Raw genomic sequence first — 68786 nt, 5'->3', positions numbered from 1 at the left:
TGATTACACAAGAACATAACAACAAAAGCAAACATAAATATAATCAAAAGCGAAAACGATTTTACAATGAAAACATTGCTTTGCCAGCTATCTTTTATTTGAAAATACCTCTTATTGATTTGGAAATGCATAAGCAGTTCATCTCAGAATCTTCGAGAATCGATGCCCAAAATCTCCTCAAGAACTTTTTTTTTATAGGCTTCAATCGGGGCTGATTTCCGCCTATTTGTCAATAGATCTTACTCATCAATCGATTGATATGTCAAATTCGACCGTTTAAACTAACAAAATGACTCATTAGTCGAGTCTAGCAATCGAATTGACTTGTTCTGTTTGGTTCTGATCATTATTAGCCGGCTGATTCCATCAGTTGAGTCTTACAATCGAATTGACTTACTTCTGTTCAATTTCTAAAGTCATTAGTTGACTGATTAAACTTATCAGTCAATTGATACATGTAACATGAATTTTACAAACATAGATCTCTAAACGAGCTCCATTTCGCAATGAAAATCGGTTCGTTCTGACATTTAAGTCAAAAGTTATGGTCTTCAGAAGTTTGCTCTGTTGGAATTCCCTCATTGTCCAATATCTAATCAATCTTAACTAGTTGAGACTTTACGCCTTGTCGTTAAGTGTTCAGTCACTCTTGATCCCCATAGACTTTTCATCTCATACCAAGTATCCGGTCTTCTATGATCCACTTGGACTTTTCTTTTATCAACTTCCGATTGGACTTTTGATTACCAAGTGCTCGATCTTCTATGAATCATTTGAACTTTTTTTTGTAACTTCTCGTTGGACTTTCGATTACCAAGTGCCCAGTTCTCTGTGATTCACTTAGATTTTTTTTCTTGTAGTCAAGTATCCAATAACTTTGACCTACTTAACTTCTCACAAATATATTAATCAAAAATTAAAATATAAACTCGAGCAACCCTAGCTTGGTCAACCTTGGCATGAGATCGATTGCACCAATATCCTCCTATATTTCATTTTTTTTTCTTTTGAATAAGTAGGCCTAAATCAAAGAGTTGAATAGTCGCTGCGCACCTAAATCGAGCAAAACAATTGTAAGAAACAAAATTAATTAATTAATTTTGTTTTAATTGTTTTATTAAGCATTTTAGTAAAAAAAATATTATATTTTTATAATTCAGATGTCCTACTGTTTGAATCTGAGATGATTAACTTGATCTCACAAAATTTTTTATCAAACATCAAAATAATTAAATTTATGCCAAATTGGCATAGATGGGCTCAAGAACCGCTAGGAGTGTCACAATATCAATTTTATTTAAAAAAATAAATAAATCTAAACTCACTGAGATCGTCACTCGTCAGACACTTTTAACGAACGATTGATTATACTGAAGAATTTAATTTTCATAAAAAATAGCATAGTTGCATTTCATGGTCCCATAAGTCCATTTATCTTCTTCTTCTTTTTCAAATTTAAGTTCAAATCATCAAACACCTTTTAGTAGCTACAAGTGTTATGGTCAAGGTCTTTGTTTTATTTCACCAATGATCTCTTCAGTTTCTTCGTATTCTTGATTTTAGATTTTCAACCTTTTTTGGCCATCCAACAAAGGTGATCATGCTAATGAAAAAATTGATTTCTTAAATACATTGATTACCGCACCCTCAAATTTAGAGTCATCAATCACTTCTAGTCACTTTTGAGCAAATGTGTTTAATAATCTTTAAAAATTCAAATTTACACAGTTGAGTGATCTAAGGAAAAAAAAACATGGTTAGACTCGGAGAACCCCAATAAATCTAAACTCTCTAGCACCATCAAATACTTTTACTTAGAAGTGATTAAAAAGTGGTTGGTACAGTTGGCCAGGGTGGCTAAGGAATAGATCATTAAAGTTTATATTTAGGGTCTCTATTATATTGGGCCCAGCAATTTATATATATATATATATATATATATATATATATATAATATTTATTAAATTAAATATGAATATTAGTTTAGAAATATATGAATTTGAAAATTAAATATTTAAAATTATGTTTAATATAAGTTTTAGTCTAGATTTATTTTAATTTTTTAATTAGCTAAATTCAATTTGATCAATAATTTTTAATTTTTTAGATTTAATCAATAATTTTTAATTTTTAATAGATTAAAATTAAATTTGTTTATTTTTATTTTTTTACGTCAAATTATATTTAATTGATAAACAATTAGATTTGGTTGGTAATTTATTTTTTAATTAAAATTTGATCATAATTTTTTATTTTTTATTTTTAATTGATAAAAAATTAATTTATTAACCAAAATTAAGTTTGATTAATAAATTAAAAATATTTATTGGTTATACTTATTATTAGTACTTGATATTGATTTATAAAAATACTTTTTTAAGTCAAAAGCATATTTAATATTACACTTCGTTATCATTTTTATACCCTTATTATTATGCGCTTGCTCCTCCACAAGTTATTTTACATACTTTTAATAATTCATAGTCAATGTTTACTAATTAAATATTTTTGGCTAAATAAATTAGATTGTTAATTTATCAAATTTAAAATTGATAAAAAGATAACTTGATTTATGAAGCTCTTGAATTTCAGAGAAGGGTCTATTATACATAGTAACTATATCTGCTACTCAAACTTGTTATTTCTAGATCATACAATAATAATTTTATCGTTGCATCAAAACTTTTTTTCATCGGAGTTGATCAATGTTTTTTAAATAGAAATTAAAATATATATTAATAATATTATAATAATTTATTACTCATTGCCAAATTAATTAGTATTTTTAATATATTATTGATGAAATTTCATCTTATTCCAATGACCTAAATAATTTTTTACAATGTATGAAATTATCTTTTAAATTTTACTAATAAAATTAAATGTTTCTAATACTATTTTTAATATTTATTTATTTAATAAAATATTAAGGCTTCAAATTTATATCTAGGACCTCAAGAATTACTGAGACGACCCTAGTTGATAATTGTATGAGTATTTACTTCGATAAGTTCTGAGGTCAATCCTCAACAGGTATAAAATATATTTGACGTTCCTCATGCGACTATTGTATTAAGATAAAATATTCTTCATAATTTATTTGTCTGTATTTAACCGTGGGACCGATGATATTAGATTGTTTTAGATAAACGATATCGCATTTTACTTCACTTAACCATAGCTAAAAAATATGAATAGATTTAAAAACCACTAAAAGTGCTTAATTTGAAAATGTTTAAGCTCTTTAGAGTCATTAAACATTTTTGGCCAAAAATATCTAATGACGATAAACTAAAGAGTTCAAAATCTTGAAAAAAAAATGAACAAACTTAGGTGATCACTAGTAATGAATTTAAGATTTCTATAGTCACCAAACACATTTCACCAAGGACTATCAAATACTTTTTGAAAAAAAAACATTTGATGGCTTTGAAGTGCTCTAAATCTAGGGGGAATAAAGAAATGAACTTAGGAGATTATCATGGGCACAACATTAATAATTTGAAAGGAATTCAAGTTCTTTAGGCTATCAAATACATTTTTGTTAACCAAAAGTACTTGAAGAGCTCAAAATATTAAAATAAACAGATGGAGTTATGAGGCTATTAGAAGTGCAACTGCGTTCATTAAACACAAATTTGAAATTTTTAAGGCTACCAAATACTTATGTTAATTTGAAAGTATTCCAAACTCTTTAGGACTATTAAATACATTTTATCAAAAAAGTGTTTGACGATCCTAAAAAGTTTAATGAAATAAGGAAGGTTTTTTTTTTTTTGATTTCTTGCCATGGTTTGATTCAGTCCAAGTTAAGACTCATATTTGAAAAATTTTCCGATCCTTTTTATTTGACAATTTTAGTTATCAGTATAAACTATTTCTTTTTAGTATGTGGTATCATAATTTCAATGAAATTGTTTTTTTTTAAAGTCATTTATCTACCAGTCAAGTCGAGTCGTTCACTATATCAACAATTCTTTCTTTGTCCTTCAGACTTTTTATCCAAACAATCAATCAAGAAGTTCAATTATGTAACAAAAAAAAAAAAATACGATTTGCTTGTCCCAACGCTCCCGCCATCCGTCCCTAAGTCAACACGGAGGAGGTAAATCATGGGTGACTACTAGCCATTAGTGCAAATGGCCAAGACATGAGGGAGGTTATGCTCGATCATGTTGAGTTTTGACTCCAAGACCTCATGTGACAACACTTTATGTTTTAACCATCGCACCGCCCTAGACCAAGCATATGGTCGAGTCAATAGAGCCGAGTGAGCAGCCTGATCTATAAAGGTTAGTTGATCCGATTGATCTAGGTGGGTTGGATAGGACGGTTAGCCCAGCCGGTTGCTCTACGAGGGCCAAGTAGGGTATTCAGTCGAGCTATACTAATTGATCGAGCTAGACAGGTCGCTCGGTCAGACCTAAAGTAACTCATATCAGAAACAGCCACTAACCAGAACATGGCGTAAAACATTTACCAAGCAAAATATTTTTCGAGACTCTCAAAACAAAAAAAAAAAAATTAACAATGGCGGGGCGGTGGGAATTGAAGGCATTTGAGTTTTGATTTTTTTTTATTAAAAATAAAATGATTAAAAATTTAGAAATATTTTTTTAGAATAAAAATTGGAATTTTTTATGAAAATTAAAAAAATGAAAATATTTTATTTTATTTGTAATGTTTTTATATTTTAAAATTTTTTGATTCGACTTTGACAGTAGGTTGTACTTTGCCCATTTAGTTAGTGCCGAGTCAGCATGTCCCAACGAGTGGGTTGAGTCCCATATTAAGCACTATCTCAGATTAGGGCAGGTCAGGCCTAATTGTATATTACTTAATTTAATTTATACTTATTATTATTATTATTATTATTATTATTATTAATTAAAGATGATGTTAGATATCCAATTTAGATAATTGATCTAGTCTTATAAAAAAATTTTATTAGTCATTTAGGTAAAACGGGAAGCATTAGTAGCCGATGACCCATATTCTTAGGTCCATTGTCCATTCTTAAAATTTGATCCTTAAATACTTAGAAAATTTAACTTTCTATGAACCATGTCGGTAAAATTTTAAAATTACTAAATTGTGTAGGATAGTTTATAAATGAACAAATCACATAACCACTTCCATTTTTGTCCCCCTACTATTTCCAATCGAGTCAATTTTTTATTAGTTGAATCGATTTTTTTTTAATTAGTTTTGATTGATTCATATTCAAAAAAATCATTACTCTCAATATATTGGATCAAATTAATGTTTGATAGTATGTTTACAATGAGGGGAACTTGACAAAAATATAGGAGTTGGTTTTATGTCATTCCGAGATCTTTAGATCCATCAACCATTTTCGGTCAAAACTAAATGAATCTAGAAATCTCATAATGATATGAAATTAATTCTATATATTCGTCTATTTCTTTTGATTATAAAATAATATCAAACATAAATTAGATCAAATATACTGAGAGCAATGATTTTTGAACATGAATGTATTTGAAAAACTAATTCATGTTAACAAAATCACCGCTCTCAATATATTGGGTCAAATTAATGTTTAAAAATATGAATATAATCATAAGAACTAGATGAACTCATAATACCTGGCTTAACGTCATTCTGAACACTCTAGATCTATCAACCAATTTTGGCTGAATCAACCTAAAGGGTAGTTTGGTTAGGGGTTGTCCTTGATAACTTTGGTTATTCATCTAAGGTTATCAACGAAAACCCTCATTATAGCAAAAATGTTAAAAGACAACACCCCTACGACAATGGTTTTAAGAGAAAGTGTTGCGTATTTGCTCAAAGACAACAGTTTTTGCCAAAATCGTTATCTTTGAACTCCCCATTAAATATAAAAGACAACGGTTTTGTGAAAACTGTTGTCATTAAGCTACTTCTTTTTAAAACGACAACACTTTTTACAACGGTTTTATAAACCGTTGTCTTTATCCACGTTTTTAGGGGTTACAACAACAGTTTTGATAAAACCGTTGTATTTGACTTTGGTCTTTTTTTCCCTCGCGCACAGCTTTTGCTTTCCCTTTCTCTAAATATCTTTTGGCGTCGTGTCTTCCCCTTCGCGTTCAACCCTAGCCATTTTTCTTTCCCTCTCCTCATACAATCTCTTCACGTCGTCCTGTCGAATGACCGTCCGCCTTTGCTGGATCTTCCTCCACGACGATGTCCTCTTTTTTTCCCATTCTGCTTTTGTTAGACTTGACTTGTTTTGTTGTCTTTGAACTTCTGTTCCTAAATTTTTTCTGATCCAACTTAGAGGCTTGAAGAATTGAGGCTAGCAAAAGATCTCCACTACCGGGGATGGTGGAAATCTTGACCCGCTTGATGTCGTTAATCCGACGGTCATGAGAGCTTTCCTAGCCACCACATCCACAGCATGTCGGTCGACCACCAGTTCATCCCGGTGTGTCGTTTACGTCCCATGTCGATGGAGGTCACGCAGTAGGAGGCACTGCAGCTGATTGCCGCCGCAGATGCGCGGACATTGCAGCAGTACGAGGAGGTGGACTGCAGCAGCGGCAGCCACGGGATAGATGAGGAAGGCGTAGGAGCAGTGGAGAACGGGGAGATGGAGGCAGATGGACTGTCTGGTCCGAGTCATCTGGGTGATACTCAGCCTCTAGTTATAGTACAGCCAGGCGGGAATCAGCTTACCCTCTCGTTCCAGGGCGAAGTGTATGTTTTCGATTCTGTTTCTCCCGAAAAGGTTGGTTTTGTCACCGTCTAGTATTCGGTTTACTCACTGCAGTCCTAAACTTTGAATCTTACTGGTTTTTTCTTCTTTTGTCTGATATTTTAGGTTCAAGCCGTGCTATTGTTACTGGGAAGTCGTGAGATGCAGGCCGGATCAAATCCTTTTCCATCATCTTCTATCCCAACTAAGGTTTGCTTAAACATTACCACATGCCAATTTGCTTTCATTCATTAATGAGTTCAGTGGCTTTATGTGTCAGCGTGGAGATATGCCTCATAGAATTGCATCCTTAATGAGGTTCCGAGAAAAGCGAAAAGAGCATAACTTTGAGAAGAAGATACGTTACACTGCTCGCAAGGAAGTAGCGTCAAGGTAGGATGAGTGCATCATCTAAAATCATTCCTATAGTGAATGCCTTGTATACACTATTATTTCAATATCAATTTTGGCATGCTTGCAGTTACCTGGCTATTTCAAAAAGATTAGGAAGGGAACACAGATAAAAATGCCTAATTACATTCCTATTTATGATTTTATTATCCATTTCTACAAGCTGCAAAGGCTGATATAGCGCTTTGATTTGGGTATGGAGATTAGTTAATCAGTTGTTCCAATAAGTGTTTTTTTTTTGGTATTTTAGGTTCTTTGGAGAAAAGTGGAGAATTTATGCTCGGCTTCCGGAATTCATCATGTCTGCAGCGTCAAAGTTAATAAGCTAATAGTCACTCTTGATTTATAGTTTGGGGGACGATAAGAAATGAGACTTTGCTGTGTAATATATTGCTTTTGCTATAGCAGAATTCAGAGTTCTTGTAATCACGTGATTAGACAAACGTAAGTGATGATATAACTTTACTCCAAATGGATAGGATTCCTAAGTTCAAGATGCTATCCACTCAAAGTTCTTCTCTTCATGAGGTTTCAAGCGTGCACGCAAGTAGCTCAAGGAATGAACAATGTGCGGATGTTGTTTGGGGATCTCAAAATGCTGATGCACTTGTTCTAAAGGAATCTGAAATACAAGGCACATTGGTTGATCAAAATGAATCAACCCCTGAGGTTGATAGCTTCAGGAGTGTTGACTCCTTTGAAGGAGGAAGAAGTTTTTTCAATGGAACAAGTCATCCCCTAGAGCCAATGGATACTGATATGGTGAAATCAGTCTATGTGGCAATTGACCAAGAGAAATCTGATGCAGGATGTTTAATGAAAGGAATCTCTACAAAAGGTCCATTTATAATAGCCATTTTCGGTTATATTTTTGTTTATGATTTTTCTTCTTGTCTCTTCATGAAGGTCCGAAGTTCTCACTGTGCTTATACTACTACTATTGCACTGAAAGTTATACATGGTATAGAAAGATGGTAAGTCCTAATTGCTAGTTGTCATCAATTTGCTCAAGACATAACAATGCAGGAATGGCTGCCTCCCCACTCACTACAGAAGTAAGCTGTAAGGCATTTTATTAGTTCTGGGAGTGGGAGGTGAGCCAACATGAGTTTTATTAGTCAATATGCAACAAGATAGTGTTGGGGTTGCAAGGTTGCAAACATAGTTCCATATTGGAAACACATGGGAAAAGATCATGGGTTTATAAGAGAAAAGATATCTCCATTGGCATGAGGCCTTTTGGGTAGAGCCCAAGAGCAAAACCATGAGGGCTTAGGCCCAAAGTGGACAATATCATGTCATTGTGGAGATATCTAAATTCTTTTCGATCCAACAAGTGGTATCAGAGCCCGGACTGCCAGAAGGTTTAACCGCCGACTATGCACAAGAGCTATGGTCTGATTGAACCATGTGAGTACAATATTGACCTTGAACAAAGAAAGTGGGGCTCCTATGTTCGGATCAAGAGGACCAGACACTGTGCAGTGAAGTCCTAGTAGAGGCAAGGAAAGTCCTAGTAGGTCGGGTGGACCGAGTCTTAGTTGCGGCTAGGCAAGGAAGTCCTAGTAGGTCGGGTGGACGAGGGGGGAAGACCTGTGGGTCGAGGATCGGACGTGGGAAGCCTATGGTCCTTTGTTTGAGGGGGGGATTGTTGGGGTTGCAAGGTTGCAAACATAGTCCCATATTGGAAACACATGGGAAAAGATCATGGGTTTATAAGAGAAAAGATATCTCCATTGGCATGAGGCCTTTTGGGTAGAGCCCAAGAGCAAAACCATGAGGGCTTAGGCCCAAAGTGGACAATATCATGTCATTGTGGAGATATCTAAATTCTTTTCGATCCAACAGATAGAAGGACTTATCAACTTCCTAATAATGGAAGTTATTTAGTATACTTAAACTTAGAGCTAGTCTGGTGTGCAGTTTGGTTAACCTTTGGCTAGAAGTTGGAATATTCTAGAGTTAACAAAAAGTGTACAAGCCAATTTCCAGTATTTTGTTGGCAAAAGTTTCTAGGAGTTGATATGTTCCATTCCTTTAGTTGTATCACCTGGAAGAATCATCAAGGCAGGAGTAGGCAGAAAGTTAATTTAGTTACTAACCTCACTATGCAAGTTATCGGACTGCAACAAATGGTGAATGCCTCTTCTTACTGCACACAATGCATTAGTAGCTGATTTTGTTTACATGCTTTGCAGTACCATTCGTGCTCTATTCGGCATGAAGATCTACACATTCTGTTGCTTGGAATAGCGGGTGAGCATCGATAACTCAGATTGCAAATTCGATAATTCAGTGATACTGATATGATCAAACTGTCTTTTGGTTGAGACCTTCATAAAGATGCATAGAAACTATTCTCATAGAATATTTTAAGGGTTTTTTTTGATATATTGTTCTTGATGATGCTTGTTTTTCTTTCTTTGTAGGTTGTTGTATCGACATCCAGAGCATAGGAAATCAATACTTCCATTTGCTTCCATTTGCTCAGTTAATTGTCTCTCTTCCATTTGCTTTGTTTCTTAATTGAAGAGATAATTGTTATAACAATATTTCTAACAGATAACATTACTTGTTTCCTTGTGTAATTCTAATAGTCGGGTTCTCTAATTATTTGTTTCCTTGAACCTTCCATAGATTGCTATTTTTTCTCTACAACACAGAGAATTTGTATTAAAGTTCGCATATATATATTTTGAATGTTGATAGTGAACTTAATTGATTTAAATTTTTAACTAGAGAGTAAGTGATGAACAAAAGAATAGAAGAAGGCAGAAGTATACCCTCATCGGTTGTTCCGTAAAGGATATCCATCGGTATATATGTATTTAATTGTGGATACTTAATATTATTGCCTCTCTTTGTTTTCATCTTTTGCTTTGATATATCAATACCTAATATACATCCATGTGTTATCTTGCTGATTGAACATTTTGTGAATTTAGTTATAGGTATTGTCGTGGTGTCCTTATAATTTTGTTTTTGTTGTGTCTATTAAACTTTGCCTCCGAGAAATAAGCTCGTCGTTTAGTGATTAAATTCGGCTGAGTTAGTAGATGGAGTTTATAGCATGTTGACTGAAATTATGAGCATGTTTTGTATATAAAGACATTTTTCCAGGAACAAAGCATATATCAAATTCCTTATCTGTTTTCAACATTTGCCTAGACAAGTTATTGTCATTTTGTCAATCCTGCCTATAACTCAACAAGTCTGCATCCTAAATCAATGTTTAGATGCATTTTCCGCAGGTTTAGTTAATTTCTTATTGCCACGAGTATCTTTTAAGAATATTTTTGACTGATTATTTAGAAACTCAATGGCAAGGTCAATGACATTCATTGATCTAATAGACAGGCACAAGCAGAGTAAACTTATTCTGCGAATTTAAATCTATGTGCATAAGTTTTCCAATGGAAGTTACCAAGACAACTCTAAGTTGGTTAAATTGCTTGTATTGTATTAGTTTGCAATGTATTAGTTTGTATTGCATTAGTTTGTATTGCATAAGTTACATTCTGAGACTATAAGTTGGTTACATTACTTGTATTTTATGTAGATTTATATGAATAAATCTAATTCTGGAAATGAGTGTTGTCCTGGAATTGCTTTATATTAGACCTATGCGAAATCATGGAATTGCTTGTATTGCATAAGTTTGTATTTCATAAGTTAAATTCTGAGACTATAAGTTGGTTATATTGCTTGTATTTTATGTAGATTTATATGAATAAATCTAAATAAGAATTCTGGAATTCTGGTATTGACCGTTGTCATTGCTTTATATTAGAGCTATGTGAAATCCTGGAATTACTTGTATTGCATAAGTTTGTATTGCATAAGTTAAATTCTGAGACTATAAGTTGGTTATATTGCTTGTATTTTATGTAGATTTATATGAATAAATCTAAATCAGAATTCTGGAATTCTGGTATTACCCGTTGTCATGTAATTGTTTTATATTAGAGCTATGCGAAATCCTGGAATTGCTTGTATTGCATAAGTTTGTATTGCATAAGTTTTATTTCTTAGACCATAAGTTGGTTATATTGCTTGTTTTTTATGTAGATTTATATGAATAAATCTAAATCTGAAATTGATAAGTTTTGTTTAATTTTTCTGTTGCAGGTATGTAACTCAGTCAATTTGTGTAGTTTGAGACTTTTGATACAAGGAGTGAGCTTTGTTAGGTTGTAAATTGTCTTGCTAATGTGTAAAAGTCATATGGAGAATAGTACTGGAAAACATGTGATTTATGCATGGTTTGATACTACTCATCTTGTATATGTGTGGCTAGATGAATTATATATGGATGTTTATTTTGGATTTAATGTAGTAAATATTTAGTTTTGTTTTGGTGGTTTGCTTATATAAAAATAAGATTAGTTGTTTGGTATTAATGAACATTAAAGACAGCTGTTAAAAATATTGTAAAAACTATGTAACCCACAACGGATTTTTTTTGTAATAAGTGATAAAAGACAACGGTTTTATTCGTTGTAAAATATATTAAAATTATATACCACAATAGTTTATAACTGTTGTAAAAAAAGTAAAACGAGTAAATATTATTATCACAACGGTTTATTTCTGTTGTTGAAATTATCTACCACAACGGTTTTAAAATGTTGTCGTATTCTTCGTAAACAAATTTTGAGCATATAAACAACAACGGATAAAAATCGTTGTCAAATGTCTACAAAGACAACGAATTCAAAACCGTTGTCATAGGGCAATACATTCTACAACGCCCTCAGTTACAACGGTTTTTTAACCCTACGACAATAGATAATATCCGTTGTCGTTTGCAGTTTTTGTTGTAGTGTCTGTTTGGTTTAGGTAATCAATGATTGTCGAGTAATATTCCATTCTGGCACGTAAGCAAAAGGGGCATATAATCCGAAATCGAAAAACCTTGAAAAGCTGAGGTTTTTTTTAATTCCAGGGTTGATAATTTTTTTTTACCAAAAAAGTTGTTCGATAAGAAAAAACATGAAAAAAACATAAAGAAAATAAAAAGAAAATTATTAAAAAAATTTTAAAAACAAGAAAAAAGACGTAAAAATTTAAAAAGCATAAAAATGTTATAAAAAAGAAAAAAGATTAAAAAAACGTAAAAACATTAAAAAAAAATAAAAAATAAGGAATGTGAAAAAGAAAAAGTAAAAAAGAAAAAAAAATATTAAAGTTTAAAAAATAATAATAATCATAATATGTAGGGTTGATTTTGCATATAAGGATAATACAGGAAAATATTAAATTAGATTATTTATTAAAATTTTTAAATATATAAGTTTTTGTTACATTACATAGGCTGAATCAAACAACGTTTGGTTATATTTTATTTCTCATAATTTTGGTTATGTGATTTGTCTAGTTCTTATGATTAAATTCATGTCCTTAAACATCAATTTGACCAAATATATTGAGAGCAGTAATTTTTTGAACACGAATTAATTTTTTGGGCATATCCGTGTTCAAAAAATTACTGTTCTGAGTATATTTAGTCAAATTGATATTTGATAGTATTTTTACAAATCAGAAGAATTAGTCGAATACATATAATTGATTTTATGTCATTTCGAGCTCTCTGGGTTTATCAGTTGATTTTGATCAAAATCGGTTGATTGACCTAAGACCTCGAAATGACATGAAATTAGGTTTTTGTATTTGTCTAATTCTTTTGATTGTAAAAATATTATCAAATATTAATTTGACCCAATATATTAAGAGGAATGATTTTTTAAATATGAATCAGTTAAAACCGGCAAAAAAAAAAAAAAAAAAATCGATTCATCTCATAAAAATCAACTCTATTGGGAACAATACTAAAGGTGAAAATAAAAATAGATACTGGATTTGGTTATTTATAAATCATTATATGCAATTTGATAATTTTAAAACAGTACTTATATGGTTCAATTAAAAGTTATTGAGAGGGTGTTTGACTAAATTTATTATAAATAGTTTATAAGTTTATACAACTTATAAGTTATTTTAGGAGCTTATAAGTTGTTAGATCTTATTTTAAAAATAAGTTGTTAAAGTGTTTAGGTGAACTTATTACAATAACTTAAAGGTATTGATGTGTATGGTATTATAAGATCTAGATCTTTTTATTAATAAAATTATCAAAAAAGGTATAATATTATTAATAGAGGATTTTGAGATTTTTATTAATAGAGGGTTTTGGGAGAATTTTTGTACCGGGGGTGAGAAAATTAGAAAGAGACATTGGCCGAAAAGATGACACAGCGTTGGAAGAAAAGTCGGCGGAGATAAAAAGATATTAGGCTTATAAAAATTTATGGAGAATAAGATGAGGATTTATGAAATTATATAAGGATATTTTAGAGAAAAAAAATTATTAAAATAAGATCTTTTTTTAAAAAGTATGATCTTCCATACTTTTTTTAAAAACAGCTTATAAGTTCCAAAATAGCTTATGTTGATAGCATATAAGCTGTTTAAAAAAAATTTTACCAAACAAATTTGAAGAGCTTATAAGCTCCAAAACAACTTATAAACTATTTTAGAGAGCTTATAAACTCAGTCAAACACCCTCTAAAAATTAAGAAAGTTCCGTCGCTTTGCGATTATCCGAGGGAAATGTATGTTCTAGTTTGCCACTAGTTCATTTAGAATAAACATTTTTCGTGAGCAAATTTAATATTGGATTTGGCAGGAGTTTATTTTTATTATTCAAAAGATAATTGAACGGATTAAATTAAAATGAATAAATTTAAATATATTTTCAATTCGTTACTATTCATTCATTAATAAACGTCTTATAAATAAACAAATAAGTCTTTTAAAAACAAATAAACATGTAAATTAAACTCATTCATCAATCAAATAAATTTAAAAATATAATAACTTTAAACGTCAACTAAGCTCATTAACATATAAATAAACCCACCTCAAAACAAAATCTCAAATTAAGAAAAAAACTATATTAAGTCAACCAACTTAAACATTCCAACTTGTATGACCCTAAATTCATTCACTCTACTTTCTCCTATCCATACGTCTGGCTTAACAATTCCTCCACTCAACTCTCCATCATTGGTCAAATCAGACGCCCATCCCCTTCCCTTTCCCTTGGAAAAAACTCTCTCCTTTTACTTGGTCAAAAATTCCAATTCAACCCAAATAAAATATTTATTTCTAGTCATACTTTCGGATTTTATATTTACACGTAATAATAAAAAATATTATTGATATTATTTTATCAATAAATTTAATGGTATTAAAAATTAGAAGCAAAATAATAAAAATATATATATTTAAATTTACTCAGAATGGAACGATCAGTGATGCAGAAGATCATATATAGTGGGAAACTAATTATAGGAGATCCTCATTCTTCAACTTACAAAACGTAAATCCGCTATATTAACAATTCTTTAATGGCAATTCCATGAATATAAAGAGAGGTACATGCAAGTACACATGTGTCAGACGTATGGTGGGGTAAATCCCAGATTGTCAATTCCTAAGAATCGACCCATGACTATTACGTTAAAAATAGCATGCGCCCACCGTCTGTACTATGCCCTGGGAGCATCATTCTTCAACTTAAGACTCACGCAGCAGGTGCTCCTCCATCGAAGCAGAGAGGCACTCGATCGATGAGGATTGGAGTGGAGGAGGAAGAGGAGGAGACGAAAAAGAAGAGGAGCGGAATCAGCAGATCGTCGGCGATGGCATTGCGTGTTGTACGAGAAATCGGTGTGAAAGAATTGCAGGAGAAGAATAAGATGCAGCAGAACGAGGTCCGTGGAGGCGGCGGGAGGACGATGGTGGTGGGTGTAAAGATGGACGTCGATAGCCAGGAACTCCTCACCTGGTCCCTCGTCAAACTGGTCGACGTCGGCGATCATGTCATCACCTGCTTTACATTGCATCCCACTTTATGGATGACCAAACGTCAAGCATGTCACTTCCTCGCTCAATTAGAGTCACTATCAGTTGGCCCCCAGCTATCATGTTGATATTATCTCGAGCGGCATTATTGTGATTTTCTTCCTACCAGGCGGATGACTGCTCTTGTTGCACCTGGATGGGCATTTGAGCTTTCTTGGCCAGGACTTGTAAAGTTCCTGACCGTGGTTCGATTGCTCGATATTCAATCTTGAGCCGGCTGTTTCGTCGTGGATGCAGTAAGCAACTTGGGGCTGGGGAACGCCGACGTTATCTGGGATTGCTTTCTTGTTGATTCCGCAGAGTGTAACAATATAATTCGTGTTGCGAATGATTGTCTAATGATACGTGCACCACTTTCATGGGGTTTCTCAAGGAACCCCCCACATGTTGCACGACTTGAGGCCGCACTTTTGGATGATGATACTTAGGACCTGCACGAGGTCCTTTGGGTGGAAGAGCAGGTACCACTAGGCGTTCGGGGGCTGGAGCGGAAGCGGGTGCAACACCCTCCTTCTTTTAAGCAGCTTGAGCTTCTTCAATATTAATGAATTCAATTGCTCGTTCAATCAACAGGTCAAAGTTGGCTGGAGATTTTCTAACTAAATTTTTAAATAAATCATTATCATTAAGTCTCTGAGAAAAGACATTTACTAAAAGCTACGTGGTAGCCGTGAGAACATCTATAGTCATCTGATTGAACCTCTTGATGTACGCTTGAATGGTTTCCTTGGGCCCGTGCTTAAGTGAGAAGAGGCTCCAAGGGATTTTCTGATATCGTCGTTTACTAGAGAAGTGATGGAGAAATACCTTACAAAAGTCCTTGAAGAAATGAATAGAGTTATCTGTCAATTATTTAAACCATCACTGGGTTGCTCCGCCAAATGTAGTGAGGAACATTCGGTATTTTACATTGTTTGTAAATTGCTAAAGAAGGGCGGCATGCTCAAATTTGAGGAGATGATTCTCCGAGTCAGTTGTTCCCGAATATTCTCCTATATTTAGGTTCTGATAACACTTGGGTAATGGATCATCCAACACCCTCTGAGAGAATGGAGTAGCAATTCGCTCAAGGGAGCTATCACTGGTAACAACTTGTCCTCTGTACCCGTCTCGCACAGGTACCTCTCTAAAAGACTCCTGGGGTATTATTACTTGGCCCAACTGTTCTGATGGTATACGAAAAAATACTCGGGGGGTGTCGAGTTAGTGAGAGAGGTGCAAGGAGCAAGCAAGCAGGACCCTCATTCTGAACTCCTCTCTCCCTTTGATGAGCGATTGTTATGCTTCTGGATTTGGTGGCGGCAACATACCACCAGTGTTGGCTTGTTGTTGTTGTTGAAGCAACTTTTGTACTCTAGCGTTGATGAGCAACTCTAGATCTTCTTGTGTTAAGGTGACGGTATTGAATTTTCCAGCCTCTTCCATCGTAAAATTTCAGATTCAGGCGAAGATTCCCACAAACGACGCCAAACTTAATTTTGTCTGAAGGCGATGAGATGGTGCGCTGGCTCCAATGGGTGGTTGATCGATGAACAATGAGCTTCTTGAGATCTGAAGAAAACTCCTTAATAATCCTGTGCACAGTCAGACGAGCCAAAAAAGCATTAGTGACCTAAGATCAGAGTGAGAATCACTGGTTAGGCCATCCGACGCTCAAGTCAGCCTTCTCTCTTGAAAAGTGGAAGAAGAACAATAGCAAAAGTGTCAGAAAGTAGGACTTTAGATGCAAATGTTTGCGTACCTTACCAGCGGAGAGGATTCTCCTTTTTATACTACCTCACATAACCTTTGTGATCGTGAGGTGGTTTCCGGTTTGTTAGAGTTTGTTAAGTGATGGAAAAAATAACAACCTGGGTGTTGTGCAATAATCCTCCGAGGAATCTTTTTTCTACCCCAGATATACCTCCTTTGTCATTTATGACTTGGGCCCCTGATGAAATACTTGATGGAGTGTATCGTTGTAACTGATTAATTAATGAAGAAGTTTCAAGAGAATATTCCCTGACAAGTTTGCCAAGTTATTCTAATGTTGTTGATCGCTTGTCTGCTGAATGTATCCATGCCGGTCATTATACTGCTCATATATTGAGAATACCTTCTGTTGAATATATCTCCGTCAATTATTAAGTCGGTCGTGTATTGAGCATACCTTCTGTTGAATATATCTCGGCCAGTCATTAAACTGGTTGAATATTAAGAATACCTTCTGTTGAATATATCTCGACTGGTCATTAAGCCGGTTGTATGCTAAGAATACTTTCTATTAAATATATCTCGGCCAGTCATTAAGCTAGTCGTATGCTGAGAGTTTTATAAGGCAAAATATCCTTAAGCTCACTCGGGCTTTGCCCGACCGATCGTATGCTAAGAGTTTTATAAGGCTGAGTACCCTTAAGCTCGCACGGGCGTTGCCTGGTCGAATGTACGCAAGTAGCCTTATGTTCGCTCGACCTTCACTCGGCCAATCGTATGCTAAGAGTTTTATAAGGTTGAGTACCCTTAAGCTCGCCCGAGCTTTGCCCAGTCGAACGTACACAAGTAACCTTATGTTCGCTCGGCCTTCACCCGGTCGATCGTATGCTAAGATTTTTATAAGGCTGAGTACCCTTAAGCTCGCTCGGACTTTACCTGGTCAAACGCACACAGACAACCTTATGTTCGCTTGGCCTTCATCTGGGCATCCTGCTCAAGTGACGCTCGGGCACGCTTTTAGGATTTTGATGTAGAGCGATGAACAGAACCAGGTAACAAATATTAATTTGTCCTAATCTTGACTGCCACCTCATCTTGACTTTAATATCCATGTCATCTCCGGAATCCATTCGCCATAACCCATATCAACCATAAACTAAAGAGTTTAAAATCTTGGGAAAAAAATTTAACAAACTTAGGTGATCACTAGGAATGAATTTAAGACTTCTAGAGTCACCAAACACGTTTCACCAAGGACTATCAAATACTTTTTGAAAAAAAAAAGACATTTGATGCCTTTAAAGTGCTTTAAATCTAGGGGGAATAAAGAAATGAACTTAGGAGATTATCATGGGCGCAACATTGCTAATTTGAAACGAATTCAAGTCCTTTAGGCTATCAATTACATCTTTGTTAACCAAAAGTATTTGAAGGCTTAAAATCTTAAATTAAATAGATGGAGTTAGGATGTTATTTGAAGTGTAACTATGTTCATTAAACACAAATTTGAAAATTTTAAGGCTACCAAATACTTATGTTAATTTGGAAGTATTCCAAAATCTTTAGGACTAATAAATACATTTTATCAAAAAAGTGTTTGACGATCCTAAAGAGTTTACTGAAATAAGTAAGGTTTTTTTATTTCTTGACATGGTTTGATTCAGTCCAAGTAAGTTAAACAATTTTGAGAGGTCATAAATTGTCCGATCCTTTTTATTCGACAATTTTATTTATCAGTATAAACTATTTCTTTTTAGTATGTAGTATCATAATTTCAATGAAATTGTTTTTTTTAAATGTCATTTATCTACCAGTCAAGTCGAATCGTTCACTATATCAACAATTCTTCCTTTGTCCTTCACCGAGACCTTTCATCCAAACGAACCAATCAATCGATGCAAGAAGCTCAATTGGGCCAAGCTTACGGTCGAGTCAATAGAGCCGAGCGAGCGGCTTGATCTAGAAAGGTTTCTTGGTGGGTTGGATAGGACAGTTAGCCCGGCCGGTTGCTCTATGAGGGTCAAGTAGGGTAGTCAGTCGAGCCCAGCATACTAGTTGATCGAGCTAGACAAGTCGCTCGGTCAGACCTGAAGTAACTCTTATCAGAAACAGCCACTAACCCGAACATGGCATAAAAAATTTACTAAGTAACAAGGAAACGACGGAATGGGTAAAAGCAAGCAAAAGCGAACCCTGTTTAATATATTTTTGGGCTTGACATTTTAACAAACACCCAAATTACGTGCTTTCGTCCGTGTCTGGGGCATTCATTTTCGGCCTCTCCACCTCCACCGGCCTTTTTCATTATTCATGGGAATGGGAAGGCGACAGGGTACCAGAAACACGAGAAGAGAGAGGCCCTACCGCCGTCACGTGGTATCGGGAGGCGCAGGCGACGTCGTCCGCTCGGCGGAACCGACGACGGCCCCGCAAAAGCGAGCACGATTCACGGATCGCCGCGCGCCGGCAACAATTTTGGGGCGGCGAAAGACGAAGCGGGCGGGGCCCAATGGCGGGGCGGTGGGAATTTAAGGCAGTTGGGTTTTGATTTTTTTAATTAAAAATAAAATGATTAAAAATTTAGAAATATTTTTTTGAGTATAAAAATTGGAAATTTTTATGAAAATAAAAAAGGGAAATATTTTATTTTATTAGTAATGTTTTTATATTTTAAAATTTTTTTATTCGACTTTGACAGTAGGTTGTACTTTGCCCGAGTTAGTGCCGAGTGAGCGTGTCCCAACGTGTGGGTTGAGTCGCATTTTGCGCCCAAGTCCCAACTTAATTCGCATTTTCAGCTTGATAGGACACGACATGATTTATTCCTTCGTGGGCCATATTAAAGCACTATTTCAGATTAGGGCAGGTGAGGCCTAATTGTAGATTACTTAATTTAATTTATACTTTACTTTTATTATTATTATTATTATTATTTTAAAGTTGACATTAAATATGCAATTTACATTAATTAATTATGAGATAATTGGTCCGGTCCTATGGAAATTTTCTATTGGTCACTCGGATAAATAAAAAAGTGTTACCTACATATAACTTATATTCTTAGGTCCATCGGATAAATAAAAAAGTATTAGCTACAGACAATTTATCAACTTAGTATTCTTAGGTCCATTGTCTATTAAAAAAAATTTATCCGTTAATTCACCGAACCTAATATTTGATCCTTAAATACTTAGCAAATTTAATTTTTTTCCCGAACCATGTAGGTAAGGTTTCAAAATTACTAAATCACGTAGGATAGTTTATAAATGACCAAATCACGTACCCACTTCTATTAATGTCTCGTTACTGTTCCCAGTCGAGTCGATTTTTTATCAGTCGAATCGAATTTTTTAGCTTGTTTTGACTAATTCATGTTCAAAAAATTACTACTCTTAATATATTAGATCAAATTAATGTTTAATATTATTTTTATAATTAGGAAAACTAGACGAATACATAGGAACTAATTTCATGTCGTTTTGAGGTTAAACAGCCAGTTCTGACTAAAATCAACTTATGAACCTAGAGACCTCAGAATGACATGAAATCAGTTCTATATGTTCGTCTAGTTCTTCTTATTGTAAAAAAAAAAAAAATATCAAACATAAATTTGACCAAATATAGCAGTGATTTTTTAATACGAATATGTCCGAAAAATTCATTCGTGTTTAAAAAATCATCATTCTCAATATGTTGGGTCAAATTAATATTTAAGGATATGAATATACTTATAAGAACTAGACGAACTCATAAAACATGATTTAAAATCATTCAGAGTACTTTAGGTCCATCAATCGATTTTGACCGAATGAACCTAAAGAATTTCGACCAAAATTAGTTGATGGACGTAGAAAGCTCAAAATGACATGAAACCATGTCTTATGAGTTTTTCTAATTCTTATGATTATATTCATGTTCTTAAATATTAATTTGACCAAATATAAATTTGACCAAATATATTAAGAGTAATAATTTTTTAAACATGAATTAATTTTTCAGACACATTCGTATTTAAAAATCACTGCTCTGAATATATTTGGTCAAATTGATATCTGATAGTGTTTTTACAATCAAGAAAACTAGGTGAACATATAGAACTGATTTAATGTCATTTCGAGATTTCTAAGTTTATTAGTTGATTTTGACTGAAATGAGATGATGAATCTAGAGACCTTGAAATGACATAAAATCAATTTCTATGTATTTTTCTAATTCTCCTTATTGTAAAAGTATTAACAAACATTAATTTCACCAAATATATTAAGATGAATAATTTTTTTAACACGAATAAGTTAAAACTAACTAAAAAAATTAACTCGTCTTATAGAAAATCAACTTAATTGGGATATGCAGTAGATGTAAAATAACTCGTCTTATAGAAAATCAACTTAATTGGGATATGCAGTAGATGTAAAAATAAAAGTGGGTACTTAATTTGATCATTAATAAACTACTCTAGCGATTTGATAATTTCAAAACTTTTACCTACAGGATTCGATAAAAATTTATAGAAAATTAAGAAAACAGTACTATTATCCTGTCCCTGCGCTATTATCCGGGGAAAATTTATACTCTAGTTTGCCACTTGTTCATTTAGAATAAACCAATCAAATTTTCTATGAGGAAATTTAATATTCAATTTAGCAAAGTTTATTTTTATTATTCAAAAGATAATTGAACTAAACAAATAAACATGTAAATTAAACTCATTCATCAATCAAATAAATTTAAAAATATAATAACTTTATCCGGGGAAATAAGCTTAATAACATATAAATAAACCTACCTCAAAACAAACTCTCAAATTAAGAAAAAAACTATATTAAGTCAAACAATTTAAACATTCCAACTTGTATGGCTCTAAATTCATTCACTCTACTTTCTCTATCTAAACGTCTGGCTCCACAATTCCTCCACTCAACTCTCTATCATTGGTCAAATGAGACGCCCATCCCTTGGAAAAAAATTCTCTCCTTTTACTTGGTCAAATATTCCAATTCAACCCAAATAAAATATTTATTTCGAGTCCTACTTTCGGATAGGGGTGAGTATTCGGTTAAAATCAAATCGAACCAAACCAAATTAACCGAACCAAACCGAACCGATTTGTTTTCGAATAAACCCAACCGAACCGATTTTCGATAAAAACTGAACCGAACCGAACCGAATTTCCAAGAAAACCGAACAAACCGAATAAACCGATTTTTTCTAAAAATTTGGTTTAGCTTAATAAAAATTTGGTTTGGTCTAAAATTTATGGTCTAAAAAACCGATTTGGTTTAAAAATTCGGTCTATTCGGTTTATTCGGTTTAACCAAATAAAAAAAATCAAAACCGAACCCGAACCGAATTAACCGAATTAACCGATTTTTTAGAAATAAAAAATTGAATTTCCGAATAAACCGAACCGAATTTTTAAATTCGATCGGTTTATTCGGTTTAACCAAACTTTTGCTCACCCCTACTTTCGGATTTTATATTTACACGTAATACTTAAACAATATTATTGATATTATTTTGTTAATAATTTAATGGTATTAAAAATTAGAAGCAAAATAATAAAAAAATATATATTTAAATTTGTTCACTCTAGTGTTGGATTGAGTTAGGATCCCGTCCAAGGTCTTACTCTTCCATGCAGAATCGAACGGTCAGTGATGCACAAGATCAGAACCAGTGGCGGAGCTAATTGTAGGGGATCCTCATTCTTCAGCTTAAGACTCGCGTAGGAGGGTGCTCCTCCATCGCAGCAGAGGAGGCACTCGATCGATGAGGATCGGAGTGGAGGAGGAGGAAGAGGAGGAGAGGACAAAGAAGAGGAGCGGAATCAACAACTCGTCGGCGATGCCGTTGCGCGCTGTGCGAGAAACCGGCGTCAAAGAGTTGCAGGAGAAGAAGAAGAAGCAGCAGAACGAGTCCGATGGAGGCGGCGGGAGGATGATGGTGGTGGGTGTAAAGATGGACGCCGATAGCCGGGAACTCCTCACCTGGTCCCTCGTCAAACTCGCCGACGCCGGCGATCGCGTCATCGCCCTGCACGTCCTCCCCTTAACCCCGCTCGGTACTTTTTTTCGTCCGCTGGTCAACCGTTCATCTTCTCTTTTCCGGCCCTCTGATCGCTCTTCTTTTCGGTGGTAGACTCGTCGGAGGACGGCCTCAGCTGCTCCTACTCCTCTCTCTTATCTCTCATCAAAGCGTTCGACGCCACGCTCGCCGTCTACGAGGGGTTCTGCAACCTAAAGCAGGTGGATTTTGGAGGCTGCTCCGCTGCTTTCCTTTGGTGGGTGGGCTAATTTATTTTCTTCGATCTTGATTCCTTGATAGGTTGACTTGAAGATGAAGATAGCCCGAGGGTTCTCCGTCCGCAAGGTTTTGGTCCGCGAAGCCCTCTCCTACCGAGCCGGCAAGCTTGTCGTAGGCGCCGCTAAACACGATCGCGCTCTTGGGTGAGTCGATTCGATCCAATCAATTTTCATACAAATTCTTCCCCTGGTCGCTGTTTCGGTTGATTTAAAAGCTATTGATTTCGTTTAGGTATTCATTCAACTCGATCGCCAAGTACTGTGCGAGGAAACTACCTCGAGATTGCTCAGTTTTTGAGGTGAGCAACAGCAAGATCGTCTTCAAGAGAGAAGCCTCTGCGCCTTCGCAGCTCGTAGGTTGGTTGCCTGTTTACAATTTTGCTGGATGGTTTTGAATTCGATGTGTATTGCCTGATTCACTTCTATTGTGAATATGATCCAATCGATGATTAGAGGACAAGGAAACCCACAGGGAAGCTAAGAACATAGCAACAGCATACGCAGGCGGGCAAGCATTGGATAGGAGCTACACAAAGCTCCTAAACGCAAGAACAAGACTCTCTAATCTGAAAAAAAGCAGCTCCAGCTGCCTTGAGATCATAGAGAAAGATGATAGAATGAAGGATCTATCTTTGGCTCTGGTTCCTGAGAGGAAAGGTGAACCTGATTCTTCAAGCTCCATTTCGCTTCTTTCTCATGAGGAAGTGAGACTTGGTTGGCCTCTCCTCCGAAAAGTAGTGCCTCCTCACACCCGAACTTCTTCAACTGATGGATCACAGATCTCGGTTGTTCAATGGGCGATGCGTCTGCCGAGTCGATTCTCTGCAGCATCCACAATTCATCCTGACTCCAAGCCCATGCATTCACACATTGTAGAAGAAGAAATGGAATTTCCCAAGGAATTGGAACATCTCCTAGACAAGTGCTCATCGGTTTGCAGATTGTTCAGCTACAAGGAACTCGCTCATATGACTTCTGGCTTCTCACCAGGTTCTCTACTTTCACCCATCTGTTATCTTGCCTGTAGATTTGATTGGATCAACAGCAATGACAAGAACTTAGCTTTAGATATTTGTGAAACATGCACAGATAAAATGATTGGGAAAGGAGGCAGCAGTCGTGTTTACAAGGGTTGCCTTTCGGATGGAAAGGAATTGGCAGTGAAAATTCTGAAATCTTCTGCAGATGTAATGGATGAATTCGTGACAGAAATCGAGATCACGACATCCTTGCATCATAAGAACATTGTTTCTTTGGTTGGATTTTGCATTGAAAAAGAGAATCTCATATTGGTCTATGATTTCCTATCAAGAGGTAGCTTAGAGGACAACCTTCATGGTGAGAACATCCAGTTGAATTCGTAAATACTGGTTTTTGTGTGCTTCGATTCAATCATCAGTCTTGTAATAAAATCCTATTTGTTGTCAGGTGAGAGTTTGATCGAAAATGCCCTTGGCTGGCCTGAGAGGTACAAGGTGGCAGTTGGCATTGCTGAGGCATTGAATTATCTTCATGGAGTCAGCAATGCTCAACCTGTGATCCATAGAGATGTGAAGTCCTCCAACATTCTCCTCTCCAAAGATTTTGAACCAAAGGTATGCAAAAAGTCTAAAGAAATTTTTTTCCTTCCATTCTATCTCACCAATTACTCATTTTGAACTTTTTATGCTTAAGTTGGCTGATTTTGGACTCGCTAAATGGGCATCACTTTCAGCATCACAACTGATATGCAGTGATGTAGCCGGGACTTTCGGGTGAGTTGTGCATTCTTGATCATCCTGAGACCTTTCGTTAAGCAGGTTAGTTCAGAATTGATCTAGTTAACATGTCGCAAGTCTTGTTCCTATATAGCTATTTGGCTCCAGAATATTTTGCGTACGGAAAGGTGAACGAAAAAATCGACGTCTATGCTTTTGGTGTGGTACTTTTGGAGCTTATCTCAGGAAGGAAGCCCATCGACACAGGGTGCCCCAAGGGCCAAGAGAGCTTGGTTATGTGGGTACGTCCAAGTTCAAAATTCTGTATTTTTGTGTGGGAACAACAAAACAGTAAGATTTTATTCAGAATCAGCGATTGGGATTTCTTTTGTGATTCTATAAATTTTGAGCAATATTTTGATCCTAATAACAGGCAATGCCAATCCTCCAAGGTGAGGGAGTTACGGAGCTTCTTGATCCATGTTTAGGAAAAAGTTACGATGAGGCTCAACTGGAAAGTATGATCCTAGCCATCTCACTTTGTATTAAGCGCGCCTCTCGATCGCGGCCTCATATGACACTTGTAAGATCTCATCATCATTATAGTTATCCCAAACTATCTCGTATTTGGTAATAGTTCTAATTTCCATTTTCATCATGTTATTCTTCTCCTATCATAGGTATTGAAACTACTGCAAGGTGATGATGAGGTTCTACGATGGGCGAGATTGCAAGTTCAAAATTCAAAAGAGTTGGATGGGTTGGATGATGAGGGAGCATTTGGGAATAACAACATCCAATCTCATATCACTCTTGCACTGGAAGACATAGACGATGATTCGTCATCGGTCAGCAGCATAGAACCACCAATAGCAAGCTTATCTCTCGAGGAGTATTTGCAAGGCAGATGGAGTCGCTCCTCGAGCTTTGATTGACGGTTATCTTACGATAGTCATTTTTTCACTATAATTTTAACTTGTACTTCTAGGAGGATGGATGCGAGGTGGTGTTGGTACCCTCCTCCGCTCCTTGAGCAATTGTTGGGACAATTTCATTTCTAGTTGAGAAGTTCCTCAACCCAAAGGATGAGGAACATAGAAAGCCCGAAAAGGGGCTAAAATTCCTTGTATTAAGTCACTACAAGGTTCAAGTGGCACTATACAAAAAAACAATTAGATCTTGTTTATTTTAGACATCAGGTGTTAAGTGAATGCTCGACTGCCACCCGATATCAGGGTGTTGCTTGCCTCATATTTGACGGTTGCTCGGTTGACACCTGACTATAAAACACAAGAAGTGTAGGGAGAGAGGATGAGATTGTGAAATTTCTTGTGTTGTATTGCAATAACTAAAGAGACATATATATAGAAGTTGGTTGTATGAATTTATGATACAAAGTCTCCTATAACACATTTATTTATTGATTGAAATTGATTAAGACCGTGATCACTAATTGAATTGATTAAGGTTGATCTCGATTGGTTGGAACCAACCAAACCCATTATTGTTATTATTCCCCTGCAAATCCAATCGGAGGTGGCACATTCAATGTTGTTAGCAGTTGGAACCTCTGCCACCACCTTAGCTCGAAGACGTTAATCTTCTTGTTGAATGATAGCACTGCTTTGATGACAATTATAGAATCTGCTTAGAAATTGACTTCACTCCGCTTGCACCTTCCTAAGCCTACAGAAAACAACAAGACTGAAGATAACTGCTAACTACTAAGCCCACAGAAAACAACAAGAATGAAGTTTAACTGCTAACTATAATTAGGACTGGCATTCCGTTTAAACTGAACTAACCAAACTGAATTAATTAAAACCGAACTAACTGTTTTTTTTTTTGGACCAATCGAACCCAAAATTTGCTACTAAAATCAAACAAATTGAATTGATATAAAATTGATTAATTCGGTAACCAAAATCTCCATAGTCGGCTACTCCTCCACCAACAGTTGGCTGCTATGCGGACAAATAGACTGTACCAATTGACTATGGACCTTACTGTACTCGATTTACGGACGTCAATTGACTGAGTCACTCAAGTGTTAATCTCATTGTCTGAGATTTTTAGAGATTTTTTTTATCACATACCTGAATCGATGGTCAACTGATCCTAATGGATGATTTAATTGAATTCCGAATTTAAAAATCAATACCAAACTGAATAAACCAAATAATCAAGATTTTTTTTTTAAAAAATAAATTTTAGAATTAACCGAACCAAATTAAATCAGTTAGCTGGATTTTGCTCAACCATAACTATAACGTGGGACCTCTTGTCAATTGGTCAAAAGTCTCACTCAAAATATTAGATATTCTACCTTTATTTAGCTAAACACATCATCCTCGATGATAACCCCAAAGACCCAAGATTTCATTTCATTTCATTTGAAACCTCGTTGTTCTTGAGTTCATCTTGTGTTACACCCTCAAGCCCTTGTATGCACTAAACTTTTCAAGTCTACTTTAATATATCATTCTTCTTTGTTCACCTATGGAATCCTCCTTTAGTTACACTGCCTTAGAGTTCACGTTGTTAGAAATTTACAATGCCTTAGAAGCTCCAAACCATCCATCATTGATCACCTTGAAGTTCACATTGTTACGGACTTAGTCATCGAGTATAATTCATCCAACTTGATTGCGTCATGTTACCCATGACAACAACTCGACCACACTAAAAGCATTATTGCGCCAACAAATAATGCATCAACTATCATGCATTATTGCCCCCACGGGGTATTCAGTTGATTAGAGAGTGACAAATGTACTATAATGGGATAGGAATCAATTTCCGACGGATACATACTCTCGGGGGAAAACTCCTCCCACTCCTTAATCACTTGACAATGGGTCATAAACTGATCCCGTGATTTATTTTCCTTCACATAACTTGGGACGGATTGTGAGGGACATCTGGAATGAACGTAATCACCTTTTTATTACAACTATCATGTATTATTGATGCAAATTGGCATACATAGTAGAAGTTTAAGATGAGAAAACCTAAGACCACCTCAAGCGAAGTTGTTAAGGTGGTAAAGTCCATAAGGGGAGAGGTGATGGGACAAGAAGGAGGTAGTCTCATTGTAAGAGGTGGTTGAGGCTTATTAAAACCCCTAGTGGTATTTTAATGGGTTGTCAAATGAGTTTAAGTTAGGTTTTTGTTGTGTATAATATGTGTGTCTAAGTATACAAAGACTTAAGAGAACATACAAGTACCCGTAGTTAAGGAGCATCGAAGACTGCAAAGCCTTGGTAGAAGACGCAAGCAAGCTTGGAGGATTGTACGGGAAAAGAGCCAACGGGTTCGGTGCATCCGAGATATGAGGAGTTACGAAAGAGTTTGGTGGAGTGAGAAGGGCGCATGGGGAGTTAGCTGAAAAAGATTTAGTGCATCTGAGGGACGAGAAACCAAAAGGAAGTCTACTCTAGGCGATTAGATCTGGGTCAGTTGACCTCTAGTCCAGGCGACTAGTGAATCATCCAGACGACCACGACGAATGAAGTTAGCAAATGGTCAAGTCTAAGGTTAATTGTTTTCCAACGACCAAAAGTGTTCCTGGTGACCAATACAAGGGTAGCTGAGTCATCCATAATTGTTGTCGAAACTGTTCAGATCGGAAGCCATGTTAGCAATGGCGGGGCGACTGAAAGCCTTTGATAGACTAGAATGTGCCACATCATCACAAGGATCAATGTCAGAGCCGTTGTCAAAGTGGATCAAGCTTGAAGACACATCAACATCTTCCAAGCTACCAGAGAGGGTCCGATCAGTCAAAGACACTATGTCAGCATAACGATCAAATCGAGATGGAGTCTATAAATAGTACTCAAGCTTGAAGAACAAAATTAACACACTCGAATTTATTGTTTCTATTCTTCAGTGTCTTTGCGATCTACATTTGTACTCAATTGTTATAAGAGATTTCTCCGCCTCCATATTGTTTCTAAAGAGATCTTAGTGGACGTACCTTCATTGTTCTTGGACTAATAACTCGAGCATTGTAAACTAAGTAAAACTCTGAACCTCTTTCTTTTATGTTGTGTTTATTTTCATTTAATTAGTGTGTGTCCTTGCTAAGTAGTTAGCAAAAGAAAGATCATTAATTTTTACAGGTCGCTATTCATCCCTCCCATCTAGTGATCCGAACCGCTTCCGCAACACCAACAAGGCTAACTATAACTTTTGAAGATTTTCGTCAAGATTATATACTACAACGCAAAACTCCCTTTGTTGACCTTCAAAGAAGAGTTTGGTCTCTGAGTTTAGGCTTCAAATTTGTTTGCTCATCTATTGTGTGAATATATGACAATTCAAAAACTACGACATCAGATCCATTCTTATATAATGTATATATCATATTACTTAAATTGCATACCCTATAGATAAATAATAGTTATATTAACTATATTTTAAATATTATATGTTATCAAATATCAACTATTTAACCAATTAATACACAACCTAATTATATCCCTAATTAATTATGCATGCATTATCCATTTACCTTTGTTGAATCCTGATCTAAGAATAAAAATATGCCAAAGTTTGGATCATTCCCAATCCCCATATGAATATGAAACTCCTTTGCACAATATATACTTTGTTTTTTGATGGAAGAAAATTATTTCCACAATATTAATTATACATGGATGTTGTTTCCATGACTAGATATAATACCAGAAAATCATGGAAAAGCTCCTGTAATCTGATTGTCTATTGTAACAAAAGAATCATCCATGGATTTGAGGGAGGGTATTGGAAGAAGGAACCAGTTACCGACTCCATATTCACCTGATATCGGGTACAGAAAGGCTGCCCATCTGAAGAACTCTAGGAAGAATCTGAAATTATCCAAATAGAAATACTATGAATTTACAATGATGAAGCTAAGTTTTAAATAAAATCACAAGATGCCTACCTCCCCACATCTTGCATTTATTTTCACGGAAACAAAATCATCAGCCCGTGTCTCGCCTATGTTGACTACTGCAACAGGAGCACCTGCTTCATGTGCAGCTCTGCGAAGTAAAATTTTTACACATTGGTAATAAGAACACCGGTTACATCCTTTTATAATGCAAGAATGAGTGAAAAAAGATTATTGGACAAGCAAGTTGTATAAGATGAATAGGTTTTGAAATGTACTTTAAAACTTAAATGAGTGTTTATCAATTATTTGACAAATGATAAGAACTGTCTATATAAGTCAAAGTAGAGCAAGCTAACCAAGGATCCTTGAATTGCTGACAAAGAAAATAAGGTAAACTAACATATATATATTCTTACTGACCTAACTAGCCTGAAAGCAGACATAGTCATTACTGATGAACCAATGACTAGAAAACTGTCACATTCTCTTGCAGCTTCCCTAGCCTTATCAGCTCTTTCTTTAGGTACATTATCACCAAAAAAGACAACCTTCAGAGTTAAAAAAAAAGTTATCAAATAGCACTAGGAAAATAGAAAATGAAACCAATGCCACACATAGAACCACATCGACAACATGAACTGACAATCAAGTTCACTGAGTATGTACTATGGATCCTCATCTTCATCGTTGTCATTGTCGTCATCATCAATAGCAATAACAACACGCCAAATTGTCCCAATTAATTATAGTCGAATGATAGATCCTAACCCTCCATTAAGATCCTTATAAAGCTATATCACTAGCCATTTTCAAATTAGTTAAATTATTTTTTTATTACATTAACTAAACTTTTATGTGGTGTTCCTCTACCACTTACACTTTCCATTTTACTCACAACTCTTTTAAATATAAAATATGTTGATTGCCTTAACATATGTGTATCTTCTCAAAATATTTTCTCATTTTATTATCAAGTCAAAACATAACTAACTGCTTTCACACATTAGTTTTTTTCATTTTATCCTTTTCTAGTGACTCTTAATCATTTTAGCATTCTTATCTCTACTATATTAGCATTAACCTTTTGTTTTGCTTCTTAATATCCAACACCCTGATTTATAAATGATGAAGGGTTGTACCACACTCGTAAAACTTTTTATTTACAAGAAGCACACAGGACTTCAAAAGCTCCTCTCTATTTGGACCATAAATTATTTATTTTATTAATAGTGATATCTTTATCAACATGTTCTTAAGAATCATGGGTCCAAAATATCAAGAACTCTTACAAGAATTTCTTTAGCGTTCATCTTATTCATTTCTAATTACTGAAGCCACATCTTCTATATTCAACTTAGTACTACTTAACTTGAAACCCTTAGTTTTTAAGTTTTTCCCCAATTCAAGATTCTAATTTAATTAGTTTACACTGTCATCAATTAGCACAATATCATGTGTAAATGACATATACCAAAGGCATTTAGCTTGCACATAAGTTGACAGATCATCTAGTACCAACATAGAAAGAAAAAAACTTATAGCCGTTCACAGTTCTCGGAATTCAATATAACCTCAGTGCAAATGAAAAAATAAACCCTCATTGGCAATACAAAAGGGAACAAAATATCAAACATAAATTTTTAATCTTAATAAGTCAATCTTATACCAGTGAATAAAGTAGATAACCATTTTCCATAGGGAGGTTAAAATCTGCAATGGTAAATAAATTTGGAGAAACATAAATGGATAAATTTGCACAAAATGAATTCATGGCTCTTTTGTAAAATGGAAATATATTGACAGAATTTTAGAATGATATTTTGATTTACAAGTTTGAACACAGTTTTGTCCAACACCAAGTCCTGGACTAAAAGCTGAAGGGGAGCATTTAAAATGAAATACACACAGATCTGGTATATTAAATCTACTTAACAAGAGAAATATGCTATATTAAAAGGTGCATGATCTTATGGTAACTAGCCAATATTATCCCATTCCAAATGATTTGATTATAACTAGACAACACTACATGATCTTAGCTAAAAAGTTGGTGCAAAAAAATTATGCAGCACTAAACATTCATTGGTTAATCTTAGAAATAGCTTGCTCAATTTTGACTTCAAAATAACTGAACTACATCAACTTTGATGCTTATGACAAATTAATGCATAGGGTAATATGAAGAGATATATAAAAAATGAATCATTAACCATAATGCTGATTGTATTCATAAGTTTCATAGGATGTTTAACATGTGCAGGTAGAAGACACTGTTATCATATTACTGAGTGGCATTCTCACATCAGGTTTTAGCATTCCACCACATAGCTGGCAGTTTGGAATTTCAAAATCCTCCTCCCAATACTTGGCATCTATCTCAATGTCAGCATCAGGTCGTTGGTGCATTCCAAAGCTTTTATCTGAACCAGGATTTCCAGATTCCAGACTTTCAATTGATGCAGCCCACTGCAACATTGCATCTCAACGCATTACACTACATTCACCGTGATCCCACAAGAAGAAGAATTCCAAAGATGACCTTTTGTTAGTTGTTTTATGTCATTGTACTATAAAGAAAAGCAGCATTTAATTGATGCATCAACCAGATCAAAATTGTTAAATAGAAAATGAATTAAACAAAATCGATATAACTAACTGTGTAACTATCACTCAGTGTATTGTTTAATCACATGACTTCACCATCAATTTATTGTGATTCAACTTATTGTTGGATATAAAAAAATAGATTTAGGTAACATCTTGTTTGATGTTATGTAGAACCAGTAACATCATTTATTGTGTCACAAACTACAGATTATAAAATGGTTTATTCACACATGTGGATGTGAGTGCTCCATATTCTTTTGGTGTTGCCGGAGCAGGTGCATATCTGATGAATAGTCAAGGACAAGTATTTTGACATTTCATGGAGTCGCTTGAGCTTGTATTTTGTTGGGTGCAAAACTGGAAAGCTATGTATTGGGATAGAATTGGCCTGGAGTAGAGAGATTCAATCGCTTAACATCTTCACGGACAACATGATGGATATTAAGTGCATCAGCAGACCTGGCCCTTCTCATGATTCTTGGAGAGATGTGTAAATGCAATTCCAGAATGATGGCAAAGAGATTGGCAGCTTGCTATTAAACATATCCCAAGGGTACAAAACGAGGAGGCAGATCCTCTAAGGCTCTAACAAAATCAGCTGGCAAGTTGTGTTGTGGTAGAACTGTATTAACTGAGTCAGAAGCCTTTCTTTTGGGTGATTTACCCCATAAGGATTGAATCGATGCACCTTGTTTAAATTCATAGTAGTTTTTAATACATTGGCCTAAGTGCCTGCCTTCTTGCCCCAAAAAAAAGAATATGATTTACTCCAAACTTTAGCTTGGGAAGTAACATGGTAAAGATTTTGTATTGTTTACAATAACATTGCAAAGCATAAAAACCCAGATATACACATTTTATTACCATGAACTTGATGGTTCAGTATGGATAGATGATCTATAGCAATACACCTGGTAGGAGGAATGGAAAAAATCCATGATCTTATCATTAATATGATTCAGTTACCTACCTTTGGATTAAGGGACTTGAGCCTGTCTTGAAATGAATCACGATTAATGGAATTTCCACATTCTAAACACACTACAGTATAAACAGTTCCATGCAACTCAAGTGGGTTGCTCCCAGCTCGATGGTGCAACCTGCAAATAGATCATTGATTCTGAAGCGAGAAAAAAAAATTGAACATTAATTACATCATGAAAATAGTCACCTTACCTATCTACATTTTGGGTGACCATGTAATAAATTCGGCCAATCTTCTCCAATGATGATAACGCATGATGAGCTGCATTGGGCTGTGCTGAAATGAATTTTATCCATCCAGCATAGCTCCTAGCCCAATAACGCCTCCGAGCACGGATTGACCGAACAAATTCCTAGATACAAAAGTTTCAAGAGGTGCAAATATTTATTTTAGAGTCATGAATTGGTAAAATTTCTACTAATCCATGTGAAAAGAAGCAGAAGAGAGCTGGGTTCTCATTGAATGAATTTTAGCTGCTAGTGAGATGGCATTCGAGCAAATCTTGAGTGAACATAAAGTACCACTCCACAGGTCCAGTACTCAACCTACCTTAGTGGCATGTAGAAGTGATGTAGGGTTAGCAGTGTGAAAACAATGCATGCATAAAGACATTGTTGAGACAGTCATATTCATAATTCAGAGATGCTCATGTGTGACGATTGATGTTTCTAGTAAACATTGCTTATTGCAGCATCCTACCATTTACCTTTTAGCTTGTATGCTAGAAACTATTGTATTCTTATTAGCCTTACTAGCTGGCATCCTTTCTTTGTTCTTGCTAGAGTGGCCAAATTATTAGCGCAACACACAACCCCAATTTATTTATAAAATTATATTGCATTAATGGACACATCTAAATTTGTAAGTAAAGCCTAATCTATTTATAATTAGGTCTTTGACACTCCCTCAAGCTGGTTTGAAAAATATTAGAAAAAATCTAGCTTGTCAGTGTTGGGATCGATGATCGCGGCTAGAGAGGGGGGGGTGTGAATAGCCGCCCCAAATCTTCGCGTTTCTTTCTACAATTAGGGTTAGCGCAGCGGAAATAACTAAATAGAAACACAAAAAGGAAAGATCAAACCTCAAACTCGAACTCGACGATGTAACGAGGTTCGGAGATGAAACTCCTACTCCTCGGCGTGTCCGTAAGGTGGACGAAGCCTATCAATCCGTCGGTGGATGAGTCCCCGGAGAACCGGCTAATATAAACTCCTTATGGGTGGAGAAACCTCGCCACAATGTTTTGCAAAAGCAATACAGGAGTAGAAAGCAGCAAGAAGCAAAATACAATACAAATGTATGAAACACCTTCGCTTACTTGCCTTCTGTTCGACTGGATGAAGCAGCAGCTTCTCGGATCGAACCCAGCCGAAAGGAAGCTCACGCGAAGCTTAGACGAGAGCTCAGCAAAGCTCTAGAGAAGAAACCAGGAAGAACTTGTAGAAGCAAGAAGAAAAACCTGTAGAGTCGCTCGACTCTTTATATAGCTGAACCTGCAAACCTGTGAAGGCAGAAGAAACACAGAAGACCGAGATCTAGCCGTTGTCACTCACAACGGCTAGTCCTGGACCGATCAGGCTCCAACCTGATCGGTCCACACTGTCCCTGATCGGTCTTGGGGACCGATCAGGCTAAGCCTGGACCGCTCAGGCTATGTCCTGATCGGTCCAGGAGGAGTCTGATCGGTCCAAGGGACCGATCAGACTCCTCCTTTCTCCTTCTTCTCTTCTGTTTGCCTCCTGATCGGTTTTCAGACCGATCAGATAATCCACAGAAGCATTCTGTTTGATTACTGATCGGTCTCGATCAGCCGTATCACTGGATCGGTCCCCAGATCGATCCAGAGCTTGGTTTTTCCCAAGTCTCCCACACCAACATCCGGTCAACCTTGACCTGTTGGTACATCATGCTTAGCATCCGGTCACTCCCTTGACCTGCTAAGACTCCCCACCAAGTGTCCGGTCAATTCCTTTGACCCACTTGGACTTTTCTCTTCGTGTCAAGTATCCGGTCACTCCCTTGACCTACTTGACCTTCTCAACACCAGATGTCCGATCACCCTTGATCCATCTGGATTTTCCCTTGCCCGGCTTCACTCACCAGGACTTTCACCTAGCTTCACTCACTAGGGTTTTCACCTGGCTTCACTCACCAGGATTTCCAATCTGCCCGGTTTCACTCACCAGGACTTTCCCCATCCGGTCCAGAGAACGAGCTACCGAGCCCTCTCTGACCACAGTTCGGAGAACGAGCTACCGAGCCCTCTCCGATTTCCCATGTGCCAAGCTTCCATACTTGGACTTCTCCGTGCCAAGTCTCCATACTTGGACTTTTCCCGTGCCAAGCTCCCTGCTTGGACTTTTCACCATGCCAAACTCCCTGCTTGGACTTTTCCCGTGCCAAGCTCCCTGCTTGGACTTTTCCGAATCAGGTCAACTCACCTCGGGTCAACCAGGTCAACCTTGACCACGGGTTGCACCCACAATCTCCCAAGCTTGTATCCTTGTAAAACATCAAGGTACAAACATTGTCAAACATAACTCGTCAAACATCAAAACACAACTCGAGTCAAGTCAACTCGAGTCTGGTCAACCAGGTCAACCTTGACCTAAGGTTGCACCAACAGTCAAAACTAACAAAAGAGATGATAAATGCCATTGCATTGCACTTTCTCCCAGATAAAGTAATAATCATATTCTATATATGTCATTGGATTGCACTTTCTCCATGATTTACTAATAATCAACCACTATATATTTTGTTCTGACATACTAGAATGGAAACAATTTAAAGTTAATTCTAAGAATTAATATAAAAAATTACTAGTTCATGATAGCATAAGATATAAAAAAATACTAGTACATATAGAATAAATATTGATATAATATTAGAATAATCATTTGCGACTATATTTTTATAATTTTATATTTTTTGAATATGTTTATTATTAGAGTAGGTTAAAATATAAAAAAGGAATTACATTATTATTCAAAATTTAATTATTTAAAATTATAAATGGATATTTTTGTCATTTCAAATCACATGGCCAATTGACCAAGTTCTTAAAAACCAACCCAATCAATTGGTTCAACCGGTTGTTTACCAATTTTATCACATGTCCGATCCATGATCTAACTTGAACCAGAGAAGTATTGGGTCCTGTTTTATGGTCCAATCAACAGTTCGGCTGGCTTTTGTAACTATGTGTTAGAGTGACATGGATAGCATGAGGTGTTTGTGTAACCTTACAAAACATATCCTCAGACACAGTTAAATAATGAATTTAAGTGTTTGGCCCGGTGATGTGCACAGGAAATAGAATAGAATTCCTGAACCGAGTATAAGACACAATAAGTTGACACATTCTAAATGAAGAAATAATTTAACTCATCAACCAGTAAGGGAATGGAATGTTCAGTGCTAAAAAGCCTGCCACCAAGGAAACCAGAATGAACATATTGTTATATTGCAGTATTTCAAAAATTGAAGTGAAAGCCACAAAGAAAGGATGAACAAGTTCTGATGGATCAACACTAAAGGCCTATTTACCTAGAGGACGGAAACACTTTCTGCAAATCGACTCTGAACTCTGAAGTCTCGGCAAAATAAGCATCCTTTCCTTCATTTACCTGGGAGAAGTGCCAGCAAAAGGGGTTCAAAGTCCCTTTTGCAAAAGGATTTTCCCCAAATTGCTTCCATCAGAAATCAAGGGAAGTGGAAATTTCTATGAAAGCCAATGAAATTACACGAATACCCATCCTCCTATTCTAGATCATGTTTCGGATTTCGCATCTGGTTGGGACAAGCAACAGATGGTAAGTTGTACAAGAGTTTGACTGCTAGTTGTGGTCGGTGAGATGTGGTCAGGTGGCGAACTCTTGTTGAGTGAATGGGATTGGAAAGATGTGCAAGATTGGCTAAGGTCCATGAGATTGGCTAAGACTGACTGAGGTCACTAGGATCAGCTAAGAAAGGATGAGGTTGGCTGAGAGTGGGTTAGATCTGCTGAGGTTGATGAGATCAGTGAGATCTGCAAGAGGAACAGCAAGACATCTGAGTGGATAAGATCAGCAGGCAAGCAAGAGAAATTGGGGAGGAAAGGGGTTGAGCAAGACGTGCAAGATTGAGGAGAGGGGCAATCGACACTTTATTTTATTTTTTCATTTCTATGAAAACAATTTTTTCCCTCCTCTCCTCACTTTCTTTCCTTCTCATTTCCCTTCTTTCCTTTCCCTTATTTCCCTCAGGCTTCTGTTCTCTAAGGTAACAAGGCCCCAAAAGTGAATAACGATTGAAAAAAAGAATGCTCCTGAAAACCATTATGAGACCAGTGAAAATAGATTTAAAACCAATCCATAACTAGTGGCAAAAACAATCTCTACTTAAATTTAATGTCTGCGGGAATAAATCTGCGATCATAAAGCTAAAATCGTTAAATCTAAAGATTGATCAGGTTTTTAATATCGAGTAGATTTAGTGGCGAACAGACACGGGCAGAAATGTATTGCAGATTCTCCAAGAATCAGAAGTTGCATGATATTGCATATTGGACAGAAATCTGGATGTAGAATCCATAATTTGTGAGCAGGAAACAGAAAACCACAGCCAGAAATCTAGAAGTTGCCAGAAAGAATGAGTAGCAGAAGAAGAGAAAGATATCTCTCAAGAAGACCAATGAAAACTGATGAAGATAGCACCTCAGCAGTTGAAATCGCTGATCATGCAATCGCCTGATTTCCAAGAGAATTGAATCCTAAGATCACTAGTGTGAAAGGCAACCATATCTGAACAGCAGAAATCACAACGTAGGGGAAAAAAAATCTAAAAAGGCCTTGCGACCAAGAGGGCAAACAAAGGGTTAAAAGAAGGCAATGACCCTTTTCTACGCTGGAGATGTCGAACAGAGGAATTCATGTGATGTACGGATGGTGACAAGCCCCAATTGAGGCTCTGATACCATGTTAGACAGGTAAAATTATTAGGGGTTTTTCCACTAAGGTAATCTCCTCTAAATTTATATTGCCTTATTGTCACTTTACATTTAAATCTCTAAATTTAGTATATTTATAAAAAACACTGATCTATTTAAAATTAGGTCCTCAATAGTTCAGATATTGGATGTATCTGCCTCTGGGGCTTTGAGGACTTATTTGGACTTGCAGAGATCTCATCTCATTGTCTAGTTTACCTTTAATTTCAGTTATTCATGCACGATGTGAGCATCTTCTATCATTAAAGTTATTTGTAGTCTCTAGATTTTTTATCATTGTGTAGTTGCAGACAGTTTACAGTTAGTAATGCTGTCCGCATGAAGTTACTATGTCGACTCCTTACCATTCTGTTTGGTATGCCCTAAGCTGACATAGTGTTTATTCATGTCTAGTGCTCTTGCTACAATATTCAATGGTTAACATAGCGTTTGTTCACACTGTTTTCTATCCAAATCGTGTGAAAGAGTCCACTTGGGTTGTTACACAGTTTGTTTTTAAAATGGAGGACACAGTTATTGGGCAAAATATAAGGAATCTTTAGGCAAGCAAAATAAAGATCTTGATGTTAGAGTTAAAGATCACCAATACTAATCTTCTGTAATGAGTTAAATCACCTGATGTGTGATTGGCTTAAATCCAGTACTATAGGCTCCATTTGGGCTGTGAAAATAAGGAAAGCAAAAAATGACCAAAATGAACCAATATGCTTGAAAATTAAATTTCAGATTTATAAGTTATAAACCTTCTATAGTCAGGAATTCCAGATTCTGTGCTTATTCCAGCGCCAGTCAACACCATGAGTTTGTGACTGAGGTAAATTAAGAGGCAATCACTAAATAGAACAAAAACTATAGAGAAACAACATTTCTAAATGTGTTCATTTTCATTCTCATGGTTCAACAAAAGGTATCGAAATGTGCAAAAATGAAGCAATACCTTTGATCAATAAAATCATTCAGAAGGTTGACATCTCCAGCGCTAGGAGGATCAGAATGAGGAACTATCTTCCTTTTATTCAAATTCTGGAAGCGAGATACATTATTATCTTTCAATGTGGGCCTATAAGTAGAATAGCTGCTGCTTGTCAATAATTGACTTATGCAGCATTTAGATACAGATTCCCGCCTTCTGGTGTATAATGATCCATGCATCAAAGTTGATTGAACAGTTGACATGTGAAGACGAGAACCTAACAAATGATAACCTGTCAACTACTCTTGAGCTAAATATGTTTCCCTAAGACACCCAACAGAAAATTTTAACATGTAATAAGCTAACTTGCCTTTTGATAGTGAACCAATAGCTTCTTGTAAACTTTCAACAAGCTGCAATTTGTGGATAACAAAGTGTCAATGAAATTTTGGAGCAGCAAATTGTTTCTTATCGCACATGGGATTTGTAGAAATTATATATGCAAGAACCAATGGAAACCAGGTTCGATAACAATGGAGCTAACACTAGGGTCCGTGTTGCTAGAAAATAATTTATCTGTAAAATATTGCCAAAGAAAACCTTGTAGAGAGAAAAAACAATATTTTCTTTATTTGCCTGTGATTTAAAATACTTTCTGGTGCTTCCTTCCTTTTTGCCTTGCCATCACCTGCCTCCATGGTCTCTGATGACCCTTCCTCCTATTCTATGATTCATAAGCCCCCTTTTGGTGTCTACTCCAATTCTATTGTCATCTTCTTGTTGCTTAAACACTACTAGAGCTGCTCAATCATGGAAGAGCGGATGAAAGGACAGAGAAGGTGGCAATAGTGGAGGTGAGAGCAAAGCAGCCGAAGAGGATTTGGTGCATAGGAGGCAGAAATAGAGAGGATGAGGGAGTGAAGGGGGCACTGTTGGAGACTATGAGGATTGGAGGGGATGAGGGTTGGAGGGATGCAGTAGTGCAAGTGGAGATGGATAGGACAAAGAGGACAAGAGGCAGAGGTGGCTCACAAAGAGGCATGGCAATGTGGCAAACAGGCTCAAGTTGGGATGGCAGTGGAAGGCTTGTATGGACATGGGGAAAATGTCTTGTTTAGTGGGAAAGTCATTTTCTCCAAAAAGAAAAAGAAGAAAAATATTTTCTATTTCCAACTCATCATTTTCTGATAACCACAATCTTACATAAAAACATTTACATGAAACAATTCAACTCTAAAGTGACATACTCTCCAAGTGGACTAGGCAATGTAGAAATTGTGTCCAGATAAGTTTCTAGGCTCCAACTTTGAATTAGTCAATCTCAACTAAGCACTATGGCAAGAATACAGATGATAAGTAGCATGCATGGTAAAGCAGGTGAAATATGTTATGCAATCCCGAGAGCATAGGAACCTCGAACCAAGCACACAACATTTCATTTATATGTCATCATATTGTTCGACAAATGATAACAACAATATGCATGGTATGCATCCAGGTTAAATTGACTACGACAACCACATTCTTACGTCTATCAAAAACAATGCTAAATTGTGTTAGATCTATAGCAAGAAATCTTCGCAAGAGAGGTAGGTACCACTCTCATGCATCCCTGCACTCTAGTTCAACAATCGTAATTACTAGAGACAACAATCTATTATTACCATCAACCATAAAAAGCACACTGGTACTTACTGCTTACGTGTGTTGCATCTATGTCAAACATTTTTTGTAAATATCTTCCGAGTACTCTTGCAAAAGTACCAAAAGTCCAACAAAACCTTTCAAAATGATTTGAAGACTTTTAATGTCTACCTATGTGCCAGCATTGCGATGCATCAGCTCCCTTAGAAACCCAGTGAGGTCACTATAGGCTAGGTCATAATCACCTCAGACCCTTTAAAGAGTCTTCTGCTAATCTATGTAAGTCTTCTTATAAGTCCCTCATTATCATTTTAGGCAACAAACTGTCCCTACACTTCAAATGCAATAAAAGCATATGTCCGAGATGATCACCTAAAGTTGTGTTGTATGTGCATTAATGTTGGTCTTGAAACTTTGTAATTGAAAAAGAAGATGTGCTCCTTGCAATTATCCTCTATCAGCCACCATCCTTGCAAAATGCCTTTACAAGATGTGCTCAGGAGACTTTAGTTATACACTCAAAATGCTTTTTAACAGCATATATTCATAGGGCTATCTTGAAGTCATCCTTTGAGAGAAACATTTGTTGATCAATCAAGTTAAATTCTTTTCCAATAAATCATAAATACAAACCTAGCAAATCAGCAATATGAGACCAACATAAAGGTCCCTCACAACTTCGTGCGCGCCCTAAATGAAAGTGCGTAGAGGCTGGAGCACTTTTGAGAAAAACGAAAGCACAATTTAAGAACTTTATCTATCATCTTTCCCCTCTTTATGCAGTACCTGAGCAATAATATCTTTTCACATACAATCGCTAACATCGACGGAGTACTACTGCCTTTCCTGATTGCATAGTTTGAAAACCCCTCTTTCTCACACTCCTCCGGCAAATCGTACCATTAAAGCAAGAAACAGACTCTTCCCCTCCCACTACTCACCAACACCAACCGGCAGCCAGACTTAAAATGATGCCTAACTGATGGAGCAAAGGTCCAAATTTAGAGAGAAAGAGAGAAGGAAAGAGTTTACTGCGGCGGCATGGCGGTGTGCGGCTGTCTTCATTGTGATCGCCACAGGAGTAAGTTGAGGTCAGGCGGTGGCGGTGGGAATTGCGGCGAAATCGAGGAAATTGGGTGGTAGTCATCGCCTCACCAGCGGAAGAACGACCACGTGAACCCCGCCGTGCTCGCTATTTCATGTGTGGCGTAGGCCTTTTTGATTGAAAGCGGAAATTAAAGATACTCGCCAACCAGTTACCCGAAACTTTACCTCTTTCTTTTAAAAAGGTCATTTAAAACTTCATTAAATATATTTTAATTTTTTATTCTATTGTTAAAATATTTTCTTTCTTTAAAAATAACTAAATTTAGACGACAAATTTAAAAATATAAAAATATGTATTTTAATTTTAGATACAAATCACTAAACAGATAGATAAAAATTATAAAAGAAATTTTAAAGTTTTTTTAAAACAAATCAAATATTAAGATATATTTTTTTAAAAAATATTAATTTATTTTCAAAGACCGATATCATAATCCTTGAATTATTTATTCTACAAAACTTAATTTCAAACTTTAAAAGAGCTACATCACTAATTATATGAAATTAATAAAATTAATTATCCTATAAAGTTTTGATTTATGATTAAAAAAATATCCATGGTTCTTTCTTGTATTATAGTGATAGTAATTGGGGATTATGTTAATCCCATGTATTTCTCAATATCCGTCTAGAGTATATAAAATGAGGTAAATTATCAGTAAATTTATAATCGATAATCAAATTAACTAAGGTTTCATGCATTATAATACATCCTCTACTAAGGGTGCGCTTAGTTGCCGGAAAGGAATAAGAATGAGAATACGAATGATAGGAAAAAACTAATTAATCGAGTTGGGTAACGTCGAGCCTGGGATGATCGGTTCAGTCCCACAGAAGTTTTCCATCGGCCACTAGGATAAATCGGAAAATGCTCGCAGCTGGTAGTCCAGGAGTTCAACGTCCTTTAGTTGTGGGGAATACAAATGATAGAGTGGTGAATGGGAGTGGAGGGAGGGGTTTCCATTTTCCCCATTTTACTAAGTAATGAATGTTGGTGCGGGAAGCATTCGACGATCGAACCTATATTTTGATTATGTCAAAGGGTTCAAAGTTAAGGTGTTTTATTTACTAGTGTGTTGAATGAGCGTTGCAGGAAAAGTCCTAAGAGTACTTAGGCAAAAGTCCTAGTTGCGGTTAAGCAAGTGGAAAACCCTAGGGGGCGGTAACCCTAGGTAATAGGGGGTGGTAACCCTATGCGGAAAGCCTTGGCGGGTCGAGATCTTCGGACAAAAATCCTAGGGGGTGGTAACCCTAGGTTGAAATCCTGGTGTCACGAACCGGGTGGAAGATTGGACAGGTCGTAGACCGGACGTCTAGCATGAAGACCGGAAGACTCGAGCGCTGAGCAAAAGTCCAGTCGGTCTGAAGGACCGAACTGGCAAAAGGTAAACTCTCCTGAGTGGAGTAGGTAAGGGCGTGTTCCCCGGAAGAGGGAACAGTAGGCGTCGGTTCGACCTAGGATTTTCGGTAGGAAATCCGAAGTCAGAATCGGACATCCCGAAGGTTGTCAAAATATTTTATTTATTATATGTGTTATGTGCTAATTTTGTCTTGCAGGGTATATGGTTGTTTTGTGGACTAATACATCTTGTAGGGACGAAGGAGACACTTTTGCCTCGGACGAACAGTACCCTAGGCGCCCTCCATAGAGCTTGGAGGCGCCTCAAGTGCAAGGTAGAAGCTGGCTGCGTAGTGGGCTCGGATGCGCCCTCAAGGGAACCTGAGGCGCCCTAGTCGCTGGTTTGAAGGCGCTTCAGTGGTCGATGGAGGTGCCTCCAAGCGGATAAGAGGCAGCGACCTGAAGACTTATCGCAGCGCAGGAAGCGAGATGAGATTTGAGGTTTGAGGCGCCTCCATGGGGCATTGGAGGTGCCCTCAACGTCCAATAAAAGGACATCTCGAGACAGCAGCAAAGTAATCAATTAACAAGCAATCTTTCCTCGATTAGCTTCTCACGAGACAATCCATCAAAGCTACAACTCGACGCCGACGACCCGGAGCTTTCGAATTTCTATTTTCCACTGTCATTGGTATAATTCTTCTTGTACTTAGCTTGTAACATTTTTACGATATTATAGGTGTTGCCCGCAATAAACGTTCAACGAACGTGAGCCTTGGAGTAGGAGTCGCCATAGACTCCGAAACCAAATAAATACTTTGGTCTTCTGTGTGTGTTTGTTTATTTCTTTCCGCTGTGCATTTACTCGAACATTTTACGAATACAAAACGCATGAAAGCCACAAGCGCTATTCACCCCCCCCCCCTAGCGCATCTCGATCCAACAATGACCCATTTTCATATTTGAGAGTCAAATCTATGAGACTCCCTAAATGAATTATCAATCAATTCATCCACCTTTAATATAATATATTATGCATTACCTCTATTGTATAGTAGGAGAGTATCAAATTATCATCCAAGTACTCAGGGTTAAATCCGAACTATGATGCATTTATACAAACTTTTCTTTAAATGGGGCATGTAGTCATAGGATACTGAACTTCTAAATCGCCAACCTAAACATTTCTCGATTTATCTTCTCGGATAGTGAAAAACTTTTATAAGTTGTGACTAAATGGCCCAGGTTGGATAATACCAGGTTCATCAAATTTTTTGTATTATGCATAATGCATTGATTTTCAAATAATTGACATAGAAAAATTTTGATAAGAAATTAATGAGATTAATTAAATATCAAATGATGTTCTTGATTATTTACTGCTATTTAATTTTTTTTAATGAGATACATTATATCAATTCTCTTTTGTACCCACTCTACATTTACATTTGGGCAAAAGTTAAAACAACACGTCTTTTATCTAATCATTAAAAAAAAATTATCAAAGGGACGCTCTGCCCCTTATAAAATAATACAAATATCCTTGACATCGTATATTTCTAACACACTCGTACCTATATTTCTATCTAAATCAGATCATACTATAGGTTAAGATTTTATAATTACCACATAATTATAACAATTACAGTTTTATAATTGTTATAATATATATATTGGATTAACTTTAAGATGTCGTAACTTTTAATTTAGATTGAATCATAAGATGTACAATATATCAAATCAAAGATCCTTGAACTTGCTTTGATTTGATATATGATGCATCTCATGGTTCAACTCGAATAAAAAATAATAACCTCTCAAAGTTATAATTTGTAGTTGTAGCAGCTACAATTTTATAATTATTATAACATGTATACTGGATAAATTTTAAAAGATCATAACTTTTTACTCATATTGAACCATGAGATGCACATATCAATTTTAAGATCTTTAAATAAGATTCGATTTGATATATTTTGCATCTCATAGTTCAATCCAAATCAAAAGTTATTTCCTCTTAAAGTTGAACTTTCAGTTGTAGCAACTACAATTTCGTAGTTGTTACAATTAAGTTATCACACAGTTGTAACAAATATAATTTCATAATTACTACTACGTGTATGCCGAGTAAATTTTCAGAGGTCATAATGTTTAACTTGAGTTGAACGGCAGGATACAAAATATATTAAATTAAACATCTCTGAATGAATTTCGATTTAATATATTATGCATCACGTTGTTCAAGCCGAATCAAAAGTTATGACCTCTAAGACGTTGTACAGTTATAATAGCTATGATTTTGCACAGTTATAATAGCTATAATTTTGTGACTGTTACAATATGATATAATTTAGATGGAAATATAGACAAGAGTGCATATATCAAAAACATGCAGTGCGTTAAAGGATATTTGTATCATTTTACAAGGGGTGACATATATTTTTGATAAAAAAAAATCAAAATAGAATACCCCTTTAATATACTAAAAGATACTAATGAAGTCTTCTTAGAAATATTCATCTAGTCGATTTAGTTATATTAGATGTTGTGTTCTACCTGAATATTATTATAGTTTATGTGTAGTGAGCAAAGCATTGTGATTGTGGCTTACATTATTTTTTTTATATATATATAATTCAGGTATTCAGACCCAATTAGTCTTGAAGAGCAAGTGGCTCCCCATTTAACAACTAATGTCCTAAATTTTTTATTCCACTAAAGAGTGTTTGTGGCTCACATGACATACTGACAAATTTCTAATTTGATAAATATGTGTGTGAGAAACTCTAATTACTTTTTACCCAACAAAATTCAAATTAAAAACTCTAACGATCTCCACCTCGATACAAATTCCAAAGAAAGGAAATAAAATAAGACTACAATTTTTAACAAAAACATTCTCCACCTCTCCCACAAAAACCCCAAATGACATAGATCAACAAGGAACACCAGCGTGGAAGCAATGCTTAAACTTTGCCACAGGAAATGACATCGTATCAGCAACAAGAATATCACCACAAGCAACACAAAATGATATGACACCAATGTGTTTTACTCTCTCAAGAAATATTTGATCTTTGGTGATGAAAATATCACTCTCACCATCACAAACTATGGGAATATGCAAGTCTTCACCGAGTTCACCAAACAACCCCATCATCCAAATAACTTTTTTATAAGCCTCAGTGATAATCATGTACTTAACCACAATAGTAGATACTAAATTGTAGTCTGCAACGTAGCATTTCAATTGATAGCACAACCATCAATAGTTAAAACATACTTTATAAGAGATCTTCTTTTGTCAAGGTCTCCAGTAAAATCAAAATCAACACAACTAATTACTCCATCTTTAGTTACCCAAATAAAATAGATGAAAGCCTAAAATGAGTTGCTAACAAAGTTCTAATGGATTTGGCAATTTGCTTATATCCCTTATTAACCCTAGACTTGTAGACAAGAAAAAAAATACTCTATAGATCCAACATCCATGTTCCCTTAACCCTAGACTTATAGCCGAGAAAAAACATTCTTGATAAATATAAGTTCCAAGCCTTCGTTATCTACACAGCATCAACATGACATCCAAATATCTTCAAATTTTAGTAGCTAGCAATACTACCATGCCATAATACCATACCTCTTGTATGATGAATTGTTCATTGCCTCACAAGTCCTTTAGACTTGCGTAGTCTCTTAAGCCACAATTGTTCATCACTTTTTGCTTCGAAGAACACCTAACGATCATTCAAGAGTTCACTACCCCTGCAATCTTTTGCAACACCAGCGTCATTGGATTTTTTTGATTATTTTTTGCCTACAACCTTCTTATTAACTCATAGGATTCAAATTTAATGTGCCCATTTTTCTTGGTAATGTTGCTTGTGCTAGAGCGATATCCAGCAACACCAAGTGACATTGATGCACTACCATGCTGTAATGTCCCTTCCAATGTTGTCTTCAATTCAGCCTCCTCAACACCTGCAGGAAGAAGAAATTGCCAAAGAGAAGAAGACTTTAGGCACCACTAGTTTCGGTCCAAGTAAACACGACAACACGACGAACCGATGAACAAGTTACAGAAGACTCTGGATGCTTCACACAAAGTAACAACTGATGGCATTTCAAATCTACTACTTTATTCGATAAAATAGGGAAGACTGCGCCGGACGATGGATCGAGCCAAACCGAGACTCAAGCCTGCTCGGGCGCCGGACGGCGAAGTGATCGGGCACGAAGCCACTCGATGATTTCGTTGAACACCTGCTCTACGCTCTCGTCGTCCTCCCCCACCAGCTGATGCCACATTCCCGGGTAGATCCGCAGCGTCTTGTCCTTGCTGGCGGCCCGGCGGTGGAGCTCCTCCACGCAGGCAGGGTCGCAGACGACGTCGGCCTCGCCGTGCACGATCAGCATCGGGATCGTCACCTCCTCGAACCGCCCCTGCACCTCCCGGCACACGCGGAGCAGCTCCAGCGCGGTGGCGGCTCGCGGCGGCGCCACGGTGCGGCGGGGGCTTGCTAGCGCCAGCCGCCGCTTGCGCTCCACCTTGAAGGACACGTCCGGGATGGATCCGCGCGTGAAGGCGACTCGCCAGGTGGGGACGACAGCGGCGGCGAGGGAGAGCAGGTGCTCCAGCGGCCACGGCGGCTTGAACTTGGCGCTCACGCCGCACATGGCGCCGTTGAGCACGGCGCCGTCCCAACCGCGACCCACGGTCCCGGCCTTTTCGCGGAGGTGGAGCAGCAGCGCAATGGCGCCTCCCAGCGACTCGGAGTAGAGGAAGCAAGGGAGGGACGGCGGGTAGCGCGCGCGGAAGGCGTCGAAGAAGGTGGCGCAGTCATCGACGACGGGGCCGATGTCGGGGATGTGGGTTTGGAGGCCCTCGGAGAAGCCGTGGCCCTGGTGGTCGAGGGCCGCGACGGCGAATCCGTGCTTGGCGAAGTGGACGGCGGTGAGCTGGATGAACCAGCTGGACTCGCCGGTGAACCCGTGGACGATGCAGACGATGGCGAGAGGCGGCGGTGCGGAGGGGAGGGGTTCCCACCACTGAGTGAAGATGCGGAGGCCGCGGGGGTTAACGAAGTAGGAGGAGGAGTGAGTGACGCCGTGGCGGGCGTAGAACTCGTCGGCGGTGAGGGGGCCGAAGGGGCTGCGCTCGTCGGCCTCCGCCACCGGATGGACCATCTTCGTCTTCGTCTCCAGATCCATAATTTTTTTTTGCCCTCTTCCGTCGATGATTTTGACGGGGCAAAATGCAATAAATTTCCCTTTTCCCCAACTACCAAAATAACTTCCTGTTTTGGTTTAATATAATAAAATAAAAATAAAATATCGGTGGAAAGGGAAGATAATATTTTAAAAAGCATTTTGTCCTTTTTTTTTTTCCTTCTCAATTACTGTTACAACGTTTTTTGTGGTACTACGTGTAATTATCATTTCTCACGTCTTCTTTGTGAAGACCATCGTGGTTTTCGTGCATATATATATTCGTTCCATTCGGTTTTTTTTTTTTTTTTTTTTTTTTGAATTTTATCCGACTCTTACCATCCGACTAATGAGGCCATGAGTTAGACAGCCCGAGCCCATAAATTCAAAAAATATAGATGAATAATAAAGAGATCCCTAGCTTCTACGTGGATGTTCAAAAATGTTGAGCATTGAGAAAGAGCTCTGTCACTTTACTACCGTATTATAACCCCAGAGCACATTCCATTCGACTTTGGATATGATAACATAATGGTCAATATGTGCAACGTTAGTTGTAGAGTGTGCCACTACACTCGACAAGGCACTAGTATTTGCATACATTAAATTTCATCTTGTATCCAAGTGATGCTATTTGATTTAAATTATTAGTGACTATTTATTTTACAAGACTGCCCTTTTTACGATCAATTGTTCCCTTTATTCAAGTTTGATGGTGCAATCGAGCTATAGATTGACCAAATTCAAATTGGATTTGATTGATAGTTGAGTGAGACATCAGTATATTAAGGTTTATCGAATATTTAATAGTAAAGAAGTTTAAATGAATCATGATTAATCAGATACTTTAATACTTGGTAGTTGAAAGTCTAACAAAAAATTAACAAAGATAAAATTCAAATGGATCACGATTGATCAAACATTTAATAATGAGTAAAATCCTAACAAGTCATAGAGAATCAAATATTAAGAATAAGAGGTGAAGTCTTGATAAGTTATAAATGATCAGATGTTAAGCATGTGAATGGAAGTCTAAATAAGTCAAAATGGATTAGATGTTTGACAATGATAAAATTTTGGCAAATCAAGATTGACATGATGTTAAAAGTTGGATGAAATCCTAGGGAAGAAAGATCTTTAATAAGGAAAGCCAAGTAAATTGAAGTCAATTTAATAATAGACAAGGAGGAGGTCATAAGAAGTCAAGATTGACTAGTATTAATCATGCAAGAAAGTTACTAAGGTATGAGGATCTCTTGGCATAAAATAATTTGATGTAAATAATATTTTTAGCACTGTGAATCATCTTTCAGTTGACTATAACAGTCGACTTATGAATAATATTTTTTGTAATAGTATTTTTCAAATCGAAAGTGAATAGAAAGTCTTATAGTCGACTACCGTAATCAATTGATGTCTAAGATGTCGAGTTGGAAGGAACCATTGAGTAGAGCTGTTAGACTTAAAGCATGAACATTTGTCATTTCAGTAATTCAATTCAATAATGAAAAAGATAAGCTCACTTGCGATTGATGTATTGTCTTCTTGTGTTTGTGTCTACCATCACAGGGAAGATCACGACGAATCACCCCTAGATCTCATGAGCTAAATTCCTCTTTGTGAGAATAATCTTATCTTGCAAAACTTCGAGTGTTTCTCTACATTTTACTTGGATGCTTTTATAAAGGGATAAATGGGAAGTTTTCCAAAATTGCACGTAGCAGTATTTTTTTTAAAAAAAAAAAACCTTAATGTGCAGCATGGTAACTGCATGCTCACTACCAACATCTCTCATTAGTCCAATCAAGCCACAAATAACCAATTTATACTTGAAAAAAAATAGTTCGTACAACAATAATATACTAAGCGATTAAAGCAAAGAAAATTATCATATTTTACATAGTCACTTTTCAAAATAAATTAGAGACATCAATATTTTATATTTACTTTATATTAAATAATTTACATCAATATGAACATCTCTAATATCTCGTAATGACTATTATGTCAAAAATATGTTCAACATTTTCAATCATTACAATTATTCATAATCACATTTTTAGTACTAAATAAAAAATATATTGGTCGGCCAGTGAATAAATATAAAAAATGTAAATCTGTTTATTCTTTTTTTAGCTAGGATTCATTCATATTAATCAGTCGTTTTCTTAGTCATGTTCTATAAATTGAATCAACCATAGTTATTAAGATATATACTAAAATAGTAAATACTGATTAAAAACTTCAAATAGACAACTAAAAAAGTTATTGAGAGTAAAACTAGTATTATCTTATAATTTCAAAAGTCTTACATAGTAGAGAAGCAAGGATTCATTCTCATACTAATTTTATTGTCGCTATAACATATGTGATATGAATCACATGCTATAATGTTATTTTCTTTAATTTACTAATAAAGAGTGTATGGTTTTACAAATTTAATATCATGCAAATTTTGATATAGACATATCTAATGTTTAATTCTGAATTCAACTCATGAATTCAAATTAACTTTCAACAGGTTTAGTAAATGGTGAGTACATTTACTCCAATCATTATCAATTTACAAATAATCTCATCTTGATACTACTTTCAAGGTGACATTAATTTACGGGTATGTCTCTATTCACAACTTCATTAGTTGTCCCATAAGTATTGATATTACCTTTATTTATTCTTAACAAATAGAAATTATTGTCCATGCGAGAGGACCAATCTTAACTTGCCACAATTAAATATACATTGAACTTTATCCAAAACTTAACATGCTCACCAAAACTTTATCCAAATTTAACAATAACATATACATTGAATAGATCATGACATTCCACAATTAAACATCTTATAATATATTACATTCTACAAAGTCCCAAAGACTTCATATGTTCTTAAAATGACTCTTTATTCAATGACTTTGTAAAAGGATCAAGAAAAATAACCTGTATAGAGATATACTCAAGAAATATCTTTTCTTTATGAACTATATCCCTAACAAAAATTATACTTAATAGATATGTTCTTGCTTTTGTTGTGATATTTAGGATCTTTATAGAAACGTTATGGCAGCTTGATTATCACAATAAATAATAATAGATCTCTCATTGTCCTAATAATTTTTAGAGATTTCAGGAACTTTCTTAACCAAACAACTTCTTGCACGATTGCTGCACATGCCACATATTTAGCTTTCATTGTTGATAATGTTACACAAGCTTATTTCTTGCTGTTTCATGAGATGACTCCACCATTCATAAATAAAGCATAGTCAGATGTGGATTTTCTATTGTTAAGGTCCCTAGCCCAATCTACATATGTGTAGCTTTTCAGGCTCATATTAGATCCTTTGAAATAAAGACAATAATATGTTGTCCCTTTAAGATATTTAAATATCATCTTCACTGCTTTCCAATGCCTCAGTCTTGAGTTTGACTGAAAATAATTAACTAAGTCAACACTATAGCTGATATCAAGATGTGTACACAATATAGTGTACATTAAATTACCAATGACACTGACATATGTCTTTTGTTCATTTGGGTTATTTCTTCAAGGGTTTTGGGACACATACTTTTGCTCAGAATATTATCTTTCGCTACAGATGTCTGTTCAATGTTGCAATTCGACATATTGAAGCTTTGTAATATCTTAGTAATATAAACCTCTTTAGACAAACTCAAAAGCCTCTTTAATTGATCTGTTATGATCTTTACTCCTAAGATGCACTCAGCTCCTTCCATTTCTTTTATGTCAAATTGTGATGAAAGTCATACTTTGACTTCTATCACAAACTCTATGTCACTTCCAGCTATTAACATATCAACATAGAAAATAAGATGACAAACATTCCTTTTTATCTTTTAAAATAGACACAATGATCTTTATTGATCATTTCAAAATAATAAAATAAAATAATTTTATTAAATTTTATGTTTCATTGTCTTGATGCTTATTTTATACCATAAATAGACTTTTTAAGTCTACACACTTTGTCCTCTTGGTCTTCAACAATGTAATCTTCTAGCTGTGTCATATAGATTTCCTAAAATGATACGAATTGACATAAATTTTACGACGAGAGAAAATGTCTTCAAAATCAATACATTCTTGTTAGATATATGTTTCTGCAACTAAACTAGCCTTTTATCAATCAATCAATCCATCCATTTTTCTCTTAATTTTGAGAATCCATTTATTTCCAATAACCTTTAAGCGTGGAGGAAGATTATCTAATTCTCAACTATAATTATTTTTTCATTGACTCCATTTCTTCATTCATTGAAACTTTTTTACTTTTCTCTAACTGAGCATTTCAATGCTTCTTTAATAGTTTAAGGTTCTTCATTGTCAACTGAGAGAATCATTAAGGCCTCATTATCAATGTCAAACCTTTTATATGGAATAATCATATGATTACTCCTTCGTATATTGGACTATTGAGAAATCAACTTATTAATTGTCAAATCACTCCCATTAGGTTGACTAGACTTAGGCTTCTCTTGTGATACATTGTTTGTTGACAAATTACCATTCTCCTCTCTTCTATTGTAGATAAAGGAATAATTTTATCAACGTCACCTCAATGGGAATTCAGTTTCAAAAAATATTACATCTCTTAACTCTATTTCAGAAATGATTCAATTTTGCTACTCACCAATGAAAATATAACTCTTGGAGGTATCATAATACCTTACAAGATATACTTTTTATTCTTGGCTCCTAATTGTTTATATTTGTGAGTTTTATCATGAATATAGACAGCTAATCCTCAATGTCTTAAATGACTTAAATTTGGTTTTCTACTTGTCTAACATTCATATGAGATAGATGGAATAGATTTAGAAAGCACTTGATTAAGTATATAGGTTACTACTAATAAAGCATCTCCCCAATACGAAATCAAGAAATTAGCTTGAACTATCATAGACCTAATTGTTAGGATCCTTCGTACGGAGGCTAGAGAGGGGGTGTGAATAGCCAACCCCAAATCGTCGTTTCTTTCTACAAAACGTGTTAGCGCAGCGGAAATAAAACAGTAGAAAGGAAACGGTGAGAAGATCAAACCTCAAACTCGATGGATGTAACGAGGTTCGGAGATGAACTCCTACTCCTCGGCGTGTCCGTAAGGTGGACGAAGCCTACCAATCCGTCGGTGGATGAGTCCCCGGAGAACCGGCTAATACAATATACTCCTTCTGGGTGGAGAAACCTCGCCACAATGTTTCTTGCACAAGCAAGATAGGAGTACAACAGATACAAGAAAGCAAAAGACAATATGAAACACTTGCTTGCCTTTCTTGTTGACTGGAGTGATGAAGCAGCAGCTGACGAGAATCCAGTCGAGAAGCTCACGCGAAGCTTCAGCTGCGAGGAGCTCAGCAAAGCTCTGATAGCAGGTAAGAGCAGAAGCTCTAGAGCACAAGAACAGAAGTTCTAAGGAGGAAGCAGTAGTAGCAACGAAGCCCTGTAGCTTCTTTTATACCTGCGAAGAAAAACAAGAAGGAATATAGCCGTTGCGTCGCAACGGCTAGTGCCCTGATCGGTCCACAGACCGATCAGGAGTGTGCCTGATCGGTCCACAGATCGATCAGCGCTTTCTCCCGAACTCTGCTAGCTACTGATCGTGCTCTGATCGGTCGTGGGGACCAATCAGGGTATGGCCTGATCGGTCTGCTGACCGATCAGGGCTTATTGAGTGCGGTTCCTCGCACTCCTCAAGATCGTCACCTGATCGGTCGGCAGACCGATCAGGATATCGCCTGATCGGTCTTGCAGACCGATCAGGCTCCATGCTGATCGGTCCCCAGACCGATCAGTAAGCTCACAGAATCGTCATTCTGTTTGTTATCTGATCGGTCAGCAGACCGATCAAATACACAAGCGTATCACTGGATCGGTCTGGTGACCGATCCAGAGCTTGGTTTTTGCCCAAACCAAGTCCCAACTCTCCCAAACCAACATCCGATCAACCTTGACCTGTTGGTACATCATGCTTGACCTCGGTTCACCTTCACTGCTAAGACTCCCTACCAAGTGTCCGGTCAATCCCTTTGACCCACTTGGACTTTCCTCTTTGTGTCAAGTATCCGGTCACTCCTTTGACCTACTTGACCTTCTCAACACCAGATGTCCGATCATCCTTGATCCATCTGGATTTTTCCTTGCCCGGCTTCACTCACCAGGACTTTCACCTAGCTTCACTCACTAGGGTTTTCCCCTGCCTGGCTTCACTCACCAGGACTTTCTCCAACTGCCTGGCTTCACTCACCAGGACTTCCACATCCGGTCCAGAGAACGAGCTACCGAGCCCTTTCTGACCACAGTCCGGAGAACAAGCTACCGAGCCCTCTCCGACTTCCATCCGGTCCAGAGAACGAGCTACCGAGCCCTCTCTGACCTAGTCCGGAGAACGAGCTACCAAGCCTTCTCCGACTTCCACTTGCCAAGTTCCCATACTTGGACTTCTCCGTGCCAAGTCTCCATACTTGGACTTTTCCCGTGCCAAGCTCCCTGCTTGGACTTTTCACCATGCCAAACTCCCTTCAACATACAACTCTTTTGTTCTTGTCAAACATCAAAATACAACTCGAGTCAGGTCAACTCGAGTCGGGTCAACCTTGACCTAAGGTTGCACCAACAATCTCCCCCTTTTTGATGTTTGACAATACCTTTAAGTTAGGCTAATCCAATAGCCTCAACTTTCCTCATGCCACTAGGTAATGAAACATAAGTTACAACCTTACATTCTCCTTCTAAAAAGGCAACCTCCTTCTTAGATAATGAAGGCCTAACTTAAACCCTTCATTCTCCCCCTATTGGCACACATCAACAAACTCTCCCCCTGAAGAGTAAGTTATCTTTGTTCACAACTTCACTCGTCGTGATCAACAAACTCTCCCACTAACTCCAATGTTCTTCCTTGAACATTCTCTAGACATTCTTCCCCTTTTTGACACACATCAAAAGGAGTGAATCAAGGTCAAGAGTTTCTTCCTAATGAAAGTCCCATACCTTTCATTGAAACTCTTAATTTCCCCCTTGAAACTAAATTCAACAATCAACTTAGTGATAATCCCACATCACTCAAGTTTTTAGGAGTAAAAACTCCCCCTTGACTAATAGATAAAACTCCCCCTAAAGGTCAACTCCCCCTTGACTATTGCACCAACAATATCTTGGAGAGTTTCAAACCTTTAGAAACCCGAAACTCAACTCCCACAGCTGAAATTTCAGACCACAGTCGAAATTCAGCAAATTCAGCACGCCTGATCGGTCACCGGACCGATCAGAACCCCTCTGGATCGGTCCCCAGACTGATCCAGCCTTCCCTGGATCGGTCCAGTGACCGATCTAGCCTTGGACAGACTCGAGTTCTTATTTCCTTCTCCCGAAATTCAGAAACTCACAACAAATTCCAGAAAATTCCAAAAATTATAAAATTTTGAGGATATATTCCTCATAACATATACTATCAAGGAAAAATAGTTTTCTATGAAAATAACTTCCATTTTCAAATCTTGATACAAAGTTCGAAAAGTTTTGAAATAGCTCAAAGTTTCAAAAACTTTGTACCACTTTGTTCAATGATGAATGCTATCACTAGAAAAGCTTCACCAAGGTTTTTCAAATCAATTTTGAAATGATTTTAAACCCTTTAATTTGGGACCACAATCTTAGGGCTATATGCACATGACTTGTACACAAGCTTTTCCTATGATCCCCACTTTGAATTAGGTTCATCTAGGTACCAAAAAAAAAAAAATATGCACCTTGATCCTAACTCATAATCCTAATATCTCACACACATCTAAGGTGTATCAAAACACATTCAAGTCAATTTTGGTGTGAGATATGGGTCTAGGTTATCTTAAACTAGATTCTCATGTATTTTCTAAACATCAATTTGATCTCCATATCAAATTGTGTCTTAGTCCTTAAATCAATTTCATTGATCATTAATGCACAAGATGATGACATGGCATATAGTGATTTCATAAGTAAAAACATGTGCCAATGTCATGATGTCATGGCATAAAGTGTGAAACTTAAATAAAGCATGACATTTAAACTAACCTAAGCATTATCATGACATTTTAAATGATCATAAAATAAATATGATGTCATGACATGGTATATGACAAACAATATATGGCAAATAGCACATAAAGGTATAGAAAATACCTAAAACTAGCCTTAGTTGCCATTTTTGATAATTTTGATCATCTTGCCATAGGTTCTATATTTCTAAGTGTAATAGATCTAAGATCATATATCAAGGATGTTTAGATCACTATGTGCCAATTAAATTGACTCTAGACAACTCCTCAAATATGATTGGCACATCCTAATCACCTTAGGAATATTTTTCAATTTCATTTTCAAGGCTTGATTGCACCTTGAAACTTCCTAAAGTCCACCTTTTGCCATGATTAGGTTAACTACCTATTCAAGTAAGGTTGGCACAACCTAACTCATCTAGCGTGATGAAATCACGCTCCTAGAAACCCAATACCTATTTGAGCTCATTGGGTTCACTAAATATTCACTAGGGATTACTTCCCTAGCAACCCTCCTAATGACCCTCTTAGGCTTTAAAGCCTTGATCATTTGGGACTCATCAAGATCAACTCTAGGGGTGACTCCCCTTGTGACCTTGGTGTTGTTCTTCCTAGCCCTAGGTTTTGTTCCATAATCGAATGGAACATTATGATAGGTGGGCTTGACCATTTGGGACTTAGGTTTGTGACCCAAACCTTTCTTGTCCTTGGGCTTTGAGATTTGACCCTTAGACCCTAGAGTTGACTTCTCTAAATTCTTTAGGGCCTTTTCTAGAGTGTTAAGTCTTGACCTCAAGACTTGATTTTCTTTCTCTAAAACCTCAAGTTTTAATTTATCATTCTTTCTTGAGGTGTTCCTAGGCATATGTCTAGTTGTCTTGGGGTTTCTACCTAGGTTCTCCTTAGCCTTAGATGAGTTAATCCTAGGGCTGGCCTTCCTAGTATTGTTCTTATCTAGGCTAAGATGTTTAGCACCTAAGCACACATGTTGATTTCTATGATTATCATGCTTATCATTTTTGACAATTGCAATAAGACTACTAGCATGTATCTTATTAGAAGTGCAAGAATGAACCTTAGAGGATACCTTAGGGTTTGCCTTCGCTCCCCCTTTACACGTGCTTGGTCTTTTGTCCTTGTGAGATTGCCTTCCCCTTGGACATTGACTCCTATAGTGTCCTCGTTGCTTGCATTGGAAGCACACCACGTGCTCCTTGCCCTTGCGTTTTGGGACTCCGACTTCCTTGATCTTTGGCACCGGTGGAGTCTTCTTAGTCTTCTTTGGACATTTACTCTTGTAATGTCCAAATTTCCTACACTCAAAACACATTATATGCAACTTACTTGAACTTAAAGTGTTTGAGTTACCTAGGGTTGAGGATGGATGGATGCTCTCTTCTTCATCCCTCCCGAAGGTAGAAGCTTCTTCTTCGTGCTCCGATCTTGAAGAAGAACTCACCTCCTCTTCTTCTTTAGATGTTGAGTAGCCCTCAACTTCTAATTCCTCACCTCCACGATGTGAGCTACTTGGCTCACTAGGCTCCTCTTCATGGCTTGAAGTGGGGCTCTCCTCATGGAGTTTGGCCAAGTTGTTCCACAACTCCTTGGCATTATTGTATCCTCCTATCTTACACAAAATATCATTAGGTAAAGAAAATTCAATGATTTTCGTTACCTCATCATTGATGGTTGATTGGTGGATTTGCTCCTTGGTCCACTCCTTCTTCTCTAGGGTTTCTCCTTTCTTGTCCATCGGAGGCTTGAAACCTAATTGAACACAACTCCAATTTTCAAGGTTAGTCATAAGAAAATACCTCATTCTTACCTTCCATTACGCGAAGTCGCGGCACTCGTAGAATGGTGGAAACGTGATGTCTTCTCCGAGTCGATCCATTCTCTAGCTTGTGCTCCTCCGGGTGTTAATCCGACGAAGAGCAACCTTGCTCTGATACCACTTGTTAGGATCCTTCGTACGGAGGCTAGAGAGGGGGTGTGAATAGCCAACCCCAAATCGTCGTTTCTTTCTACAAAACGTGTTAGCGCAGCGGAAATAAAACAGTAGAAAGGAAACGGTGAGAAGATCAAACCTCAAACTCGATGGATGTAACGAGGTTCGGAGATGAACTCCTACTCCTCGGCGTGTCCGTAAGGTGGACGAAGCCTACCAATCCGTCGGTGGATGAGTCCCCGGAGAACCGGCTAATACAATATACTCCTTCTGGGTGGAGAAACCTCGCCACAATGTTTCTTGCACAAGCAAGATAGGAGTACAACAGATACAAGAAAGCAAAAGACAATATGAAACACTTGCTTGCCTTTCTTGTTGACTGGAGTGATGAAGCAGCAGCTGACGAGAATCCAGTCGAGAAGCTCACGCGAAGCTTCAGCTGCGAGGAGCTCAGCAAAGCTCTGATAGCAGGTAAGAGCAGAAGCTCTAGAGCACAAGAACAGAAGTTCTAAGGAGGAAGCAGTAGTAGCAACGAAGCCCTGTAGCTTCTTTTATACCTGCGAAGAAAAACAAGAAGGAATATAGCCGTTGCGTCGCAACGGCTAGTGCCCTGATCGGACCACAGACCGATCGACTGATCGGTCCACGGATCGATTAGCGCTTTCTCCCGAACTCCGCTAGCTACTCGTGCTCCGATCGGTCGTGGGGACCAATCAGGGTATGGCTCGATCGGTCGACCGATCGGGCTTATTGAGCGCGGTTCCTCGCACTCCTCAAGATCGTCACCGATCGGTCGGCAGACCAGATCTCGCTGATCGGTCTTGCGGACCGATCAGGCTCCATCGATCGGTCCCCGCATCGACCGCAATCGATGCGTGCCTTCTGTTTGTTATCTGATCGGTCAGCAGACCGATCAAATACACAAGTGTATCACTGGATCGGTCTGGTGACCGATCCAGAGCTTGGTTTTTGCCCAAACCAAGTCCCAAGTCTCCCAAACCAACATCCGGTCAACCTTGACCTGTTGGTACATTATGCTTAGCATCCGGTCACTCCCTTGACCTGCTAAGACTCCCTACCAAGTGTCCGGTCAATCCCTTTGACCCACTTGGACTTTCCTCTTTGTGTCAAGTATCCGGTCACTCCTTTGACCTACTTGACCTTCTCAACACCAGATGTCCGATCATCCTTGATCCATCTGGATTTTTCCTTGCCCGGCTTCACTCACCAGGACTTTCACCTAGCTTCACTCACTAGGGTTTTCCCCTGCCTGGCTTCACTCACCAGGACTTTCTCCAACTGCCTGGCTTCACTCACCAGGACTTCCACATCCGGTCCAGAGAACGAGCTACCGAGCCCTTTCTGACCACAGTCCGGAGAACAAGCTACCGAGCCCTCTCCGACTTCCATCCGGTCCAGAGAACGAGCTACCGAGCCCTCTCTGACCTAGTCCGGAGAACGAGCTACCGAGCCTTCTCCGACTTCCACTTGCCAAGTTCCCATACTTGGACTTCTCCGTGCCAAGTCTCCATACTTGGACTTTTCCCGTGCCAAGCTCCCTGCTTGGACTTTTCCGTGCCAAGTCTCCATACTTGGACTTTTCCCGTGCCAAGCTCCCTGCTTGGACTTTTCACCATGCCAAACTCCCTTCAACATACAACTCTTTTGTTCTTGTCAAACATCAAAATACAACTCGAGTCAGGTCAACTCGAGTCGGGTCAACCAGGTCAACCTTGACCTAAGGTTGCACCAACACTAATTATATCTAGAAAAGTTCAATTTCTTCTGTTAACAATTTTATTTTACTGTGAAGTTTATGAGATTGTCAGTTGTCTAATAATTCTTTTATCGTTATATATTGTCTTGAATTAATTAGATAAATATTCACCCTCACAGTCAGTGTATAAGCTTTTAACCTTATGATATAATTGATTTTCAACTTTGTTTAAATGACATTTAAAGCAATATAATGATTTAGATTTATGAGAAAAATCAAATACACAAAACCACATATGTGAACTTATTAATAAATGTAATGAAACAGAAAGTTCTATGTGTTGGTACAGTTAACACCAATGGTCAAACTTAGATTTTTATAAATGACAAATGGATTAAAGTTAGATGTTTTGTTATCTAACCTTATTACCAAGTGTACAGAAATTAATAGGTCTAGAGGACCTGACACCAAACTGAAGTCTAGTTAGATCTGAGGATCTGATAACTGGCACGAAGTCCAGATAGGTTAAGGAGTGAACCGATATCTAGCAGAAAGTTCGGCTAGATTTGCTAAACCTGACAGTTGGCCGAAGTCTAGTTGGGTATGTGGACTTGACACTGGCAGGAAGACTTGGTGGGTCAAGAGACAAATCAAGTAATTGCAGATGACAAGTGAAGGTAAGTCACTAATGGAGAGAGATCTGGTAAGAACGAGTCCTAGTGGGACTATAGGCGTGATCCAACTTAGAGCCATGTCAGATGTCTAAGCTAAGACCACGACTAAATCCTAGTCTTGAAAAGATATGATTTAAGTCATAAATTGATCATATTTTGATATTATACTAACTCTGTTTTATAGGTTATACTTAGTTGTACTAACCTTATGATGTAGGAAATCAAATGACTGGAAAAAGAGTCTCTAGGCGCCCAAGAAGGATCCAGACGCTCAGATTGAGTCTAGGCACCTAGATTGACCCAAAACCAGGCAGACGACTAGCTGAGGTGGCACACTCAGATTAGTCGGCACACGTCAGAGTCCAGGCACCCAGACTGGGATAAATACTCAGAGATAAAGCTTCGACGAGGTACGAACACGTTAGTGGTCTAGGTGTCATGCCCTTAGGCTATACTTATCTGTCAAACCGGATAGTACCCCTAGTGACAATATAAGAAATAACTAATATCAAACTAATAATAGCCAACACAACCATCAATGCAATATAAAATCACCAAACTCATAACAACTAAGGTATATATGTATGCATGTACATGTGAACATACTTGAAATTAATGTGGAAGGAAAACCATAAATACTAGCAGTGGAAAATAAACCAAACTTATGCAACTCAATAAAAATCCAACTCGAGTGACACTGGCAAGCAGGTCCTCTAAGTGACACAACACATTCTCTATCTAGTAACCTAAAAGATAAAGGAAAAGCAAGGGGTAGTAAGTACAATGACTCAACAGGTAGATAGAAAGATAGCGCATGATCTATATAAGGTAAGGAGATCAAAAGATACAGTCTTAAATAAAATACTTACTAGAAAAGTAATAACACCAATATAATCATCTGCCAACCAAAAGCATAACTAACAATGTGACATTCCACTAACCTGCTCACCAAGTAAAATTAATAAATCGAAAGTATATGTAGTACATCCAGACCTACATACACAAATACACAACTAGCATATAACAAGAATCTAACAAGTCTTGTTTATGCACAACAACATGTTACCCCAAATGGATCTAGTAGACGGTCAAGGTATATAAATAGTCACTGTCCGTGAGAGAACGCTCTAACATGGATGGTCTCATGGGCGGACAGGATGAGGTAGCTATCTAGCTCCTCACCCACTGACTATAGGAGAGCACTTTACCATGGATGGTCCCGTGGGTAGTCATGGTAAGTAACCAATCACTATCTGCGGAAGAATACTCTACCGTGGATGATTCCATGGGCAGACAGAATGTATAAGTGTACAAACCAAAAATGATAAGTAAGTAGTGACAATCACCTCCAAGTGTAGGCTCTGCTAGCTACACAACTGAATGGTCTCTATAGTAAATTGTCACCAGGCCAGCAACTAGCAAGGGGTCAAGTAGGATACTTATCTATCTAGCTACGGTTTATGTGTGATAGCTCAATATTACTATTTGTTGTAGTTTAAATACATAGACATGCAATAAGTGACTAGTCTAATGATATGTATCTAAGTATTACAATAGTAAATACAATAGTAACAATCACAACCAAGGGGAATCCTAGTCATCTAATCATAATATCTCATCTAATACAATACTCTATAACTACACCTTAGTGTAACCTCACTAGTGTATAGGCATGAACATAAGTAACAAATAAAGGTTTAGTAGGATACTCGATACCCTACACTACGGTATGATCTTACTAAATTATAAGTATGAGCCTACAAAATTAACAAGGTCTAGTAGGAAATTCGATATCCCACCATATGGTATTGTTACATAAAGGTATAAGTATAAATAGCATGGATATCAACAAGACTGTAGGAATATTGAATAGATCAAACTAAGTACAAGCAGTTAAGTATCAACTCAAGAAATAATTAGAGTGGAGTCAGGATAAGCAAGTAAATGCTATTTAATCACTATATAAACAAATATAATCATGTACTAAGATAAAAAAAAATCTAAAGAAGATAAGTAGAAACTACCTACCTCAAATATAGATCATCCTATCCGTCTTCAAGTCAGAGAGGTTTACTTCGCTCTTGAATCCTACAAGTACATGATTCGAAATAAAACTAAGTACTATAACACTTCTAGTAACAATGACTAGTATATGTAGGTTATTTATTGTTTTCCCCTCTTCTTAGTGATCGTTTAACATTCTAAAACATGATATAGCAAATTCTTAACTAATTGATAGTCCTTTAGTTTATTAACCCATGAATCAATTAATCTACTTAATTAATACATTAATTAACCAATTAATCCATTCACAATTTAATCTAACCTTTGTCTTATTATTAATTCAATTGACTAGTACTAGTCAATAACTCAATTAACTTTAAATTGATATCCAATCAATTATAAGTTGAATTAATACTTTGCGTAACCTTAAGTGGATTTATTTAATCACTAACGGTTAACTCTCATAATATTCGATTGCTAATCCGATCCATCATGAATTAACCTAATAATCTTCATTAATCATCAATATATATAAATTAGTCGTCAATTTTTCTTAAATCAATCAAACTAGTTAACACTTAATCAACTACACTAATTAATTTAAATTGTTAATCGATCACCCAAACTCCAAACACACTTAAATCCTAATTAATTACATATCAAAGAAACTACAATTATCCCCTCACCTTCCGCAGCAACCCTCAGCAGTTGGGACAGGGTAAGGCCGACGGTGAGGAGCAAGGCAGTGACCATCGGCAGCGACGCGAGCACGCGTGGACAACAGAGGTCTGCTCGCGGTGGTTTGTGTAGATTTTCGGTGTCTCAAGCAGAGGCAGTGGCTGGTGGCGTTGCAGCAGTGGTCTCAGCTGGTTGACGGGGGGAAGAAGATGGCACTCGCGAGGGAGACAGCCAGACCGAAGACCAAGCAGGCAGCGCTGACAGTCAGGGAAGGAGACGGACACAACGCCAGCATCAGCCGGTTGTGTGGGCCGAGTAGCGGTGCTGGCGGTTGGCGCGTAGGAAGCGACGCTGATCGCTCTTGCAACGGTCAGCACCACGGGCGTAGGGTGAGGCGCGCAGAGGAGAGGGGCGGCGGCCAGCGATCAGAGAGACAGGAAACCGGTGATGTAGATGGAGGAGAGGGACGCAAGTCCATGGCCGGCACGCAGAGGCCGCGTGGTCGTTCTCGCGGCGGGCGTGCGCTTGGGCGAAGGAGAAACGACGAACATGAGATTGAAAAAACCTAACTTAATTTTATACATCAATAACTCCCATTTAAATGGTCATTTTAAACCGGCTCTTCTATTATCCCTTTATTCTCATAAAATTTAAAATAGTTTATTTAAAATCTAAAAAAAAATAAATTTTTTTATAAATTCATATAAACCTATTTCCTAATTAATTATCCATTTTTATTATTATTTTCATAAATAAATTCATTTAGTTCCAAATTTTTACCATCCCCGAGTGTCTAGATTGAAGCCTATTTAATCCTGCTTCGTCGTTGATTTATCTATATCTGGGCGCATAGAACCAGTCTGGGCGCCTGGTGTAACATGGTCCAGACTGGGTCTAGGCCTCCGAACATGGGTAAATCAGCGACGAAACATGATTGGATAGGCTTCGATCTAGGCGTCCGGAGGTGGTCCAAGCGCCCAAAGATGACTATAAAAGGAGTCTCGACCAGTAGCCTTAGAACAACCCCTCTATGTGATCGTTTCATCATTCGATTTCTTGGATCATGCGCAAACTGCTCTGTTACAACGTTGTGACACAGACTCCAAGTTTCAACTTCCCTCTACTACGTGTCGATACATTTTAATTTAAAGTTGCAATTGTCTATTGTTTTCATTAAATAGAGGAAGTGTAAGATTATAACACTTCCTCTGATCATTTGTACTTGATTCTCTTTTCCAGTAGTTTCAGAAAAGATTTTAGTGAATTGCTTACCGATATGATCCGAGGGATCATGAGTTTTGGAGTAGGAGCCACTGAAAATTCTGAACTAAGTAATTGCTTGAGTTCGTGTTGTTTATTTTATGTTTCTATTTTTCACTGCGTACTTAATTTCAAAACAAAAAGAAAAATTTTTAAAATCACGTGATTTACCTCCCCCCCTTCCCTTCACATGCATCAATCCTACACTATGTTTATCCTTTACATTCATTAGATCAAAATGTCTGAAGGAATTAACTACAATGGTAATTCAGCTCTAGTAGTCTTACCAAATAGTTTCCTAATTGCTTTTCTAGCAAGATAATACTCGCATATATACAAGTTAATCTTAGCATGAATGCTTAACATACTCTCACTTTAACTAATCTATTCATTCGTTCTTATCTAATATGTGCTAATCTAGTATGCCAAATTTGAACATCAATATCAACATCACTAGTAAGAGCAATATTTAAAAAATAAGCATCAATTCCATAATCAATATATGAGCCTACATCAAGAACCATGAAACTATTCATTAAAAAATCATATCCAATTAACATAAAGTTAATAATAAGTTCTACACACCTACTGTAAAAGTTCAAATTGTATCCCAATTCAAGAAGACTAGTGAAAGAAACTAAATTCTGTCAAATTTCAAGAGCATAAGGGCATCATGTTGAAACAAGATATGTCCACCATAAAGGTTGAGTTTGCATATGTCAATTCCTTTGACTTAAATCTTTCCATTTTTTCCCACGTATACTCACTTTTTGTCAACTGATACCCAATGGTACTCTACTAATGTAGCTCGTTCGTGAACTACATGGTTTATTGCTCTTGAATCTATAGTCCACAAAGGATAAGAATTAGTTAGCAATATTGTGCTGGCAATATAATGCTTATGAATAAAAGATAGACATGGATATACCTTTTTCGACTCAGTATATTCCTGAGCAAAATGGTCATTCTTGATATAGTTCTAGCAAGTTAGTTTGCTTTTAGATTTCATTCCATGTTTCTTCTCTTTAAATTTCTATTTATTTGGGCCCAACAGGAACATCAGTACTATCTTCCTTGAATTATTTTTCTTATTCTTGGATCCAACAGAACCTTTAGGTATAAAAACCTGTCTAGAAATCCTTAGAGATTCTATTATCTTCCCCTCTAGTTCAACATAGCGTGAGACATCAGTGAAAGCTTTGATACTTTCACTGTGATAAAATTTTGTTTCATTGTTTCTCAAGAATTAGAAAGGGAGCGGATTACTACCTAAACTTGTTGTTCATTGGTTAACTCATGACCAATAGCCTTTTTCTCCCGAATCATATTCTCCATTTCCCTTAGATGTTGGGCTATGGTGACATTCGGGCGCTTCTTGCAATTGTCAAATTTAATAGTCAGTTGTCTCTAAGGGCAACCCAGACAGCATGAGCCATTGGAAACCGCTCATACTCACAAACCAAGTTATCAATCATAGAATTGATCAGGATTCTTTTAACAGTAGAGTCCTTTTTCTTTCATACCTTATCGGTATCTAGATCACACTTGTGTTGTATTATAAGACTATCAGTAGGTTCTTCTATAACTTGATTGGCAGTCCCAATAACTTTCTATTCCTCAAGTACATTGTGCATCTTGAGGTGTCATATTTTATAATTATCTCCATTTAATTTCTCTCCTTTATTTAGTTCAGATATTTTTAGTAGTCATAATCTAATATAAATAAATATATTATTTAGTAATTAAATGTAATCCATAGCTTTTGTATGTAATTCATCAATGTAGTCTAATTTAATTTACAAAATCAAGTGATAATTACGTTTCCACTTATTGTTCGTACGATCAAATCAAAATTGTTCAATCATATTACATACAATTCATCAAATAAATGAACAAACCATTAATAACAAACATGTGATTAACACATAACATTCATATATGCCACACATTCAATCAAACATGCTATTAATACATAACACATATGCTAGTGCAAATAAACATAAGGACAATACATAAATTCATAAATAACTCTAGATAATAGATATGTTATCACTACTTCCACTAGGATGACACTAGTACTATAGTGGCTAACATAATCCTTATCTTTCTAGGCTCAACAAGGGTACTTAACTCAGGTAGACTGACATCAAAACTCTTTATAAAATCCTCATTTGGATTCTCCCCAAACTCATTGCTCTACATAGTTGAGATTTTTCGACGGTGATCAAACCAATACTCAAATCCAATAATTGTCTAGGAAAGGAAAATTTTGCTGTTGGAGTTTTTCAAATAAGCTATTGAGCCTCCTAATGTATCTTCTAACTCCAAAAGTATATCCTGAATAGTCTCTCTCAACTCATTTCATCACACATCATTACAAGTCATAGTGTATATAGTACGTACCATCTGGAATTAAAATTAACAAAGTCAGTAAAAAATCAGCCAACTAATCATAAAATCATCTCAATTCCATTCAAAATAAGTATAAAACAACACACTAAGAACACACAAAAATCAATCGGCACAGAATAATTTCCCACAAATTTTCGAAACTTGAAAATTTTTCCTCATTTAAATTTAATTTTCACATAGAAAAAATTTAATATAAAAATCCTAAACAATTCTAAAAAATATTTAAAACAAATATTAATATGAGTCGACTCATGACCATCATGCGCTCACACTCAAACCGATCCATGAGACTTGATTTGTTAAGGGTAATGTTCATGTACTTTATTGTCCGAGCCACAATAATTTCTGCCAAAGCAGAAACTTTTGGAAAGAAAAGGTAAAATAAAGATAGAATAACTCATGATTCTCTCATTTCAGTAATTGATTTTTACTGAAAATATTACAAACACCCATTTCATTTTTATCTTCTCAATACTACCTCGTTCATGATGATAAAAAATGAATACGTTCTTCCCAACATCCATGTTAATATGTCCCAGAGCTAACACGGAGGAGATAAATCACGAACGACTACTATCTTTTGGAATAATAACTAACACATAAAAGAGATATTTACCTTGATTTTATCGAGATTCGAACTCCATATCTCATGATAACAACACCTCATCTATTAACTATTAGATCTATCCAAAGGGATAATAGTAGCTCGTCCATGAACAGAACCAAGATAGCATTTATTGCTTAATATGATTGAACAAGACATTCAATTGATGTTCACATTAACATGCAATAGCATGCAAAAAAAACAAAATCTGCATTCATGTGAGGATATTCACAGAAACTTGCATTTGCATACAAACAGAGAAAAAAATATTCATGTGACGTTCACAGTCTGCATACAAGTGATGTTCTTTTTTCCATTGAATTCGAACATGCTTACTTTAAGAATGCTCTGATACCATTGCTAGAGTTAAAGCATGAATAATTGCTATTTCAACAATTATTCAATAACTGATGACACATAGAATAATAGATGACCTCATAAATAGAATAGGAACAATAATTAAAATAACGTTATAGTTAAAAATTAAGATGAGGGGACCATCAAGGTTAAAAATTATATGTCTAAGCAGGTCACTCCCTTGCTCCTGACCGGTTTCATGTCAGTCGAATCTCAGAGTTCAGTTTTTTCATTTTTCATGGGTACGACTTTCAGTTAGTTTAATGTCATTCAGACCTCAGCCCCCTAATTCCTCATGGGCACGACTCCCAGTCTACTCTCGGCCGACTCCATACCAATCAGACCCTAGGGCTCAGTCTCCCTACTTCTCCTAGACAGCTCCCAGTGTACTCATGGACGACTCCATGCCGGTCGGATCCCTAAGGCTCAGCCCCCCCCCCCCACTTCTTCTGGGCACAACTCCGAGTCTACTCTCGATCGGCTCCATGCTAATCGGACCACAGGATTCAGTCCCCCCACTTCTCCTGGGCACATCTCCCAATCTACTCCTGACCGCCTTCATGCTGGTCGGACCCCAGGGCTCAATTCCCCCACTTTTCCTAGGCACAATTCCCAATCTACTTCTAACCGCCTCCATGTCGATCGGATCCCAGGGCTCAGCCCCCCACTTCT

The 68786-nt window shown here is 36.8% G+C and overlaps 2 protein-coding genes and 1 pseudogene across 5 annotated transcripts; 1 reads left to right on the top strand and 2 right to left on the bottom strand.

The window, feature by feature from the left end:
• The first annotated feature begins 22470 nt into the window (after window positions 1-22470).
• On the top strand, window positions 22471-26128 carry LOC121985407 (inactive protein kinase SELMODRAFT_444075-like). 2 transcript variants are annotated; one of them, XM_042538845.1, is made up of 11 exons: window positions 22471-22793; window positions 22871-22977; window positions 23057-23178; window positions 23267-23391; window positions 23488-24024; window positions 24124-24372; window positions 24463-24629; window positions 24709-24788; window positions 24886-25033; window positions 25165-25314; window positions 25412-26128. In XM_042538845.1, exons 1-11 carry the CDS (start codon window positions 22502-22504, stop codon window positions 25664-25666), a joined length of 2232 nt encoding a protein of 743 aa, XP_042394779.1. In that variant the 5' UTR covers window positions 22471-22501; the 3' UTR covers window positions 25667-26128. The 2 variants fall into 2 exon arrangements, with proteins under 2 accessions (XP_042394779.1, XP_042394780.1); XM_042538846.1 differs by lacking the exon at window positions 25412-26128 and having other exon boundaries at window positions 24886-25082; window positions 25165-25209.
• Window positions 26129-29311: 3183 nt separating this feature from the next.
• Window positions 29312-41938, bottom strand: LOC121985406 (NAD-dependent protein deacylase SRT2-like). 3 transcript variants are annotated; one of them, XM_042538842.1, is made up of 11 exons: window positions 41785-41938; window positions 39479-39521; window positions 39133-39385; window positions 38939-39004; window positions 38811-38856; window positions 33397-33557; window positions 33191-33320; window positions 31915-32079; window positions 30034-30161; window positions 29662-29761; window positions 29312-29584 (listed from the first exon to the last, which is right to left on the bottom strand). In XM_042538842.1, exons 1-11 carry the CDS (start codon window positions 41815-41817, stop codon window positions 29531-29533), a joined length of 1179 nt encoding a protein of 392 aa, XP_042394776.1. In that variant the 5' UTR covers window positions 41818-41938; the 3' UTR covers window positions 29312-29530. The 3 variants fall into 3 exon arrangements, with proteins under 3 accessions (XP_042394776.1, XP_042394777.1, XP_042394778.1); XM_042538843.1 differs by having other exon boundaries at window positions 41788-41938; XM_042538844.1 differs by lacking the exon at window positions 41785-41938 and adding an exon at window positions 41539-41767.
• Window positions 41939-47214: 5276 nt separating this feature from the next.
• LOC121985405 lies at window positions 47215-48476 on the bottom strand (annotated as a pseudogene).
• Window positions 48477-68786: the final 20310 nt, after the last annotated feature.

The sequence above is a fragment of the Zingiber officinale genome, chromosome 5B, assembly GCF_018446385.1.
Source record: "Zingiber officinale cultivar Zhangliang chromosome 5B, Zo_v1.1, whole genome shotgun sequence".
Classification (NCBI taxonomy): domain Eukaryota; kingdom Viridiplantae; phylum Streptophyta; class Magnoliopsida; order Zingiberales; family Zingiberaceae; genus Zingiber; species Zingiber officinale.
The sequence above is the reverse complement of the archived record's forward strand: the minus strand, read 5'-3'. Positions and strand labels throughout refer to the sequence as shown.

What these genes read in the sequence shown, in the direction of transcription:
- LOC121985406 (XM_042538842.1), bottom strand. Translation starts at nt 41,817, where the DNA reads ATGAAGACAGCCGCACACCGCCATGCCGCCGCA. An exon ending in CACACCGCCATGCCGCCGCA is followed by an intron (nt 39,522 to 41,784) that starts GTAAACTCTTTC and finishes CACAAATTGCAG; the next exon opens with CTTGTTGAAAGTTTACAAGA. An exon ending in TTAAGCCAATCACACATCAG is followed by an intron (nt 33,558 to 38,810) that starts GTGATTTAACTC and finishes TTTTGTATCTAG; the next exon opens with GAATTTGTTCGGTCAATCCG.
- LOC121985407 (XM_042538845.1), top strand. Translation starts at nt 22,502, where the DNA reads ATGAGGATCGGAGTGGAGGAGGAGGAAGAGGAGGAGAGGACAAAGAAG. An exon ending in AAACACGATCGCGCTCTTGG is followed by an intron (nt 23,179 to 23,266) that starts GTGAGTCGATTC and finishes GATTTCGTTTAG; the next exon opens with GTATTCATTCAACTCGATCG. An exon ending in CGCGGCCTCATATGACACTT is followed by an intron (nt 25,315 to 25,411) that starts GTAAGATCTCAT and finishes CTCCTATCATAG; the next exon opens with GTATTGAAACTACTGCAAGG.